We start from the raw sequence: 72,089 nt of genomic DNA on the forward strand, positions 1-72,089 counted from the left end.
GGCCGCATGATGGGCTTGATTTGGCCTAGGTCCAAGAATGCCATTATTATTTGAAACTTGTGAGGGGTTATCAGGCTGTGTAGGATACGGACAAGGTGGTGTGGACCATGGGGATGGCTGGTTTGTGTAGTAAGGTGATCAAGGTTGAGCGAGTATTAGGGTGGGGCAGGCCATGTTGGGTACTAGGTTTGTTGCCATGGAGTTTGTTGTGGATAGTAGCCACGTCCTCTGCCAAAATTTTGTCTACCGCGTCCACGTCCACGAGACCTTTTGCGACCACGAGATCGATCTTGAGAGAGATCATATCGGTAATCGGGAGCAGGAGGGGCGTTGGTCGGTGTGTTTGCGGATGTGGATTTAGAGGCGGATGCATGTAGGGCGGTGCCGGCGGCCGTAGCGGCAAACATAGCATTTACAGATTTGCGAGTTTCTTCGCATAAAAGTCGAGATCCAGCATTATAGAAGCTGGGTAGGGGCTCGGTTTGTTTCAGAACTGTGGAAAATGGACCATAGGCTTCATTAAGACCCGTTATTAATTGTGTGACAAGTTGATTGTCATCGATTTCCTTGCCCACATTAGATAATTGATCATCAACATCTTCAATTCTTGGCAATAAGCAGTGCAGTTTGGAAAGGCGTCGAGACAGGTGTTTGAGAATTTGTTGGCAAGGTAAATGGCTCTACTGGTTTTATTATCTTGGAAGATGGCTTCAAGGGCTTCCCATGCATCACATGCAGTGGTGTTTTTTTTAAGAATGGTATGCATAAGGTATTGTCTTATGGTACCGTAAATCCATTGAAGTACAATAGAATCGATATGTTCCCGTTGCTGGAGATCTTTTGCAACATCTTCTGGTTTGGATGGTGTGGGCGGCTTTTTGTTGGATAAATGGTCGAAAACCATGAAATCTTTGCAATGGATTTTAAACAACTCAGACCAAGAAGTGTATTGGGTCGACTCCATCTCTAGGATTATAGGAATACAGTTCATTATGTTGGAGACTGTAACCGCGGGGTGAAGTTTGGAATCCATGAGGAAGAATTAGAGGGGCATTGACCCCAGCCACCCCCAAGGGCCGGCACTGACCCCACCCTACTCTGACCACCTGTCGCCGCCACAACCACCACCATGACATGGTGTTCGGGAGGTGGTTGCGTTGATTGTGTTGGTAATGTTTGAGTTTGGGAGATGGGGTTGGAGTGGCGACGGGGGTGGAGTGGGCTAGGTGAGGGTAGCAAATGACAACAAAATAGTTAAGAGATTCCATTTCATTTGTTTGAATTCCTTCATGTTTTAGAATGATCGTTGAATTCATTTACATGACAAAAATTATAGAATATTAAATTTGAGTTTTAATTCAAACTCGTTTAAAACTAAATACATTTTTAGTGGAAATTGTAATTTTAATCCATAAAATAATAGAGTCAAACACAATAAGAAATAAAATTCAGATTTTAATTTAATTATATTCTATTGAATTCAGCAAACCAAACACACTATAAATTTCCATAGGTGTTCTATTTAGTATTTTATATACTAATTAATATTTATTTCTTACGATCATTTTAGTTTATTATAGATAAAATAGTTATTACATAATATTGTTTATAAATATTTTCTCAAAGTTTATCAGTTTGTCTGATACTCTATTGTAATCGTTTTGAGTTAATGAAAATGTATAATTATAATTTTCATATATTTAATAACTTGTAGTTGTTATTCTTAAAAAAGATGGAGTTTTTAAACTAGACTTGAATATATAAATTTTAAAGTAAAACTAAAATTTAATTATAACTAAAACTTTCAATTATTCCTTGACCCAATGTCCTTGTTAATGCACATCACGTTGCCTCCCCTTTTAGGTCATATGTTCAAGAGGTTTTTACCAAAATGGGGGGGGGGGGGGGGGTATTTACCAAAATAAATGAATTGAAAATTATTTACGAAATGAGTTTTTTCTTGTTTTCTCACACCGAATTTATTGCTTAAAATTATTTATATATAAAACGATAGATAAAGAAATGAATTAATGATAATAAAACCTATATTAGTATGATTTGATAGTATCACTATGTTATGATAGAAATACAAATTTTCTTCAGGTTGGTTTTATGATCAAAATTGATGTATGAAAAACAACTTTTTCATAGTGTTGTTTTCTTTTAAAAATTCTTACTAATCATTATGCTATAAATAGTATATGCGAAAAATAACTTACAATCGCTAACTTTAAAAATAAAAATATAATACATGGTTGTGATAATTTTTTCTTAACATTCAGTTATAAATTTTGTTGAATACAAAGTTGTATTCAAAGTAAAGTACTTTTTATTATCATTATAAGCTATACGATTATCGGTACATTATCAGTTACATGACGAACTAAACCGATTTTGGATGAACAACATCGATACCAGTATCGCCATTACTCGAACCGATTCCGACTAAACAATATCGGTACCAATATCAATATCAAGTCCAATTCAATATTTGAAAATTCTTTATTTTCTGAAAGATCCTGGCTTTCGTGCTTTGGTGGGTCTCCGAGATCCTTTCGATGACCTATGTTGAAAATTCCTATATAAGGAAAAAGTCATACAACAATTAAAAACAAAAGCAATTTTCTTTTGCTTTAAATCGTCTTGTTAAATAAAAAATATGAATATAAATAAGAGTTACCGAGAATATTTTTTTAATAAGCTTGATATAAACGAGAAAATAAACATTAAAAGTTTTATTGTTTTTAATTCATTTTTTTATCTACCATACTTATATAGAAACTTTTAATAGAAAATATAAGATTAGGAGTGAGAAAATATAAGTAAAAAAACTCATTTTGGTAAATATTTTTCAATTCACCTATTTAGGTAAATACTTTTTCCCCCTCCCCCGTTTCGGTAAAAAACTCCAAAATAAATAGTTATCAAACAAGAGGTTGTTATATACTTAAAAAGGTATTTATTAAAACACATAAACAAACTATTAAAATTGGAAAACAAATTTAAACAACAATTTGAGATTCAAAATACTCTTAGAAGAATAAATTAAGATCAAAGAAGAGTAGACCCATATCTCTCTCGATTCTATCATTATTCAAGCATCCAATTGAAGAAGAGATAAAATCAAAGAAGAAAAAGAAGAAGCTTTACAAACAGTGGCGGATCAAGGAATTTTTTTTAGGTGGTTCCCCTTTTAGGTCATATGTTCAAGAGGTTTTTACCAAAATGGGGGGGGGGGGGTATTTACCAAAATAAATGAATTGAAAATTATTTACGAAATGAGTTTTTTCTTGTTTTCTCACACCGAATTTATTGCTTAAAATTATTTATATATAAAACGATAGATAAAGAAATGAATTAATGATAATAAAACCTATATTAGTATGATTTGATAGTATCACTATGTTATGATAGAAATACAAATTTTCTTCAGGTTGGTTTTATGATCAAAATTGATGTATGAAAAACAACTTTTTCATAGTGTTGTTTTCTTTTAAAAATTCTTACTAATCATTATGCTATAAATAGTATATGCGAAAAATAACTTACAATCGCTAACTTTAAAAATAAAAATATAATACATGGTTGTGATAATTTTTTCTTAACATTCAGTTATAAATTTTGTTGAATACAAAGTTGTATTCAAAGTAAAGTACTTTTTATTATCATTATAAGCTATACGATTATCGGTACATTATCAGTTACATGACGAACTAAACCGATTTTGGATGAACAACATCGATACCAGTATCGCCATTACTCGAACCGATTCCGACTAAACAATATCGGTACCAATATCAATATCAAGTCCAATTCAATATTTGAAAATTCTTTATTTTCTGAAAGATCCTGGCTTTCGTGCTTTGGTGGGTCTCCGAGATCCTTTCGATGACCTATGTTGAAAATTCCTATATAAGGAAAAAGTCATACAACAATTAAAAACAAAAGCAATTTTCTTTTGCTTTAAATCGTCTTGTTAAATAAAAAATATGAATATAAATAAGAGTTACCGAGAATATTTTTTTAATAAGCTTGATATAAACGAGAAAATAAACATTAAAAGTTTTATTGTTTTTAATTCATTTTTTTATCTACCATACTTATATAGAAACTTTTAATAGAAAATATAAGATTAGGAGTGAGAAAATATAAGTAAAAAAACTCATTTTGGTAAATATTTTTCAATTCACCTATTTAGGTAAATACTTTTTCCCCCTCCCCCGTTTCGGTAAAAAACTCCAAAATAAATAGTTATCAAACAAGAGGTTGTTATATACTTAAAAAGGTATTTATTAAAACACATAAACAAACTATTAAAATTGGAAAACAAATTTAAACAACAATTTGAGATTCAAAATACTCTTAGAAGAATAAATTAAGATCAAAGAAGAGTAGACCCATATCTCTCTCGATTCTATCATTATTCAAGCATCCAATTGAAGAAGAGATAAAATCAAAGAAGAAAAAGAAGAAGCTTTACAAACAGTGGCGGATCAAGGAATTTTTTTTAGGTGGTTCCCTCTTAATTTATAAGGTGGTTCCTACGCGTCTTCTATATATCCGTACACTATTATTTCGAAACTCGGGTGGTTCCGGGGAACCACCCGTTTGTATGCTGGATCCGCCCCTGTTTACAACATCTTTTATACATTCTTGTAAATTTGAGGGATATCACTAGAGTTTGTTCTAGTGATTTGTTAGATAAGTGGTTCGTCATTGTGTTGATGATTGAGGAGAACACTATTTTGACATAATGTTGTATTGTTGATCTGGGTTGGGAACACTATCTTGACATAGTGAATGTTAGATGACTCGTAAAAATACACTATCTTGACATAGTGTGTTGAATAAAGTGATCTCGACCTTTTATTAGCAAGACGTTGTATTGGTGATCCCTATAGTTTATATCAATGATTACTAGAGAGAGCTCTCTATCGGAGGATCGGGGTAGAGGACTAAAATGGATTGGTTAAGATTCACTTGAATCTATATAAATATTTGTCATCTATATCCTTAACTATTTAATTATTGCATACATCATCATTGACTTTTGAAAAGAGTTTAACAAAGCCATTAACATTTTTAATTAAGCTAAAATTTAAGAAAACCTGTTTACCCCCTCTAGTTTCTTTTTACATAAAACGACATTCACCAACTACTCGTGGAATTGACATGTAACATTCTAGAACTTAAAATGGCTTTATAGTATAACTTATTGCGGGAAACACGATAACGACAATTTTCTTTCAATAACTATGACAAAATTTAACTTTAGACACTTACATAAATGGCACACTCATGTAAAATATTATTATATAGTTATTCATAAGAACACTTCATAAAATAACTTTACACACCTTTACAAGTAATAGTAAAATTTAAACTTGATGATGTGTGTCTTGATTTGTTCCAAACACTTGATCATCATCATCTAACACCTTGTCCTCGCTCTTTACCTACTACAAACAACACCAATTGTTAGTACATGTATATATAATGATGTATTTAACTTATATACAACTCCCAAACTAGCCAACTTATTAAAAAATGAAAATCCCAACATTAACGTTTTAACATAGGTTACATCAAGGTCAGCATAAGCTCCGTTGGGTCAACATAACCACCCAGCTTAAATGTGTGATGAACTTATGATTATAAATATAAACGAAAATAAGTATTCATAAAGTAAAAGCTTGTAAAGTCTACTAATATATTATTTATTTAATTAAAAGTAATATAAGATTAATTCAAAATACTTTGAAAATTCACTTGTTTGCTTGGTTATTTAACCTTTCATAACATGATTCTTTAGATATGTATATTTATTCTTTAGATATTTATTGTACATTTATATCGAGAACTTGTTCGTTTAGGTCCGGATTGCATCTAGGTTTCATAGATCTGTTTTAGTGTGTTAAAAACGAGTCCAACGAAGCTAAACATACTGAAATTGATTACAGTTTGATAGGTTAATTGTTAATATGAAAGACCCGTAATATATATACCTAAATCGCACCATGTAAACCCGATGTTTTGAACGATTGAATGGTTAGGGTTTGTAGGCGCTGGCTAGACGAATCCAATGATACCAAATTCATGATGTTTCGTTAAGGAATGAAGGTTTAATCGCAAATCTAATAAACGTTGACTGTTCTGTGTTCATATCGATTTTGACTTTGACCTCAGGGTCAAAGTCTGGATAAGACTGATATGATTCGTTAAGGTAAAGTAACGAATTAATTAGCCAATTCGTTCTGGCAAGATAACGAATTAGTCCACCCATTCGTTATGTCCAGATAACGAATCAACTCACCCAATTCGTTACGTTTAGATAACTAATCAAGTCAGGATCAGGTAACGAATTGGAATGACGAACCAGAATAACGAATTAAGCTAACGAAACGGGACAACGAAGCGGATAACGAATTAGAGTGTCATCTGATAACGAATTAGAGTGTGATCTTATAACGAATTAGACTTAATTCGTTATAGAAATTGAGATGGCGAATTAAATAATAATTTAAAATTCTAATGAAAAATGTGTTAAGACAGTTAATGCAAATAAAATTTTCCAAGCTGACCTGGCAGCTCGACCCTAGCCAGGGGCTCTGCCCCTTGGATCCTGCTAGGGGTTGCCGCCCCTTGTAACATCCTACTTTCGGTTACATTAATGAAATAAATTCGTCTATTTTATAGTGGGTCGTTATCGGTTTAGATAAATAGAATATGAGTTGGGCTAGTGTTGGGTAAATGGATATGGGTTATGGACTTGGGGTATGAAAGAAGAAGGAAAGACCATGGGCTTAAGCCCATGACCCCTAAATATAAATACCATTAATCATCACTTAATCCACATTCACACATATTCCATACACCACCCAAAAACACACTTAAGATTTCTCTCTAGTTATTCCTTATCCCTAGCCGAAATCAAGAAGGAAACCGAGCACCGACCCGAGGTAACGATAGTTTAATATTGTATGAGCTTAACCCGTTAGATATAGTTGTGAAACGACGAGCCGACACCGTTAAACCATTTAAATCACGAGATCCGGGTGGAATCGGGTATAAACCGAACCTATGATAAGCTTAGGGATCACCCTAGCTCCGATCTGGATCGAACGGGGCGAAAAACGGTGAAAAACGAGTTAAAACTCGTTTTTCCAGTGAATTCGCGTTTTTCCGGCGGCTTTCCGGCAATGGCGGCGCCGGAAAGTGGTACGAGGTTAAGAGGAGTGTCAGGGAATGTTCTGACATTCCCTGACCTAACCCTAGTTCGCTAAGGAGAAACTAACGAATCAGAAGTAATTCGCTAGCTGATTCGTCTAAGGGAATATAACGAATTAGCTTCAATTCGTTAAGGAGAAAAGATAGCGAGTTACCCTTGATTCGCTATAGTTAAAAGATAACGAATAGGAAGGTCCAATTCGTTGCATAGACTGGTTCGCTATGGACTAATTCTTTATGAGTCCAGTTCACTAAAAGATCTAATTAGTTAAGAGGACTGGTTCGTTATAAGAGTTCAATTCGTCATAAGGTTCAACTCGTTAACCAGACCAAACGAATAAGGTCTGATTCGTTATAAAGTAATGACTGGGTTCATTCGCTATGAATCCCATTCGTTAAAGGACTGGGACGAACGAGAAGTTTAACATAATGACATAATGGTCCCTGAACTTAGAAAAAGAATGAATTAATTACAATTAAGCCCTTGAACTTTTGAGTTAGCGAATAAAATAATGATTTAAAATATTAATGGAAAATGTGTTACGACAGTTAATAGAAATAATTTTTTTCCAAGCTGACCTGACAGCTCGACCCCAGCCAGGGGCTCTGCCCCTTGGACCCTGCTAGGGGCTGCCGCCCCTAGACCCCGCTGGCAGGGGCGCTGCCCCCGGACCTCGTTCGTTGAGGGTTATAAGTAGACTAGAAACGCGTTATGGGTAGTGATAGTAATTGATGCATGTAATTATTATACAGTTAGCCGTGCCCAACTGAAGAAAGGAATAACTATTAACGGTGAACGTAACCGACTTTAGGTGAGTTTCTAGCCCCATTTCTTGTTATGTTTTCGGGGCTGTGTGCATACTCTATGTGATTAGTTAATACACTTATCCTAAGTGATAAGTGTATGCCATACATGTATTATGTGAAATGTATGAATGGTTTCTTGCCGGTACATGTTTGATCCCAGACTAGTTCGTATCAATAACAATTATCACATTCTGATTCTCAGATCTACGTTTATACTATTAATACTATTATACGGATCTAACTCTTAATTACCTTAATTCAGTGTATATATATATGTGATTATCTATTATTATTATTTTTATAATTATTATCAGTATGTATGATTGATTGTATAATATTAGGTGTGAAGCTTTGAGAGAGATCTGGAACACACAAAATATGTTAATTAACTCAAAAACTCTCTCGTTAAAAGTGAACAGTAGTTCACTATATATAGAGGGTAATCTGGTTCGCTAACATCCCCTAGCGAACCAGCTTCCCCTTCGTTACATAAATAACCATAACGAAGCACCCCCTGATTCGTTAACATTTCTAACGAACCAGGAAGGTATACATTACTTGGCTAGTTCGCTAACATCCCCTAGCGAACTAGCCTTTAACTTAGCGAACTGGTTAATAAATAAAACTATTTATTACAATAAACATTAACAAAACGTTAACTTTAAATACAAAGACTCTAGACGCAAAACTGTGCACTAACAGACACCCCCTCGTCTTGAGCTCTTTGTCTTTAACTTACTTGAAGCGCTTTGACTGCCAGTCTCTGCAACTATGAATTCCATGTTCATGACACACACGAATGACTCGTTGGAATTGCATAGCCAGGTCGTAATCTTCTTGGCGCTCGAACAAGATCTGCTTCCTGAAGAGCTCATCATTGTCGGTCTCTGATAAGTTAACCAACCACATCGGGTCGATTATCTTGATAAGCTTAGTCTTCAGACCTCTTCCCAGAACAATGACGGCCTCACTGGTACGGTTGTCATAGTACCAGCGGTCAAAAGAGAGATACATGTCTTGTGGCATTGTCTTCACAGGGACCTTCTTCATTGTCTTGGGCGGCTTCACCTTCAAAACAAGTTTCCTCCAGCCAGTCCTTGGATCAATCTCATCAATACGCTTTCGTCTAGGGACTTGAGGCTTAAAGAACTTGAAGCCGTGATTGACCTCAAAGAGAAGATGCCGATGAAACATATCAGCATGCTGGTGACCCCCACGATTTATAAACGGACGTCTCGCGAGGGTTCGTACATCCCAACGCGGTAGAGTTAAAACGTCTCTTATAAACTCATAATACTGGACACCCTTCTCCCATTTGATTATACATACCTTAAGGTCCGAATCATAAGCCCATGAAACAATGTCACCGTGTACCTTTTAAACGGTCTTGAAGGTAGTCACCTGATTAGCCTTAACCCAAGCTGCAGCAGTATCTTTTCTTTCTTGATCTACATAACGATAAGCACTGATAATTTTACCCACTTTATGACGTTTGAACCATCTTTCTACGTCTTCATCAGTCACTTCTTTGAGTGAGGGTACTGTTCGCTGCACAACTGGTGTGCGAAAATATATATAAATATATATATAAATAAAACACAAGTCGCAACTAAGCTTTAAAAACAAACAATCTATCCTAGTTCACACAAACAGCAAGTGTACCGGTCGCGTATAGCACAGATGAGGAAAGTCCGGATATCGAACTCGACGACACGTGAAAACTTTTATAATCACTAAACTCTAACCAAGACTCACCAAAATATTTAACTGATTTTTTTTTTTGATTTAACTACTTAACTCAACTAAATGAAAACTTTTGACAAAACTTCGGAAACTTTGACTGCAGTAATAAAAACGTCTACCTAGGTAAGAATCATATTGAAGGAGATGACAAGACAATGGATTGAAAACTCCCACGACACCGGTCCTAAAGGATGACACAACTAAGGTTCGCTCAAGAAGATCAGATCACCTCTCGGTCTCACTAACAAACTCAAAACTTATTTTAGTTGATTTTAAGAACAAACCGGGAAAACAAATTATTAACGTGTTCTAATGCCGACTCACCTCTCGGTCTCACCGACACACTAGCCTAATGGAAACGAATACTACGCAACCAAGGATAGAGGAACAATTCAACTTAACTTAAACTAGACCAACTAATCGCTCAAACATCTAAACACGACAAGAACAAAACCCGCTCTCGCGCGACCTTAATTCTAACAAGTAAAAGTAATGAGACGAGTTTACTTCTTATCACCTCTCGGTCTCTAAGAAAGTGTTTCACAACTGATTTTATCTAATTAATTTACCCACTTATCCCTACGGTTGTACTTCCCGCAAATAAACCCTAAATACAAAGTAAAGAGCCTTAAACATGCAACAACTAATCAAAACCGATTCAATTAATTAAAGCACGAGGTTATTAGGTATAATCAAACAAAACACAGCCACTAAACACAATCTAATTTACTTTTAAATCAAACTTTACATTAACAATTTAAGCCATGATCATTAACAATCCATATTACTAGTCAAAACCTAACGATATTCATCAAACCTAGGTAGAACAAACAAGATTAGCTACTCATTAAGTTTGGACAGCAGCAATATATCAAATTAAACATCATATAACTCAACATAAACATAATAAAACTCATTCAATGATCAAGAACAATCAAACATAAATCAATCTCTAAGTAACTTTCAAAACAATCCAATAAAAAGATCAAACTAAACAAGTTAGGGTTCTTGAACAAGAAACAAAGTTTAAAGATGATTACTTAAGGTTTATGAGCTGAGTTTATGAGTTTAGATGATGCCCAGCAGCTGCACAAGACTCTCCTTGGTGTTCTTCTTCCTCTCTAGCCGTCACAACCACCAAACCCTAGCCGCCAAACTCTTTTTCTTTCTCTCTTTGCTGCTGCCGATTGCAAGTTGTGGGCAGAATTGGGGCTGCTGAATTTCGGGATTTGTGGCTGGATTATGGCAGAAAATTAAGTTAATTAACTTAATATAATATCATGTAAGGCTTCTAACTTGTGGGCTTGGGTCGGGCCTTGAGTTGTAGTTTTGAAACTTGACCAAAAAGGCACCTAGAATCTTCCAACTTAACTCTTTTTTCACCATCTTTCATAAACCTACAATTAACATTTAAACTTTGTAAATTATTGCACTTAACCCCCAATACTTTCATAAAATAAACAATTAAGCATAAAAACCATGATAAAATCATAAGGAAAGTAAGTGTGTTTTACAACACATCAACAACCTTTTCCAATTCATCCTCAGTCTCTTTAAACACCTTTTCTTGAAATACCGGAGCACCTTGATCAACGTTCGTGTGTTGATACAAGTCCGGGTACTCATCAGCAGTCACATCCTCCATCTCAATGTCCTCATTCTCATAAATAAAATCCGTATTCATAAACAACGGATCCTCATCCAACCCTTCTTCATTCACAATCTCAACATCGGGCTCAGCCTCTAACACATTCAATTGATCGTCATTCAGCCCAAGTAGTATTGAAATCTGCTCCCGTGTCAAGGATCTTTCTACAAACTCACCAACATGTATCTCGTCCCTATTCACCACACTCTTCACCACCCCAGATCCATCTACAAATATCACCGTATTAGCTGCAATCATTTCAATCGGCTTGGCAGCTGTAGGATCTTGATAAACGACAATCTGTTGACTTGAGTCTTCACCCCCACTTGTACCAGCACCAGCAGATGAACTGTGAGATTTTTTAGGCTCACCTCCTGCACCGGATTCATCAGGATCTTCATCGTCGTTCTTGAGTTTCTTTAGGGCACCTTTTTTACAAGTTAATTGTAAAATTAACTCTTCTTGTTCTTTTAACTTCACCCCCTGAGACTCAACAATCGCACGCAACGATTTCGTCTCCTTCTGACAAAATGAAACATAACTCATCAATCGCTTCTGATGTTCCATGAGTCGTTCTTGGTTCTGTCGATCTGCTGCCATTTGATTTTCATAAAGATGCAGCAGATTTAACAGCATCTCAGTCTGACGACCAGGTGGCAAGTTGTATAAGGATGGGTGTACCGGTTAACAGGTCCTTGAGGCCGAGTGATTCTCATGAATGAGACATCACTAGGCGGAGGTGGATGAGGAGGAGAAGTAGTTGTTGGCGGAGGAGGAGGTCTCATTGATGTAGTAGGAGATACTGTAGACAATGCAGCAGGAGGTCTCGGTATCTCAGTTAACGCCATTTGAAGAATAAGACCGAGCCTCTCGTGTGACACCAACGTCGTCGTCAAAGTAAGCATCATAGTGCTAGTAATTAGCGGCACCGCCGAGCTTTGAGGCGTTGTATGACGTGGTGGTGGGGTTCCAATGATTACCCCAGCCCCAGCAGACACACGGGGTTCTTTGATGGTTCACCAGTAGCTACAGCTTTACCCTTTCTTTTTCTTTCCAGCTGAGCTTTCATGGTGGCAGCTAGAGCAGCATCGACTACATCTTGTTGTTTTTTAAGAGCTCGTTCACCAGCTCCACCATCAACATCATTCCCATCACTATCACCATCATCATCTCCACCATCACCGTTCCCACCTTCTCCCCCTTCACGCTCGGAATCCGAATCGTCGTGGATCCAGCGCTCATTAGGAGGACATACATAATCCGGATTGATTATATGACCAATCATCCATTTATTATGTGGTTTCTCCTTTCTATAAGTTAACATACAATGAACGGTATCTGCTGTCATATGTTCCTGATGAATTACATCATTCACTATTGTCTGATCAATCACCAAGTTCGGGATTAGGGCATGGATAATTAGCTGAAGGAAACGAGGATACATCAAGAATTTCTTCGTCTGAAGGGATTGCTGAACCTGTTCCTTCAAATGATCGAACACCATTTCAGAATAATTATACGGCTTGTTCATAATCAAAGCCACAAACACCGAATGCAAACTAAGTCTACATTCATCAAAACCACCCCGTCGGCCACTCATACAGTGAAGTAAAACATTTAACAGATACTTTATGGTGCACACACTCCGTTCTTGTTCAACATCGACTTCTGAATGTCTCCATTATAGTGTAAACGTGTGAATAAGCCTCCGACCAAATCCCTGTCAAACTCACTTGGATAATCGTCAGTATCATCGAATTGAAGTACTCGACGAATAACAGCAACATCAATCGTAATTGGAGTTCGATTGATTGTAGCTGTGATGATCTTATCATCTTCAACATAGGCATCCGTGTTCCAAAATTGTCTGATAATACTCAGATACACCTTAGGTCTAGCAGTAATAGCATAGTGTATCTTTGAACGGCGTAAGAATGTCAACATTGCTCCAAAAATATCCAAATCAGGTACGTCTTGATCAACATAAGCACAAATGTTGTGCTTTTTATCAAACGGAAATAAAATTACTTCAGCTTGTTGCTCTTGTTGATCCTGTGGAGGGTGATCTTGTGGAGGTTGATTTTGTTGCTCTTGGTCAGCCATGTTTACTATATAAGTAAAAACAAGTATAAGAAGATGAGAAATATATCAAGATATTCATAAATGGTGTCTATCTATCGTCAAAGCAAATGTGTAGTTAAGTTATTTACGCGTTTAGATGATTTAAATACTTTTAATTAAATTAAATGAATATTGAACTTTAATTTATTATCATAAATGTCATTCGTTAATTTAGATGATTCGTTGCTTGATTCGTTAAATATGCATAACGAATGGGATGATTCGTTACATAGAGCGGAAGCGAATTAGGTTAGCGAACTAGAATCCAGTTCGCTAGTAAATCACCTAGTTCGTTATCCATAATTAACGAATTAGATGTTAATTAAAAAAATCTTTTATTTAATTTTAAATTAATTAATTAAATGAATTAAATAATTAAATAAAATAAATAAATTAGGTTATCGAGAATCTTTTTATCCCGACAACCAAATACCTTAAAAAGCTTTACATTTTTTACGAAACATAACTTAAATTAATATGTACAAAGAAAAACGAAAATATTTTTGGTATTTTGAAAAAATAAAGAATGTATTTACAAAAGAATATCCGAACAATTAAAAATAGACAAGTTTTTTGTGTTTTCATTAATTTTTCAAAAACAGAACATATTTTTGCATTTTTTGTTGAGTTTGAGGAGAGAATCATATTAACCAAAATGCCCTTTCATCACTGTTTTATGTTTCAGCGATATTATGACTGGCGTTAAGTCGGTGATATTGTTGTCCACTTAAATCTTATAACAAACCTTCGAGCATTTTTGTGATATGATTTATGGTTCAATTAGCGCACAGAATATCGGAAACTATCAGCCCCTAATCTCGGTTCAAGCTTAATTTGATTTTTGCCAAATCACCCCAACTTGACTTAAACCATTATAATGTTGATCAAAATTTTTGATACCAATTAAGAACTTTTGAGCAATGCATCAAGTTTCTTTTACTGTGAGTGAGTGAGTATGCACGAGTCCATCTGTCGGCTTACATACATTGTATCCCCTGGGGTCCGTTTCTTATTGGTATTAAGACGCACGTAAGGGAGGAACAGTTGTATGACTAACAGCGGATTTTGATCAAGTCAGTAATTTAGATTGTAGAAAGTACAGCGGTGATCAAGTTTAATGACTTTGGGTTTGCTTCTTGAAAGCGAGTGAAATATTCATGCTTATGAATACCCATATGATTAAGCCGCATAAAGACTCAGAGTGACCAGAATCCTAACGCTTGTTATTTGCTTTATTTTATTTTTGGGTGATCAACAAATATAAGGCTTGAGTATGACTGGTTATTACATTTCTGCCATCCTCACCGAGACTTTTGCTAGTGACTAACACCTCTTTCAATTTGGCTTTTCTTTAAGTTTATATCACTTACTTTACTCTAACAGCTTGTTTAAGACCTACCAATGCACCAATGATTAAGCACACAGTCTTTTAAGCTTATTTCTTTATGGATTTGGGGTCAAATAATCAATGTATTATCATTTTCTCTTTTTGCTTCAAAAACTCAAAAATTTTGAGGAGCATAGAACAAAATTTTATTTAAGTTGCCCCAGTTAAGTTAAGTTCATTAATTAATGGCTATCCTATTCATCTACAAGTAGAGAACGAGACCAAAAACATGCTAGCATGCTTCACAAACTTAAATAACTGACTAGGTTCTCAGCAAAAAAATAAAGTAGAAAGCTTAACGAACGCCCCAAATACTTTCCATTTGTCAGATAAATGGCTAACCCGAAGATTTCAAGAAATTATCAGGACCAAACATATACAAGTATATGTCCTTCAAAATAGAAGCAAATGACATAATTTTCAGCGATCATAAGCAAAAATCTTTTTGGTTTTCTCTTTACAAACTAAAACCACAATCTTTTTGTCTTTTCGGATTTTTTTCTTTTTTTTTAAAAAAAATCACATTTTTTTGTCTTTTTCAGAAATTTTCCTGTACAAACTGAAATCACAATCTTTTTGAATTTTCTAAATTTAAAGTGTTTTTGTTTTTTTTTAGATATAAAAACAAGAAATAACACATATTTTTGATTTTCTTATGTTTTCTAATGTTTTTGGGTTTTCTCTATACAAACTCAAAGCACAATATTTTTGTATTTTCTAAAATCTTCCCCCTAAAACCTAAAAGCAAAAAAAAAGTTAAACTAAAAACAAATAGGGATAATTATCCTAATTTCAAGATATCAGCAAGGGTCTTCAATCCATTTAAACCAACCAAAAAGTTAAAACGTGTTTTATCAAAAGTTTTGGTAAATAGATCGGCTTTTTGAAAATCAATGTGCACTTTCTCAAGATCGATTAATTTCTTTTCATAGCAATCTCGTATAAAATGATATCGAATTTCGATATGTTTCGTTTTAAAATGTTGTACGGGATTCTTGGTGATACTAATAGCAGCAGAATTATCAATTAAAATGGGAGTAGTAAGAAACTTCAAACCGTAGTCGCGAAGATGTTGTTGTATCCACAAAACCTGGGAACAGCAACTCGAGGCTGCAACATACTCAGCTTCGGCGGTTGAAGTGGAGACCGTTGTCTGCTTCTTACACTGCCAGGAAACAAGCCGGCTTCCTAAGAATTGACATCCCGCTGTAGTAGACTTGAAATTGATCTTGCATCCTCAATAATCTGAGTCTGAGTAGGTGGTAAGATCCTTTACTTGAAATTATCACCAAACAAAAGTGATTAGTTCAAAAAGGCAGCCCTTGGTTTTCTTGGGAAAAATTAACTTTACTTGCATTCATTTGTTGTTCAGCAATTTGTGAATAAGTTGCAGGTTTCTTTGACTTTCGTCTTAGATACGCTGCCTAAACCACATTTGAATTTTCATTCTTACACAAAGGAGCAGTTGGAACAAACTTGGAATTAACTTGACCATGAGTCTCATTAACATGAACCACCTTACGAGGATTCACATTAGAGAACATAATATGAGTATCATCAGCATACAACACAGGTCGTTTCAAAATCTCCTTTACCACAGGAATCGGTTTGGAATGGTCCTTGATAAAAGGATGAAGATTCTTCTGATACTTCTGACTACAAGTTGACCGCACAAGAAACAAGTTCGCATGTCTACACGATGATGATGCAAGGTATTTGGAATGAATGACTCAGAAGTTTGTTGATGACTCACATTTTTAGTCATGCTCTTAACAAACTCATCAGATAATTCAGATTTCTTCTTTAAGTAAAAATCTAAATTAGAACAGTTTGAAAAACTTTTCAATGTGTCAGTTCCTGTTGACTTAACAAATTTAACTTGCTTAGCTTGTTTTAAAACTTGTTTTGCTCTTGTCATTGGATCTGATGAAACTGATGTTTTCGCTTGAACATATTGACGTTCAAGTTCACGAACTTTGGAAGTTTCATTGTAAAACACACTTTCAATTAGTTCAGGTTTAATGATACTAATTGGAATGTCTTTTTTAGTGAAAATTGTGTCCACTCCCTTTAACTTAAAAACTCTAGCAGCAGATGGCTTAGAACTAGAAGGATTAATGAAACGCATTAAATCCTCATCAGAAATTTTCGGTTTTTCCGACTTCTTTGCCTTCATAGAGTTCACTTTCATTGAATTTTCCTTTTTCTCTTGAGGTTTGTGTGAACCATACACTACTTCCTCAAATTCGTGAGGCTCGCACAGAATATGATTAGAACTAGGAATGTTCTTATTCTTGTGTATAATCTCAGGTTCAAACACATCCTCGATAATGACCTTGTCATCGTGTTCAACAAACACCTTTTTGCTTTGAACATAAGATTTTTGTGGAGCAACTTGGGTTTTAACATTTTTAGATTTAACAGATTTAACATTTTCTGAAATCACAGGTTCTTTCAAAATTACCTCTTCTTCCTTTTTAGCAAAAGGATTCATTTTATAGTCGTTGTAAAATGGTGGAGGAATTTCTACAAAACCTATATCCTTTTTAGAGTCCTTTTGTTTTCCAGAAACTTCAATAATTTCATTCAACAAAAATGAAGAATTTCGAAATTCACCCAACTTGTTCTTCAACTCAAGAACCTTGTTATCAAGCTCAGTTATCTTAGAACGATGTTTCAAGATTTCCTGAAACTTTTGGTCATTAATTGTAATTTTTACAGATAACTCGGCTTACAAATCATGATTACTTATAGTCAAAGCCTCAATCTTTTCTCTTGAGTTGATTTGAGAATTCAAGGATTGTCTATAAGTATCTTTCAATGATACAATCTCTTTCAGTAAATTGTCATTTTGAAGTTTTAATTAATCAATTTTAGACTTGTTATAATCACAAGCAACACATGATACCTTAAAAAAAGTAGATTTACTAACCTCATTCTGGTTGGCTGTGCAAGCAGACGTGGAAGATTCGCTGATCTTCGCCATACAAGCAAAATTAATTGGAAGTTTTTCGCTTGAATCATCCGACTCGGATCCAGAATCATTATCAGATGACAAATCACTTCCACTAGCATCTTGAGAATTTTCACCAATTCCAAACATTGCTAGGTTTGCTTGATTGTTGTCACAAAGCAATTTTTGAGACCAATCATTACCATCCAGATTAGACAGCATTGCCTGATTTCCAGAAGATGATGGTTTTGAACTTGAAGACTTTCCAGCATCATTTTGATCTTGATTTCTCGAACCAGTGTATTCTTTCTTAGGTTTATCACATTCCTTTGCGAAATGCCCAAATTCTTGACAATTGTAGCATTTAACCTTTAGTTTATCAAACCTAAGCTTCTTGCTCAATGAAGGAAGATCTTTGCATGTTCTTTGTACAAACTTCTTCACTTTTCTAACAATCATCGCCATGTTCCACTTTAGATCCATGAGTTCTAAATCATCGGGATCAATTTGATCATAATCTTTATCGGTTAAATCACTTGTGGCAATCTTACTACTCACCAAATTCTCATAAGAAGACAAAAAAGCAGACAAGAATGCAAAATTCTGTTCAGCCTCCTTTATGTTCGTTTGGTTGAAATGAGAATTGTTTACTAGAAGATGAATTTCCTGATGCCCCAGATGAACCAGAATTACTAGTTTTATTTCCAGCAGTATAGACACAAGCTTGTGGATCATTAAATGAAGCATTTGCATTTTCACATGCAACAGCTTGAGTAAGAAAAGCGGTTAGGGGAGATATGGTTGGACTAAGAGGCATACTTCCACCATAGAACGAAGGATCATGACTTTCCTTTGAAGATTTCTGACATTTCAGATCATATTCTCTGGCTTCAATCTTTTGCATAAATTCAATAGCAGTCAGATCTTCATTTGCGAAATAATTGTTTTCCTTCAGAACCATTAAGAATGTGGAATAAGAACTTGGAAGTATACTATTGATAGTATCAATTTTATCACTTTCAGGAACTTCAATTTGCATCTTGTCCATCTCAGCAATCAAGTGATTGAATCTTGTTGTTATTTCTTCAACCGTCTCACCTTTCAATAGATTAAAGTTTCGAAACTGAAACTTAAGCATTACTTTTTTACTCTCTGCTGTGTTACCCATACTTCTCATGCGAAGATGTTGAAATAAAGCAGCACATCTTTTTATGCTACCCACTTGGTGAAATATAGTCTCAGGCAAGGCCATGGTTAGAGTAGAATAAGCTTTTATTTCTATCTCTAATACTTTCTTTTCTTCAATAGAGTATTGTGAGATAGCCTTTGGTGTAATACCCGTAGTCTCATCTTCAATCATAGGTACAGTGTAGACCTCATCTAAACAATAAGAACAATCAGGATGAACTGATCCTAAGTGAGCACGAAACCGAGGTTCCCACTTTGCAAAATCACTGAATTTCATCAATCTCGGACATTTGGAATGTGAACCTATCTCAGTATCAAGTTGTAACATTTGTTGCATCAACATGTTTTGAGACGCCAATGCATACATACCGGCCATATTTGAAAATTAAACAAGCTTAAAGAACTAGGTTTAACGAACTGTGTAGCGAATTGTGAACTATTATAGCAAACTGAGAACAGTTATAGCGAATTGTTAACAGTGTTTAACGAATCAAATCTTAACGAAGTTAAGACTGATCAGCAACGAAGTACCTTAACGAATGAGTTGAGTGTTTTAGCGAATCAAAAGTCAACTTAACGAGTCAACTTAACGAATCACAAAGGATTTGTTTAGCGAATTAGACAGTAATCAGTAACGAATCGCCAAAATAAACTTAGCGAATCACTAAGGAATGCTTAGCGAATCAGCTACAGTGGATTAGCGAATCACACTATAGCGAATCAGGTTGTTACAACCGTTTGTAACAAACTCTGACACCTTATGCCACGTGGCAAAGGTTGTTAGGACACAAATTCCAAGAAGAACACGTGTCACACGAATCGGTTAATCTAGATAGCGAACTAGATTACACGAATCAATAAATCACTCGAATTGGTTAACGAACTGGGTAACGAAGTAACACAGTTGATAACGAATCACCATGAAACATATAGCGAATCACCATGAAGAAGATAACGAATCAAGTTCATCTTCAAATCTTCAAACAAGTTTTTCAGAAAGTTTGAAGATTAAAACCCAGAAACCCAGATTTACTAAATTTGTAATACTACTTTGTTTCTCAACCAAATCGCACAAGTAACCTATCAATCTTCTGGTAATCAAATTCCGAATCCAATACATCATCTCGTAACCGATTAACGCTAAATACCTAACCAATTTTGATCAAAAAAACCCCTGTTTCGGACTTAAACCGAAATCACACTTAATCACCACAAATCCAATCCAAACAACAATTCCTCTAATCCGAACATTTCCAATACCTTAACCAATACAAATTCCATCCAATCCGTCCATATTTCAACTAATTCAATCCTAATTTGATTCAAAACCAGTTAAAACAGAACACAAACAATTATCAATAACAATAACCACCAAATCAAGTGTTATTTGATCCCAGACTAGTTCGTATCAATAACAATTATCACAATCTGATTCTCAGATCTACGTTTATACTATTAATACTATTATACGGATCTAACTCTTAATTACCTTAATTCAGTGTATATATGTGTGTGATTATCTATTATTATTATAATTATTATCAGTATGTATGATTGATTGTATAATATTAGGTGTGAAGCTTTGAGAGAGATCTGGAATACACAAAATATGTTAATTAACTCAAAAACTCTCACGTTAAAAGTGAACAGTAGTTCACTATATATAGAGGGTAATCTGGTTCGTTAACATCCCCCAGCGAACCAGCTTCCCATTCGTTACATAAATAACCATAACAAAGCACCCCCTAATTCGTTAACATTTCTAACGAACCAGGAAGGTATACATTACTTGGCTAGTTCGCTAACATCCCCTAGCGAACTAGCCTTTAACTTAGCGAACTGGTTAATAAATAAAACTATTTATTACAATAAACATTAACAAAACGTTAACTTTAAATTCAAAGACTCTAGACGCAAAACCGTACACTAACAGTACATGAACGATCTTCGGAATTGCATGTACTGCCAGGAAATGGTTGATGTTATATGTATGTTGTAATATGAAGAATGAATGATGTATGTGCCAAAGTTACGATTATGTATATAGAAAGTATGTTAAGGAGGGATGGAAAAAAGGGTACCGGACCATAATAATATCCGAGGATGAAGGGTACCGGACCCTAATAATATCCGAGTATGAAGGGTACCGTACCCTAATAATATCCAAGGATGGAGGGCACCGGACCCTAATAACATCCGAGGATGGAGGGTACCAGACCCTAATAATATCCGAGGTATGTAGGGCGAATGCTCTTTATAACGTAAGGCTAGATATGTGTGTGTATGAAAGATTGATGGAGAGGTTAAGTATGTAATGCGTACCTACGGGCACGTGTATGTGGATGTAAAGTAAGTTATGTGATTAATTAGAACTCACTCAGCGTAGCTGACTTTTAGTATGCACGCAGGCAAATAGGTTGAGGCAGCTAGCATGATTGAAGACACATGGCATGGAATCGAAAAGACTGATATCTCAAAGAAATGTTGTGATGTTTTAAAGACCTTGTTTTGTTTTAAATGACCATGAATGTTTTTATAAGACAAGATTTGAAGATTATGTAATATATTATGGTTGAAGTTTTAATGTTCTGCGAATGTTTTAACTAACTCTGATATTAAGAACCGTGTTTATGAGTAAATCCAACACCAAAGTAGGGCTACTGGTAACGGGGCCTTAAACCCCTAGAACCCCGTTGCCAGGGGCGCTGCCCCCGGGCCCCCGTTCGTTGAGGGTTATAACTAAACCAGAAGCGCGATATGAGTAGTTATAGTTGATGGATACATGTAATTATTATACAGTTAGCCGTGCACGACTAAAGAAATGGATTACTATTAACAGTGAACGTAACCGCATTCAGGTGAGTTTCTAGCCCCACTTCCTTGTTATGTTTTCGGGGCTGTGTGCATACTCGATGTGAAGTGTGAACACACTTACCTTAAGTGGTAAGTGTATGCTATAATGATTGATGTGATAGTAAGTATTATGTTATGAATGAATGTTTGTCGGTGCGTGAACGATCTTCGGATATTGCACGTACCGCCAATGGGAACGATTTCTAAGTGGTTATTAGTGTGTGTAAATGTTATTATGTAACTTGGTTATTATGTAAATGATATAATGATAGAAAGTGTGCTGTAGACAGGCAAAGGTAGAGTGTGATAGAAATGGCAAGAGTCTAGTAAGGTGTTAGTGGCATGACGATAGTTCGTGGTAGGGTAAGCCTATACGTGCCTTCGTTATTAAAGTGGCATGACGTGAGTGCGTGATAGGGTAAGCCTATGCGTGCCCTCATTATTAAGTGGCATAATGTCACAGCCCCCGACCCCTATACCCCGGGATGGGAAGCCGTGAACATTGATTGGTGGTATCGGTGTTTATTAAACTATTTTGCAGCGGAAAATTTCATCAGATTCGTAGTTAGGAAAAATGATCAGAGTTATAAAAACACCATGATTATTATTATGATAAAACCGGGAATTTAATCCCTTTTGATACAAACATAAGTTTTATAGGTTAATCCCTAATTTACAAAACACGTTTCTTTATTCTGGTGACAAGCCACTTATTTAAGCTGGAAGCCCGCAGGCATCATTCCTTTGTCTCTAACAAGTCACCTGAAACATGTTTAAAATATTTGATCAGAAAGAAATACTGGTGAGTACATTCATTTGTAAATGACACATTTTACAGTTACAACATTAAGATGTTTTTACACCTGCCTGCTTGCAAATTACCGAAAGGTACTTGTCACTCGACCGTATCTGTGACTGTGGTTATATTACTTATTGGCTAACACTTGTCCAATAAGTAACGTGTAATAGCCCAGTAGGCAAGCCTTGTATACAAAACCCCACAATACCAGTAGTAACCATCCCGTAAGTCTACAGAGACTAAATCACTATAATGTATTTAAAATACTTTAAAAATATATTTGAAAACATTTAGACCATTTTCCATGAGTTTTATAAGTTTTGAAATCATCATGACAATGTCGGAAAAATAGTATGTGAGTGGTACAAAAACTCGAATGTCTCACCTTGCAAGTTTATAATTAAAGAACACCTCCTGGTATTAAGCACCTAGAATAAACACAATGTAGTATAACTAGATTAGTATAAAACCAATAATCATAACGATAATCACGAGAGTAGAAACTTTACACGATAGAACAATGTCATACCTTAACAGGCAGAGCTTTTGGATTCGTGTATATTTCTTTCGATCGGATCGGATATCGTTGCGATAACTCGGTATTATACTATTAATATATATCTTAATATATGTGTGTGTATTCAGAGAGAAAGAAAGATTTTTGAGCAATTTTGGAAAGTCGCGTTCACTTCCTATTTATAGTAAGTTTCGGACCCCATCGCAGTACGCGATGGCCATAAATAGAAAGCCATCGCGTATCGCGAAGAAGTATATAGCTATGTCGAGTCAGCCCTAGGCATGCTACGTGGCAGGCTACGTGTCCTCTGCGTAACCTCCACGTCGCGGTACGCGATGTGTAACCTAAACCCATCGCGTATCGCGATGGAAGGATTTTTTTTTATTATTTTCTTAATTCCCAACAAAAATACTTAGGCGGCCCTTAAGCGGCGATGCGAAGTGCAAAGTGCGCCATCAAAGCGCCACATTGCGCCCATCGCACTTCGCCCGAGCCCGTGCGCGTGCGAGTTCGGGTGCTTCGCACCCTCCGCTAGGACCACTGGGTGTGATATGTATTATAAGAACATTAACATAGAAATTTCCTTTCTTATAAAGAGCTCACTAGTTTTTTTATCTAGCGATGTGGGACTAGAGTTTACAAACCTATTTATACTAAGGTGGTTCCTTCTCCATTTATTTCCTCCACCAATGTGGGATGGAATTTCCTTCACTTATCTCTTTATCATTTATTTGTAGTTTGTTATAGTCTCCCCTCCTTATTTTGAATCTCGTCCTCGAGATTTGATTGGAATAAATGTGGGCACTTCCGTTTCATTTCGGATTCCAATTCCCAAGTATATTCTGGTCCACGTTTTGAATCCCACTTCACTTTGACCAGAACTATTCTTTTATGCTTGAGATTCTTGATCTTTCTATCTTCAATTTGCAAAGGTTTCTCAACGAATTTTAACTTTTCATTTACCTTTATATCTTGAAGGGGTACTTCTAGTGTTTTATCAGCTAAACATTTTCATAAGTTACTTACATGAAATTCATCATGTATACATGACATTTCCTCTGGTAATTCTAGCTGATAGGCTACTGGTCCAATTCGTTTGATAATTTGAAATGGTCCAACAAATCTTGGACTTAACTTTCCTCTCTTACCGAATCGGATTACTCCTTTCCATGGAGATACTTTTAGTAGCACTTTGTCTCCAACTTGGAATTCCCATGGTTTGCGTCGATAATCCGCATAACTTTTCTGACGATCTCGTGCGGTCTTTAATCTTTCCTTAACTTGATTTATCTTATCAGTGCTCTCTCGTATAATTTCAGGACCATATAATTGTTTTCCTCCTATTTCTGCCCAACACATTGGAAATCTGCACCTTCGTCCATAAAGGGCTTCAAATGGGGCAGCATTAATACTTGTATGATAACTATTATTATAGAAGAATTCTATTAGTGATAAATGGTCATCCCAATTTCCACCAAAATCTATTACACATGCTCTTAGCATGTCTTCCAATGTTTATATGGTCCTTTCACTTTGACCATCAGTCTGTGGATGGTATGTTGTGCTCAAGTTTAATTTTGTTCCCATAGCTACTTGAAAACTTTTCCAAAAATGAGAAGTAAAACGGCTATCCACATCCAATACAATGGATAATGGAACTCCATGTAATGAGACAACTTTGTCTACATACAGCTTAGCTAATTGTTCCATTTTGAAAGTTTCCTTCATTGGTATAAAATGAGCTGATTTTGTTAATCTGACCACAATCACCCAGATTGTGTCATTACCTCTTCTTGTGGTAGGTAATTTGGTAACAACATCCATTGTTATTAATTCCCATTTCCATTCTGGCATTTCTAATTGTTGAAGTAATCCTGATGGCTTTTGATGTTCTGCTTTAACTTGTGAACAAGTTATGCATTTTGAAACATAACTAGTTATGTCCTTTTTCATTCCTATCCACCAATAGATTTTCTTCAAATCTTGATACATTTTATCTCTTCCAGGATGCATTGTGTATTTGGAGTTATGGGATTCTTCGAGAATCTTTTCTCTTAATCCTCCTATGATTGGTATCCAAGTCCTGTTCCCCATTCGGAGAATTTCATCATTTCCTTTGACAAGTAGATCAATGGTACCATTTCTTTTCTCATTAGCAATATTATTTTCTTCTATTGCTTGCTTCTGAGCATTCTTTACTTCATCAATTAAATTGATTTGAAGTTCTAACCTTAGAGCTCGCACTCTTTTAGGTTTCTCATGCTCTTTTCTGATTAACGCATCGACTACTATATTTGTCTTACCTTCACGGTATAGGATTTCACAATCATAGTCGCTAAGAATTTCCATCCAGCGTCTTTGTCTCATGTTAAGCTCCTTTTGCCCAAAGATATATTTTAAACTTTTATGATCTGTGAATACAATAAACTTACTACCATATAGATAGTGTCTCCAGATCATTAGGGCAAAAATTATTGCTCCCAATTCTAAGTCATGTGTTGTGTAATTCTCTTCATGCTTCTTTAATTGTCTAGATGCGTAAGCAATAACTTTCTCACGTTGCATTAGTACGCATCCCAATCCTGATTTAGAAGCATCACAACAATCTGTGAAATCTTCAGTTCCTTCTGGTAGCGTAAGTATTGGGGCATTTGTTAACTTTTGCTTCAAAGTTATAAAAGCTTCTTCTTGCTTAGGTCCCCATTCAAACTTGACATTCTTACACGTTAACTTGGTTAACAAGACTGCTATTCAGGAAAAATTTTGAATGAAGCGTCTATAATATCCTGCTAATCCCAAGAAACTTCGAATTTCTGTAGGAGTTTTAGGAATTTCCCAATTAGTAATAGCTTCTATTTTGGAAGGGTCCACGTGAATACCTTCATGGTTAATCAAGTGTCCTAAAAACTGTACTTCTTGTAACCAAAATTCACACTTTGAGAATTTAGCATAAAGCTTCTCTTTTCTCAATAGAGTCAAGAGGTATGAATATGTTTAACATGATCTTCACTGGTTTTGGAATAAATAAGTATATCGTCTATAAAAACGATTACAAATTTATCCAAATATGGTTTACATATTCGGTTCATCATATCCATAAATGCAGCTGGTGCATTGGTTAAACCAAATGGCATGACTGTAGACTCATAATGGCCATATCTTGTCCTAAAAGCTGTTTTAGGAACATCTTCTTCTTGCACTTTTAATTGATGGTATCCTGAGCGTAAATCGATTTTAGAAAAATATCGAGCTCCTTGGAGTTGATCAAATAAATCATCAATTCTCGGTAAAGGATACCGATTCTTAATTGTGACTTTATTCAATTCTCTATAATCGATACACATACACATCGACCCATCTTTCTTTTTGACAAACAGTACTGGTGCTCCCCAGGGTGATGAGCTAGGTCGTATGAAACCTTTTTCTAGCAATTCATCTAATTGCTTCTTTAATTCTAACATCTCTGTTGGCGTTAATCGGTATGGTGCTTTAGCAATTGGTGCTACTCCTGGTATTATATGGATTCTAAATCAACTTCTCGATCAGGCGGTTGCCCAGGTAAATCTTCTGGAAAGACGTCAGGATATTCCGATACTACCGGAATTTCTTTTAGCTCTTTTCCTTTAGCGCTAATGATTACAGAAATCATATATACTACGCCTTGTTTCCTTAGATAGCTTGCTGCTTTCATTACTGATATAAACTTTCTAGGCTTGAGCATCTTATCTCCTTGAATTGTAATAATTTCTCCTGTTGGCGAGCGAATTTCAACAGAATTTGTATTACATAGGATTCGAGCATGATTGGTTGCTAGCCAGTCTATTCCTAATATAACATCGAATCCAGCCAGATTCATTGGAAGTAAATTTGCTTTAAACTGGTGGCCTAGTAAGTCTATGTTTTCTTCTTGGAGTACTTCATGAATATGAATGGAATTTCCATCTGTCGTCTCTACCGTGCAGACTTGATGGAGTTTGGTTAATGGTTGATTTAAGGCTTGGCAAAACTTCGTGTTTATAAAACTTTGGTTTGCTCCGGAATCAAACAATACTTTAGCGTAAACGTTATTGATAAGGAACGTACCCGCAATGACGTCCGGAATCATTGCTGCTTCTTGTGCAGTAAGCTGAAAGGCTCGTGCATTCTTCTTAGATCCATCTGTGTTCTTTGCTTTGTTGTCAGGCGCCTTTATCAGCTTTGGACATTCTGGACAGATGTGGCCAGGTTCTCCACAGTTGTAGCAAACACGACTTTTCTTTCTTCTACATTCTTCATCCGTATGTCCAGCCATTTTGCAATAATTGCAATATTTAGTTTTCTTAAAAGTGCATCTCCCTGAATGCCTTTTCTGCAAGTTTTACATAAAGGATGAGCATAAGATTGCCCTGTTTCTTTCTTCCGAAATTCTTGGGAAATCTTTTGGGCTAAATCTTTCTTTTTATTTTCTTCCTGAGTTCGGACTAATCCATCTGTCATGGTATTCGCTAGCTCGACTGTTTCTTCAATAGTCTGAGGTCTAGCTGACTTTACCATATCACGGATTTCACTTACTAATCCCCAAATATAACGAGAAATTAGTACTGATTCTGGCGAAGCCAAAGCCGGTACCATTCTTGCATATTCGAAGAATTTTGTCGTATACTCACGACACTTCACACCCTCCATCTTGTGGTTTAAGAACATAGTAGCAATCTTTTCTGTTTCATGAGGTGGACAAAATTTCATTTCTACTATTTCTTTAAATTCTTCCCAAGTCATAGTATAGACTATGTGACTTTCTTTTGATTGGAGAATCGTGTTCCACCATTCCATTGCTTCATTAATGAAAGCATATATTATTTTATCTTCTTCAGCACATTTACTGTGACATCTGACCCGATCCGACCCGACCCAGGTACCCGTTTCCCTTATCCGATCTCTTTCTTTTATGATTTAATATTTATTTATACTTATATTTTACTTTTAATAATAATATACTTTTCCTTCCCGCCTCTTTCTCTCTCTTTCTTTCCGCCGTCCCGTCCCTCTCCTTCTCTCTTTCCGCCTTGTTTTCCTCATTTTCTTCTAACTCTTTTGTTCCTTCCCGCCTAAGGTTGTCTGCGCAGACCCCTTGCAAGGAAGCCTGCGTGAAGACCACCTGTTTCAGCGATACGCGAGACGAACTCTTCTCGCAGCGCGCTAAGAATTATAATTCTTCTCGCAGCGCGCGAAGAACGGTAGTTCTTCCCGCGACGCGCTAAGGATTGTAGTTCTTCTCGCAGCACGCTAAGAATCGTAGTTCATCCCTCGACGCGCGAAGAATTATAGTTCTTCCCGCGGCGCGCTAGGAATTTTAGTTCCTCCCGCGGCGCGCTAAGAAATGTGATTCTTCCCGCGGCGCGCTTAGTAATGTAGTTCTTTCCGCGACGCGTTAAGGTTAGTTCTGTCTGCCTTCGCGCTCGCGCTCTCTTGACCTTCTGTGTCTGCCTTAGCGCCTTAGCCTTCTCGCGCTAACCCTTTGAGTTTTCTTCTGTTTAATCTAGCCGTTTGCTTTTGTGTTGTCTTATCTTTTGAGCTGTTGACCTAATCTGCTTTATGTCTGAAAAGTTACTTTCGGCGCAGCATGCGCGCCAACCCCATTGGTTGACAGAAAAAGTGACTGACATAATCTTTTGAGAATCTGCTTTTGCCATGCTTGACCAGTACTTTTTCTGTCCTCTCCCATGCCTTTTTCTTAATCCTGTCAGCCTTTTTCTCTTTTTCCCTGCTACCATATCTTTTGATATCTTTACTTTTCAGAACTTTTTACTGTTGATATCTTTTCTTTTACTTTTGGAGATCTTTTCTAGGGTTTGTGTCCCCTAGGGTTTGCCTATATATAGTATTATTTTCTTAACACTTCACACACTACACTTATTCTCTTCCTCCCTTTTTGCTCTCTGCCGTTGTTCTTCAGCCGCCTCCCTCCTCTCTTGCCTCCGTCTTCCTCCCTGTTCTGCCCTGTTTTTCCGGTAATATATATTATATATAATAATTTACTCATTAATTATGCTAACTTATAATCAAGACTTAAAACCAATCATTAAAACAACAATCTTATTTATATGTTAACTTGTGCTTGTTTAAAGTTGGTTCTTGCTTTATCTTACACCGCATCGTTTATCAAGTGAGTAATCTCGTACCTAATCCCTTTTTGCTTTTAATGTTTTGGGATGTTCATGTGTTCATACAAACTTAGAGTCTTAAACTTGTTTATGAACTTTAGTCGCGCAGTATCCCATGTGTTGAGGACGTAGACTTGGCTGTTTATTTGTATGTGTGGATCATTAACCGTCTTGTCGGTCTATTCCGCAGTTTTCATGGTACCATTAGATGAACACGGGAGAACTATCGTTTATGATTTTCTCTTTTGTTACACTTGCACAGTTAGTCTTGTTTGTGAGCTCAATTGTGAGCACTGGCAGTCTTGTCTCTTAGAGTTGGTCCCGATCTGATTACACCCTTGTTGAAACCCAGACATACACATGTTGTGCGCAGATTTATTGTTATCTATGTATTGTATTAAACTTGATTTCTCACCAACACGCAAGTGTTTGACGTTTTATTTTAACACATGTTCAGGTTTGCTGTAGCTGTTTTGGAGCTTGTGGACACGTAGGAAGTTTTCTTTATTTTTGACCTAGATTAAAATGTATCAAGACAAGTTATTGCTGTTCGAATATTTTGATTTATAATATATTGATTTATGTTGATTTATGTTATCTTATGTTTACCCTGCGCGTGCGCGAATGAATGTATTTATTAAATATTGACACCCAATAGTGTCACGAGTAATGAAACAATATGTGGCGCCCCGATGTATAATCCGCCTTTGGTCGGGGTGTTACAGATTGGTATCAGAGCTCGTTGACTTTAGGATAGGTGGTTAGACGTAACGGCCTAGAATACCTAAGAGTCCCCTCTCGCGCATGAGAGAAATCTCATGTTTGCGCGCTTATTGTTAATTACTCGTTATTTATGAATATGCTCGCGCTTGCGCAGTGTATGATTTTATGTTTTATTTCGCGATATTTCGATTTTTGTTAAATTTCGATTTTTACTGATTTTACCTACATATTCGTTTGTTGGATTTGAAAATCCGAAAAGTCATGGTGATACATGAATAGTTGATTTTCAATTTTCATTTACGATTATGTTCTGAGGTTGGAGACTTGAAAAGTCATGGTGATACATGAATTGTCAACCTCCAATACTCATTTTCTTGTATATTTTATATTGAGGATTGAAAAGTCATGGTGATACATGAATCGTCAATCTCCAATACTCGTTTGCTCGTATATTTTAAATTGGGAATTCGGAAAGTCATGGTGATACATGAATTGTCGATTCTTGATTCGAATTTGTTACCTTTATTAAGTCTGCATTAAAGTCATTTATTTTAACTTTTGATAGTATCTGACTCCGTGAAACCAAGCTTTATAAGATCAAAACTTTGCGCTAAAATCAAGATATTAACTAAAATTAAAACTTTTATAGAATGCCTCCGCTATCTCGCCGATTTCAGAGGAGAGAAGCCTCGCGCATGCGTAGACAGCAACGTTCCCAGGAAATGGCCGCCGCGATAGCCCAAGCCTTGAGCCAAAACAATACCTCCAGTTATAACATTAAGTCCTTTAACGCGGGTAACCCTCCAAAGTTCACAGGTCTTGAAGGAGCCACCGTGATGCTCCAATGGCTCGAAAAGATTGAAAACACTTTCCTCCATACCCAATGCCCCTCAGACAGACGAACCCTGTATGCTTCCAGTGTCCTGGAATCTAGAGCGCTTACATGGTGGAATGGAGTAGCTCATGCGCGTGGCGCAGAGGCTGCTTCTAGCATGACATGGGAGGAATTCAAGGAAATTCTGACGCGAGAATTCTGCCCTCCCAACGAAATTAAGCGCCTAGAGGAGGAATTTTGGAATCTTAAGCAATACAGCGGTGAAGCGCGCGAGTACGCGACGCGCTTCCATGAACTAAGCCTGCTTGTCCCTCACCTTGTTACCCCTTCCCGCCGAGCCATAGAGAAATTCCTTGGGGGTCTCCCCATGGAAATTCAAGATTCTGTATGGGCCAGAAACCCAGTAACCCTCTCTGACGCCATCGAGTTGGCCGCTGTGCTCAGCGACAACCATGTCAGAGCAGGAACCCTGTTCCTGCGGGGAACAGAAAAGACCAAACTCACCAAGACTGTCACTGAACCAACAGAAACCAAACCAGAACCATCAAACCATAACCAGAAACGTAGGCGCAGACAAGCCTATGCGCTTACCAACCCGCCCATTGTCCAGCAACCCATTTACCAACCTCCAGTTTATGCGCCTAACCCTCTGTCAACCTACCCAACACCTCCTGTAGTCCACAACTATGCCCTAACCAATCCAGCACTCCCTGCCCCGCCAACTAAGAAACCTTACACAGGAAACCATCCCTTTTGCCCAACCTGTAGATTTCACCACCCAACCCAAACCCCGTGTCGACTTTGTAACCGATGTGGCCGTACTGGTCACACTGCTGAGAACTGTAGAGTCCCTCCCGCCAATCCAATTGCGCCAACACCACCAGTCTACCCGCAGAACCCACAACCAACCTACCAAAACCCACGACCCAGATCGTGCTTTAACTGCGGTGATCCCAGTCATTTCCGGAACGCGTGCCCGAGACTACAAGTGCAAATCACACAAGCGAATCCGGTGAACCAGATTTCGAACCAAGTGACGCGTGGACGAGCTTTTAACATAACCGCGCACCAAGCGCAAGCGAATAATGACGTAGTTAATGGTACATTTTTACTTAACGGATTTTATGCCTCTGTACTTTTTGATACTGGCGCCGATCGAAGTTTTATCTCTCGCGCCTTCGAGCAGAAGCTTGCGCGACCGCGCAGCGATTTAAAAGAAAATTTTTCAGTTGAATTGGCTAATGGTGAAACTGTTTTAATTAACTCGGTGATTAAAGATTGTACGCTTAACCTTAACGAAAACGATTTTCTGATTGACCTCATCCCTATGCCTCTTGGGAGCTTTGATGTTATCATTGGTATGGACTGGCTCTCGCATAATCGCGCCGAAGTTATTTGCGCCATGAAGATGATTCGCATACCTCGAGGAAATGGTGATCTTCGCATTTACGGCGAAAAACCCTCCCGCGGTCTTAAGCTTATGTCTTGCGCCGAAGCCCGAAGGCTCATGCGAAAGAAGTGTATTGCATTCCTAGCCCATGTGGTTAAACCTGCTGAAGAGAAGAAGCTTCGCGATATCCCTGTTGTGCGTGATTTCCCTGAAGTTTTTCCTGATGATCTTCCTGGTATCCCTCCCGCTCGTGAAGTCGAGTTCCGTATTGATCTTATCCCTGGTGCTTCCCCCGTAGCTAAATCTCCTTATCGTCTTGCGCCCGCTGAGATGCAAGAATTGGCAAGCCAACTTCAAGAGTTGACTGCTAAAGGATTCATTCGCCCTAGCTCTTCGCCCTGGGGTGCTCCGGTGTTGTTCGTTAAAAAGAAAGATGGATCGTTTCGCATGTGTATAGATTACCGCGAGTTGAACAAACTCACCATTAAGAACCGGTATCCCTTACCGCGTATTGACGACCTCTTTGATCAACTCCAAGGTGCCTCTTGTTTCTCGAAGATTGATCTCCGCTCTGGCTATCACCAGTTGCGCATCCGCGATGAAGATGTTCCGAAGACTGCTTTTCGAACTCGTTATGGCCATTTTGAATTCTTGGTCATGTCCTTCGGTTTAACCAACGCACCCGCCGTTTTCATGGATCTAATGAATCGGGTGTGTAGGCCTTTCTTGGATAAATTCGTGATTGTGTTTATCGATGATGTTCTGGTGTATTCTAAGACCAAGGCCGAGCATGAGCAACATCTTCGGTTGGTGTTGCAAAAGCTTCGAACCGAGCAACTATATGCTAAGCTTTCCAAGTGTGAATTCTGGTCTGATGAAGTACAGTTTCTTGGTCATGTTGTAAACAAGATGGGTATTCATGTCGACCCATCCAAGATTGAAGCAATCAAGAACTGGATTACGCCATCCTCTCCTTCTGAGATCCGTTCCTTTCTGGGCTTAGCTGGTTACTACCGGCGATTTATTTCGAACTTCTCAAAGATCGCTTTGCCTTTAACAGCTCTAACGCACAAAGGTAAACCGTATATTTGGGGCTCGAAGCAAGAAGAAGCCTTTCTGACGCTCAAGCGTTTGTTGTGTGAAGCTCATGTTCTTGCGCTACCTGAGGGTAATGATGATTTTGTCGTGTATTGCGATGCATCCAACCAAGGTCTCGGTTGTGTTCTTATGCAACGAAGCAAGGTTATCGCTTACGCATCAAGGCAACTCAAGGTTCATGAAAAGAATTATACAACTCACGATCTCGAACTTGGTGCAGTGGTATTTGCCTTGAAGATCTGGAGACACTACCTTTATGGTACTAAGTGTATCCTTTACACTGACCATAAAAGCCTTCAGCATATCTTTGATCAAAAGGAACTTAACATGAGACAACGCCGATGGAACGAACTCATCAGCGATTACGATTGTGAGATCCGGTATCATCCTGGTAAGGCTAATGTGGTAGCCGACGCGCTCAGCCGAAAACCCTGCCAGCTTAACTGTATCTTGCCGCGCACCCAGCTTCACTTCGCGCCGATTCAAAACAACCTTGAATCGCGTATTCGTGACGCGCAGCGCGCATCCATCAGTAATGGTAACCTTCGCGCCGAGTTAGCGTGTGGCGCGGAAGCGCACTTTGTCCCTAATCTGAGTGGAATACTCTGCTATCTCAATCGCATCTGGATTCCCTTTGATGAGAATCTTCGCGCTGATATCCTGAGTGAAGCACACAAATCTCGGTATTCTATTCATCCTGGCGCTGATAAGATGTACAAGGATTTGCGCATTACTTATTGGTGGCCCGGTATGAAGAAGGATATTGCTGTGTTCGTAGCTAGATGTCTGACTTGTTCTAAAGTAAAAGCTGAACACCAACGCCCATCTGGTTTGCTCGAACAACCAGAAATTCCTACGTGGAAATGGGAATGTGTAGCAATGGACTTTATTACCAAGTTACCTTTGACAGCAAGCAAACATGATAGCATTTGGGTAATAGTGGATCGTTTGACTAAGTCTGCTCACTTTCTGCCCATTCGTGAAAACTACCGTGTTGAGCAGCTCGCGCAGCTTTATGTCAAGGAAATTGTCTGCCGCCATGGTACTCCTTTGAGCATCATATCCGATCGCGATGGCCGTTTCATATCTCGCTTTTGGAAATCTCTCCAATCTGCGCTAGGAACTCGCTTGGACATGAGTACGGCATATCATCCCCAGACTGACGGTCAGTCTGAGCGAACTATTCAGACTCTTGAGGATATGCTCCGATCTTGTGTTCTTGATTTTGGAGGTAATTGGGATTCACACCTGCCTTTGATTGAGTTCTCTTATAATAACAGCTATCATTCCAGTATCGGTATGGCCCCATTTGAAGCACTTTACGGTCGTAAGTGCCGCTCCCCGATTTGTTGGAGCGAAGTGGGTGAAACTCAAATCACAGGACCCGAACTTGTTCAAGAGACAACCGATAAAATCGCCAAGATCCGTGATCATCTGCTGACTGCCAGAAGCCGACAGAAGAGTTACGCAGATCGTAGGCGAAAGCCTCTCGAATTTCAAGTTGGTGATCTTGTTCTCCTCAAAGTGTCGCCCTGGAAGGGTGTTGTCCGCTTTGGGAAGAAAGGTAAGCTTGCTCCTCGTTATGTTGGTCCATTCAAGATTCTCGCGCGTGTGGGAAAAGTTGCCTACAGACTTGACCTGCCGCCCGCGCTCAGTAATGTGCATCCAACGTTCCATGTATCCAATCTCAAGAAGTGTTTAGCTGACGAGAACCTTCACATTCCACTTGATGAAGTTCAAGTTGATGAAACTATGCATTTCGTTGAGAAGCCTGTTGAGATTATGGATCGCGAGGTTAAGCAAACCAAGCGCAGTCGTATCCCTATCGTGAAAGTTCGTTGGGAGTCCAAGCGCGGAGCCGAGTTTACATGGGAAAGGGAAGATCAAATGAAGATCAAGTACCCGCACCTGTTCTCTGCGCAACCTACTTCGAGATAAATTTCGGGACGAAATTTCTTAAAGTAGGGGAGACTGTGACATCTGACCCGATCCGACCCGACCCAGGTACCCGTTTCCCTTATCCGATCTCTTTCTTTTATGATTTAATATTTATTTATACTTATATTTTACTTTTAATAATAATATACTTTTCCTTCCCGCCTCTTTCTCTCTCTTTCTTTCCGCCGTCCCGTCCCTCTCCTTCTCTCTTTCCGCCTTGTTTTCCTCATTTTCTTCTAACTCTTTTGTTCCTTCCCGCCTAAGGTTGTCTGCGCAGACCCCTTGCAAGGAAGCCTGCGTGAAGACCACCTGTTTCAGCGATACGCGAGACGAACTCTTCTCGCAGCGCGCTAAGAATTATAATTCTTCTCGCAGCGCGCGAAGAACGGTAGTTCTTCCCGCGACGCGCTAAGGATTGTAGTTCTTCTCGCAGCACGCTAAGAATCGTAGTTCATCCCTCGACGCGCGAAGAATTATAGTTCTTCCCGCGGCGCGCTAGGAATTTTAGTTCCTCCCGCGGCGCGCTAAGAAATGTGATTCTTCCCGCGGCGCGCTTAGTAATGTAGTTCTTTCCGCGACGCGTTAAGGTTAGTTCTGTCTGCCTTCGCGCTCGCGCTCTCTTGACCTTCTGTGTCTGCCTTAGCGCCTTAGCCTTCTCGCGCTAACCCTTTGAGTTTTCTTCTGTTTAATCTAGCCGTTTGCTTTTGTGTTGTCTTATCTTTTGAGCTGTTGACCTAATCTGCTTTATGTCTGAAAAGTTACTTTCGGCGCAGCATGCGCGCCAACCCCATTGGTTGACAGAAAAAGTGACTGACATAATCTTTTGAGAATCTGCTTTTGCCATGCTTGACCAGTACTTTTTCTGTCCTCTCCCATGCCTTTTTCTTAATCCTGTCAGCCTTTTTCTCTTTTTCCCTGCTACCATATCTTTTGATATCTTTACTTTTCAGAACTTTTTACTGTTGATATCTTTTCTTTTACTTTTGGAGATCTTTTCTAGGGTTTGTGTCCCCTAGGGTTTGCCTATATATAGTATTATTTTCTTAACACTTCACACACTACACTTATTCTCTTCCTCCCTTTTTGCTCTCTGCCGTTGTTCTTCAGCCGCCTCCCTCCTCTCTTGCCTCCGTCTTCCTCCCTGTTCTGCCCTGTTTTTCCGGTAATATATATTATATATAATAATTTACTCATTAATTATGCTAACTTATAATCAAGACTTAAAACCAATCATTAAAACAACAATCTTATTTATAGGTTAACTTGTGCTTGTTTAAAGTTGGTTCTTGCTTTATCTTACACCGCATCGTTTATCAAGTGAGTAATCTCGTACCTAATCCCTTTTTGCTTTTAATGTTTTGGGATGTTCATGTGTTCATACAAACTTAGAGTCTTAAACTTGTTTATGAACTTTAGTCGCGCAGTATCCCATGTGTTGAGGACGTAGACTTGGCTGTTTATTTGTATGTGTGGATCATTAACCGTCTTGTCGGTCTATTCCGCAGTTTTCATGGTACCATTAGATGAACACTGGAGAACTATCGTTTATGATTTTCTCTTTTGTTACACTTGCACAGTTAGTCTTGTTTGTGAGCTCAATTGTGAGCACTGGCAGTCTTGTCTCTTAGAGTTGGTCCCGATCTGATTACACCCTTGTTGAAACCCAGACATATACATGTTGCGCGCAGATTTATTGTTATCTATGTATTGTATTAAACTTGATTTCTCACCAACACGCAAGTGTTTGACGTTTTATTTTAACACATGTTCAGGTTTGCTGTAGCTGTTTTGGAGCTTGTGGACACGTAGGAAGTTTTCTTTATTTTTGACCTAGATTAAAATGTATCAAGACAAGTTATTGCTGTTCGAATATTTTGATTTATAATATATTGATTTATGTTGATTTATGTTATCTTATGTTTACCCTGCGCGTGCGCGAATGAATGTATTTATTAAATATTGACACCCAATAGTGTCACGAGTAATGAAACAATATGTGGCGCCCCGATGTATAATCCGCCTTTGGTCGGGGTGTTACATTTACTAATTCTTATTATAGCTTCTGTCTTTTCTAACCAGCGTAGTGCTGAAATGGGTCCTTCATTTCCAGAGAATTCGGTTGGTTTACAGGCTAAGAAATCATTGTAAGTACAACCGTGGGCTTTTGACTTTTTGGGTTGTGGGTTGCTATTTCCTCCATTAATGCTATGACTAGCCTTATTGTTAGACTTGCATTTATTACTCTCGGTTTTATGCCGAAATGGGTTGCCTAATAGCATCAGCAATTAAAGGAATTGCTTCAGTGATTTTCTGAGCTATCATGTTTTCAATGACATTCATATTCAGATGAATTTCTGGATTATGAATTTCATGATTATGCTCGTTTTCATGATTGTGCTCATGTTCGCGATTGTGCTCATCTTCGCGATTGTGCTCATTTTCGTGATTGTGCTTATTTTCGTGATTGTGCTCATTCGACATCTGAATTACATATAAGAAAGGAATTATTAATATCGTGATCAAATAATAGAGTAAGCAAGATATTAATAACACATAAACACATAGGCACATAATATGTCAAAATCGTTGATCTTTGCGACATTTACTCTTTTTTATATATATATACATCACTATATTTTACATATACACACTATATATATGCGTCACTACACACCTTTCTTACATACATACACTCTTTTTTTTATCAAAGAAATTACGATAATGAACATATAAATATTACATATATATATATAGCTTTTATATATAAGGCTCTCGGTCGTAGAACTTCCAGAGTAGGGTCTCCCCAACATCCCTCAGTCTATTGGCGTGATCCACCAACTCTTCCCCATAGTAACGGAGTTCTGTCGTCATCTCCGGTGTCATGGTGGGGTAGTTTGCGGTTTCAGCTTGAATGGTGCATAAGGATTTGACATCGATATTGCCAATCATTTGCCCACCATTCTTCCATTTGAGCTTGACTGATAATGTCGTCAGGGAGCAGTGCATTATTTGGGTCATTGGGTGGCATATTAGGGTTGCTAGAACTTGCTGCACCCATATCATTGAATATTGGTTGAAAAATTTCACATTCATCTAGGCATCAGCCTAGTCGCTCCTCCATTGGTATTGTTGACATGGGTGGTGGTAAGGTTGGTGGTGGTTCAATTGGTTATGGTTGAGTTGGTTGTTCAGGTTGTGGTTGAGTTGGTTGTTCGGGTTGTGGTTGAGTTGGTTGTTTGACTGTGGTTTTTCTTTTCTTATTTCTTTTCAATCTTTGTTGCCAGTCTCTGAGTCTTCTTCTTCTTTTAGGTTTCGGTTTGTCTACAGGCTGGGCTTGAAAGATCATAGGTTCAGGTTGTTATTGACTAGCTTCTCCTTCTTCTATCTGTGGAGTTAACGGATATGTGTTCAAAAGCTTCAACTAGTTCACTCATGCTGTTAATCAAAAACAATAAAACAACAAACTCCAAACGAAAGTTGTTTTTATTTTCACGTGTGATTAGAATCTTATACGTATGGTTAACACATAGGTTAATGCATGTATTTCCTAACTTTTAATTTAAGGATTAGGTATTATTAAAATACCCATATTGCTTAAACCAGTGGCTCTGATACCACTTCAACTGTCACAGCCCCCGACCCCTATACCCCGGGATGGGAAGCCGTGAACATTGATTGGTGGTATCGGTGTTTATTAAACTATTTTGCAGCGGAAAATTTCATCAGAACCGTAGTTAGGAAAAATGATCAGAGTTATAAAAACACCATGATTATTATTATGATAAAACCGGGAATTTAATCCCTTTTGATACAAACATAAGTTTTATAGGTTAATCCCTAATTTACAAAACACGTTTCTTTATTCTGGTGACAAGCCACTTATTTAAGCTGGAAGCCCGCATGCATCATTCCTTTGTCTCTAACAAGTCACCTGAAACATGTTTAAAATATTTGATCAGAAAGAAATACTGGTGAGTACATTCATTTGTAAATGACACATTTTACAGTTACAACATTAAGATGTTTTTACACCTGCCTGCTTGCAAATTACCGAAAGGTACTTGTCACTCGACCGTATCTGTGACTGTGGTCATATTACTTATTGGCTAACACATGTCCAATAAGTAACGTGTAATAGCCCAGTAGGCAAGCCTTGTATACAAAACCCCACAATACCAGTAGTAACCATCCCGTAAGTCTACAGAGACTTAATCACTGTAATGTATTTAAAATACTTTAAAAATATATTTGAAAACATTTAGACCATTTTCCATGAGTTTTATAAGTTTTGAAATCATCATGACAATGTCGGAAAAATAGTTGTTTCACGTAAATGTGAGTGGTACAAAAACTCGAATGTCTCACCTTGCAAGTTTATAATTAAAGAACACCTCCTGGTATTAAGAACCTAGGATAAACACAATGTAGTATAACTAGATTAGTATAAAATCAATAATCATAACGATAATCACGAGAGTAGAAACTTTACACGATAGAACAATGTCATACCTTAACAGGCAGAGCTTTTGGATTCGTGTATATTTCTTTCGATCGGATAGGATATCGTTGCGATAACTCGGTATTATACTATTAATATATATCTTAATATATGTGTGTGTATTCAGAGAGAAAGAAAGACTTTTGAGCAATTTTGGAAAGTCCCGTTCACTTCCTATTTATAGTAAGTTTCGGACCCCATCGCGGTACGCGATGGCCATAAATAGAAAGCCATCGCGTATCGCGAAGAAGCATATAGCTATGTCGAGTCAGCCCTAGGCCTACTACTGGCACGCCACGTGGCAGGCTACATGTCCTCTGTGTAACCTCCACGTCGCGGTACGCGATGGGTAACCTAAACCCGTCGCGTATCGCGATGGAAGGATTTTTTTTTATTTTTTTCTTAATTTCCAACAAAAATACTTAGGCGGCCCTTAAGCGGCGATGCGAAGTGCAAAGTGCGCCATCAAAGCGCCACATTGCGCCCATCGCACTTCGCCCGAGCCCGTGCCCGTGCGCGTGCGCGTTCAGGTGCTTCGTACCCTCCGCTAGGACCAACTGGGTGTGATATGTCTTATAAGAACATTAACATAGAAATTTCCTTTCTTATAAAGTGCTCACTAGTTGTTAATCTAGCGATGTGGGACAAGAGTTTACAAACCTATTTATACTAAGGTGGTTCCTTCTCCATTTCTTTCCTCCACCAATGTGGGATGGAATTTCCTTCACTTATCTCTTTATCATTTATTTGTAGTTTGTTATACATAACGTGAGTGCATGGGAGGGCAAGCCTCTATGTGCTTCCGTAAAACAAGTGGCTAAGACGTAGGGGATAGTTAAGTGGTTAAACGGTAAGGTGAACAGGTTAGACAGTCGACTATGTGTCTTCGGATACGTATTTAATGCATGTAATGGTTGTATGGTAAGTTGCTTGATTAACTAGAACTCACTCAGCGTAGCTGACTTTTAGTATGCACGCAGGTGAGCAGGTTAAAGAGCTAGCATGAAGTTGGCATATGGAATGGATTGAACGGCTGGCATCTGAAGATGGAAGAAAAGATGTTTTAAATATGATATTTTATGTTATGGTTTTAAAGAAAAGATTAAATGTTTTGTAATAAGCGGTTAAAGTTTTATATTCCGCGAAAGTTTTAATTAACTCTGATTGTGAGAACTGTGTTTATGAGTAAATCCGATGTTAAAGTGAGGCACCGGAAATGGGGCCTTACAACTGATCACCAGCCAATCAAAAATCTCTAAAATAGAAAAACAATTATAGAAAAGCCATATAAAATACATAGATTCACTAATTTCATTTTTTTAATATATATATATATATGGTTCGGATCAAATACAAATGAAATTATGTGCTAAACGTAAAAAACAAGTAGAGAAATTATGTAATTAAGTCATAAAGTAATTACATAATTACTCTACTTGTATATCTAATTACTCTACTTGATTCTCATGTGTAGAACGTTAATTCAATTTGTACGGTAACTTTCTCATATATATATATATATATATATAGAGCAACGTTTTAATAAAAAGTTAATATTTCCTAAAAAGTGTAGGAAGAGATATGGACTATTAGATTTAATAAAACATATAGAGATATGATTGTCAACAATAACATGTTTTAGTTATGGAATAAACATCTATATTAACTAACATCCCATAATTTTCGAATAAATACAATGTATTTTTTTTTAACAAATGAGACTAATATTGTAGTGTGTTTCTATTTCAAAATAAACCTCACAACCCAATACATCCTTAGCATAACATAAAAACTGAATTTAAAAACACATTGAATATTTAAAATTTAGTGTGTTTATGTAATAAACAACACACCAAAACCCACCTAATGAAAATAATATATCCGAAGAATACTTCGATTAAAACACTACACGGTGATTTTGAAAAAAAAAACTAAATTAAGAACATCAAAAACTATACATATAGGACAAAAACCACCGCTCGCCGCAACATAATTAAGAGCATCAAACACACTTAAAACCACCACTCACGAGTCACCAGTCACCACTATCACTTGATGTCTTTATGATAGATTCAATCTCGATTCTTATAAATTTTTAAAGGAAACAACGAAAAAATAAAACTTTAGCAAATCTTCTTCTGTACATTCACAAAAAAAACAATTTGTAATTCACGATATAGAAAGATAGATGGAAGTTATAATGATTACGTAAATATAGGAGTTTCCATATATATTTCAGTTGACTAGTTTGAATGTTTAAATAATTAGATGGACTATTTTATCCCTGTTCACATGTTATTAGGCCATTAAAATTAAACACACTCATAATTACCTTAACTTTTCATCTCAACCTTTGGATTATCACATCTAATGGTTCATATTTCTTCTTACATTTTTTAGACACACTCATTTTTTTATAATAACCCCACCCTATATATATATTCTCTAATTTTATGACTAAAAGTAAGGATGTGATTTTTCTTGAATACAAACCTCACAAGTGCAACTAAAGCTCTTCCTTGGCTGCAGCAACGACGCCGCTAGCCACCTAACATGCTAGTTCGTCTCGGCCATTTCCGCCAACTTAGCCGACTTGTATTCGGTGAAGTTTTCGGCCACCGCTTCCTTTCTAAGTCTTGAAGATTCCCAACTTTTCTTGCGATTCGGCCGTGTGGGTGTGTCTTCGTCGAGATCGTCTCCGGGTTCCTCGTTCAAGTTCATGCTCGGCATGTTGCATGACAAGCCGCTGGTAGACGTTGTGTAGTCCCCGGACTCGGAAGTTTTTGATATTTTTGAAGAAGATCCTTTCTTCCTTGGAGTCGTCGGTCATTTCAAACCTGCCAAGGGAATTGGTTCCCACTTCGCGTGACTTCTCGCAATCTCCCACGCTTTCAAGTGGGGAAAAGCCCTACATTTGAAAACTTCGACATAATCGGCCAAAGCGTCATTTATGATAGTCGTCTCGCTCGCTCCGCTTTGTGGATCTCGGGACTACAAAACATTTAGAATGTATATATATATATATATGTATGTATCAAATTGTAAAAATAAAGTAATAAATTATAAAATAAATAAACTAAAATAGTTACCAATTGGACGTAACAAGCATTAAATTTTGACATTTTTCGATTCAAATCTCTCCACTTGGTAATCATTTGATCCTTGTTTCGTACGGTTGCACCGGGAAGTTTCGAGAAATGTTCATTAATACGTCTTGATAACGTATCTTTTTTTTTGTTGGTTTGAGTTTTTTTTTTTATTCGGAGCAATGTAAATAAGCGTTGGTCAAGGCGACCTCCTCATCGGGCAACCAACGCCTAACACTATTTTTGATGCGTCTCCTCCTCCGCAGGTTCATCTTCATCCAAAGTTTCTACTTCGTGACGAAAAGCACTTACAAATTGATGTATAACATCGTTATCGTTTAGGGGATCGACGGACATTTGAGACGGTTGAGATTGAAACATTTGAAAAGCATTATTTGGATAATTTTGGGTAGAAAAAACTGAAATATAAGGTTGGTTTTGGTACGGTTGAGAGGATTGGTTTTGGGACGGTTGATAATAACGTTGTTGTTGGGAAGGTTGTTGTTGGTTTTGGGACGGTTGAAAATGTTGTGGATAAGGTTGTTGTTGGGAAGGTTGTTGTTGGAATGGTTGGGTTGTGGCGGGTTCGTCTTGTAACCGAAATCTCGTCGGTTCGCCTAGATTTTGTCAAACCTTTGGACGGGTTTGGGTTTTATATGTATTTCAGAGCTGAGGGTCTCTCTGGAAGCCACCTCTTTATCTCGTTGGATAGAGGTATGGTGTGTCTACATCCCACCATTCCCAGACCATACTTATAACTTTGATGTTGGTAGGACTCCACTGGGTATGATTGATTGATTGGTTGATTGAATTTTTGAAAACAATTTCAACCCCCACTTTAATTATCTTTGTTTTAGAATTAAAAAATAATTTATTTTTGTTTGTTTTTTTACTTTCAAAGACAAATGTTTTAATAAAAAAATATTATTGTTTTTTGTAATTTTAAAAATTTTAATAATTTTTTTTGTGTTTGCGTGTGGCTGGTTTATTTATTGTTTATGTAATTTTAAATTTTTATTTATATGACTTTTATTATTTTTTATTTTAAATCTATTTATTAGAACTTATTTTATTTTTATATAATATGAAATAAAAAATATTATACATATAAAGTATTTGAGTTTATAGAAATAATGTATAGATGTAGGTGATTATGCGGAATATATGGGTGTTTAAAAGTGGATGTAGCGTTGGAGGAAAAATGATATTTTTTGGTGTTTGAAAGTGAATGAGTGAAAATCTGATATGACAGTTGATTTGACGTGTTTAGTTGTTTTTTACTCATCCACAATTGTGGAGCTCTTATGGGTACTTGGTACCAGTTAGGAATATGTAAAGGTTTATATTGGGATTTCCAAAACTCATGATCCTAAACGTGTTTTATTGGGATATTCTCAAGGCTTCAACCGGTTTTTCAAAACCATTGATAATCATAATATAAAGTACTAACAGTTTTAATCAAGCCCCTAGTTCTCTTCTTCTTCTTCTTCTAATCAATAACATGAATGAATTTTATATTATGGTTGATTTGTTTCATTTTTAGTTTTGGTATCATGTTTTGGTTGTGGTCTTATAGTTTTGGTTTGAGTATTATATACAATTGATTGTTGGTACAATATCAATATCGATACCAAATTTAGTGTATATTTTTTTAAAAGAATAAAAGAATGGTACACAAGCGAGTACCGTACCTAAAGTACTTGTATCCGTACCATAAAATTCGGGTATGTGTATGAGTAGAAATACGGGTACGGTACCGAACTCATTTTGTAACCAAAAGAAACAAAAAATAAACAAATAATCACTAATTAATTAAATTAAATTGAATAGAGATGTAAATAAAAAAGAAACCCAACCCATAGGCATAACCAAAAAGCCCTTTCCGTACACACACACACACACACACACTCAAACATCGATCGCTGCGGTGGAACACCACCACTCACCACCACCGTCGTATTCCAACTGATTTCACAATATCAATTATCAACAACAGTAAGTAAGTATTAATCATCTTTCTCTTATTTCTATATCTATTCACTTCATGTATATGATATAAGGCGTCACTTGTACTCTCTATTGAACTGCAATGGGCCGTAAAAAGCGAAACACCGATAATCGCTCCAAACATCCTCCTGCTCCTGTTAATGTTGATCATACTCAGCCTCAGCCGCTCGACGGCGATGATGCTGATGTTACTTCACTTGTTTCGGAACTCGATTCGACTGCGAATTATCCCTCCCTGCAACAATTAGCCCTAGAAAATGAGGTTTCCTTAGCCATTGACTCCGAGGGTTACTCCGTCTTAAAAACCGACTGCGAGAAGGCTCTAGTTGCACTTAGACGCGGGAATCATACTAAAGCCCTAAGGTTAATGAAGGAATTGTGTTCCAAACACGAGAACACGGCTTATTTAGCGTTGATTCATCGGGTGCAAGGGACCGTGTGTGTGAAGGTTGCGAATATTATGGATGATGTGAATGCGAAACAGCGGTATGTGAAGAGCGCTGTCGAGTCGGCGAAGAAGGCGGTCATGTTGTCGCCGAATTCGATTGAGTTTGCACATTTTTACGCGAATTTGCTTTGTGAGACGGTTGCTGATGGGAAGGATTATGATGATTCGGTTAGGGAGTGTGAGCGTGCGTTGTCGATTAAGTATCCGGTGGATCCGGGGAAGGAGGGGTTGCAGGATGAGAGCCAGCAGAAGTTATCTACACCGGATGCGCGGATTGAGCATGTGCAGAATGAGCTTCGTGCGTTGTCTCAGAGGGCGAATATTGGTTCTATTTCGAGCTGGATGAGGAGTTTGAATAATGGAGAGGATAAGTTTAGGATTATTCCTATTAATAGGGCTCCTGATGATCCGATGGATGTGACAGTGGCTCAAGCCAGAAGGCCGAATGATATCAACAAAGCAAGTAAAACGGTTGAGGAGAGAAAGAAGGAGATTGAGGTTAAAGTGGCTGCAGCACGGTTGTTGCAGCAGAAGATGGAGTCTTCTAAATCCCAAACCGAAGGGGACAAGGGTCTAGAATCATCTTCTGGGCCTAGTCAGCCAACAGGTCAACAAAGGAAAAGTGGGAAGGCGAAGAAGAATGCATATAGTTCTCAAAGAAAAGACTTTGTTCTTCCTTATTGGAAGTCAATGGGTGCAGATATGAAGAAAGACTTGTTTAAAATAAGGGTGACGGATATCAAAAACCATTTTAAGGCACTAAAAGATGGGTTAGCGTATGAAGTCATTACCGAAGCTTTGTTGTTTGGTGCGAGCCATAATAGTTGGAGGTACTGGATGTGTTGTAAATGCAATGAGAAATTTGCCGACCCTAAATTGCACCAGCAGCATGTTCATGAACACATGGAAAGCTTATCTCCAAAGTTGCAGACGGTGTTACCTCTTAATGTTGACCATGAGTGGACTGAAATGCTTCTGACTCATCCTTGGAGACCATTGGATGTCGATGCTGCAGTTAGAAGGATTGAGCTGCAATCTGGTCCCTCAGTTTCTAACTCAGAGTTAGTTAACAACCATTTCAGTGACAGTTATGGTTATCAGTATATGTGGGATCTATCATATGGACAAAAAAAGTATGAGGATGGTTTCAATCATGACAGCTGGCCATTATCTAATGACATTGAGCGAATAAAGCTACTAGAAAAGATAAAAACTTTATTCCATTTGCTTATTAAACATAAATGCCTTGCATCTAGTCATCTTACAAAGGTTTTTCAGTTTGCAGTTGAGGAGTTGTATCCTCAACTTGCCAACTGCAATTTGGACCAATCACCCTTTTGTATATGCTTACTTGGAGCAACAGAGCTTAGAAAAGTTCTCATGTTCTTACAAGAATTGACTCATTCTTGTGGATTAGGTAGATACTTAGAAAAGAGTAATACTTTAGAAGAATTAAACAGTGTCGTTCACGTGAACGAATTGGCTGAAAAATTAGTTTTTGATCAAGATGGCTCAAGTCTCTTGTTGAATGCAAATATTTGCCAAGATGATGATGATGATGATTCTTTCTTGTCATGGATATTTTCGGGTCCCACAAGTCGAGAGGAGTTGACTTTCTGGACAGGGACTAGAACTGAGAAGATGTATAAAGGGATGGAGATTCTAGAAACAATTAGTAAAGAATTTTCACATTTGCAGAGCTTATGTGATAGAAAGTTGGAGCTTATAACCTATGAGGAAGCATTGCAGCTAATTGAAGATCTTTGTCTAGAAGAAGATAAGAGAAGAGGGCACGCTTTAGAATTTGTTCGCCAAAGCTACGAGTCTATCTTGATTAAACGAAGAGAAGTTAGTCGACTCGACAATGATGTTACACATGTTAACAGGTTTGAATTGGAGGTCTTAACAAATGTCCTTAAAGAAACAGATTTTATGAATGTGAATTCTCTCGAGTGTGACTTAGAATCTGGTGAATATGACTATATCGGGCAATTGGATTCTTGCATAAAAACTGGAATCCAGAAACAGAAAGAACAGTTGTCTGTTGAGGTTTGTTTCATTAATCTATACATATTATGCAGAATTCTTATGTGCAGTCTTCCCAGTTTCCACTTTATCTCACTTTCTCAGTAATGCAGTTTAACAAAGTTGATGCACGGATCATGCGGAATCTCTCTGAAATGGCTAACTTGGAAGCCAAGTTGGGTCTTTTATGTGGTCATGATTTTGGACTCATAGTTGTGCCTCTTGTAAAGTCATATTTGCGGGTGCGTGTACATATTGCTATAAACTCCTCTCAAAATGTGAGTATATTTGTTGACGTTTTTCATTTTTTAGGCACTCATAGAGAATTTAGCAGAGAAAGATGCCACAAAGAAGTCAGATGCTGCCAGAGAAGCTTTTTTGGCAGAACTTGCTCTAGATTCTAAAAAAAAGGGAAAGGATAAAAGAAAGAACAAAGAATCCAGAAAGACAAAGGATTCCAAGGTTTGAAATAGATTCTTACAACTTTATATGCTCTGTTAGATTATATATTGAGAATACAATGTAAGGTGATGATAATTGTTACATGTGCAGCATACAAGCGGTGGTGAATTACATCTTTTACCCAATGACGATGCAGAAAATATGTATGTGCTTTCTTACCATCATGCTTGTAAACGAACAAACTATTGAACACGAACAGTTAAAGTGTTAAACGAATGGAGTTTTCTTGTTCGTGTTCCTTAAGAACATTTTCGTTTATGTTTGTTGTTAATGAACATGACTGAACACAAGCGAATTAACATAGATGGACACACATAACTGACCGAACACCAGTTAAAAGTAATCGTGAACAATAATTAGTTGTGCTTAAAAAATAATAAAGTTTAAACTAAATTGTAAGAAGTGATATTTTGGTTTTATAGAATTAGACTAAATTGTCATCAACATAAATATTATAAATGAATGTATAAACGAACAAACTAAAACAAATGTAGATTACAAACATAAATGAACGTAAACAAACATTCTCAAACATAAATGAACAAGCCACTTGTGTTCATGTTTGTTCATTTATCAAAATAAACAACATAAACAAACTTATTGTCGAATGATTGGTTCCTTCACAGGCTTACTTACCATGAATGAATGTTGAATATAAGACTGTTCTTTATTATCCATCATGCTCTAATGTTGTGATGATGACTATTTTCCTCAGTTCCTCGAGCCCACACGTGACGGATGAACAATCGAATGGAAGTGTTGCTTTTCATGAACAAGAAGATGAAGTAAGGCGTTTAAAGATTGAGCTTGAAGCTGAGGAAAGGAAGCTTGAAGCAACATTAGAATATCAGAGAAGAATTGAGGATGAAACTAAAAAAAGATATCTTGCAGAACAACATAAAAATAGCTCAAGAATGACACCAATGGGCATGGTGAGCATATTCATGATGTTATATTTGATAACCATGCTATTTTTTCCTCTTGTTTGATAGATATAAAGCAGATTATAAGATAAAACATCAAAATGCTTACTTTTTGCAGTTGCTGATTTTTATCTTGTAGGAACCTATCAACCAAAGCAACGGCCTTTCGATCAATAGGGAAGATGGACTCACAGAGTGGACTGGTATTGATAATGATTGTGCATTTGTGCTTATAACTCATAATGGAAATGAGAAATAAAAAACAGATGTACACAAATAATCTTTTTAACGGAATCTTTTAATTATTTGCAGATACTTCTTCCGTAGATAATGAAACAAGAATCTTGATGTTGCAATCACAAGAAGATGACGAAAAAAGGTTCCAAGCTGACCTGTCAAAAGCTGTCCGCCAAAGCCTTGGTATATATTTATTTGCTTATCTCAAACAAGATATGGTAGTGTGGTGTAAAGTTCACGACTTCACTCCATAGTAATGGAATAGAAAACCGAAAATATATGAACTTGGTAAGTAGTTGCAAAGACAGATTAAACCTAAAAGTTCTTAGCAAAGAATACGAAATCAAACTACCAAATCAATCAATCAATCAATCAATCATACCCAGTAAAATCCCACCGAAATCAAACTACCAAATAAAAAGGTTTAATCTTTTCACCTCTTAGTCTTGCATGTTAACATACTAACATAGTTAGATCAGTTTGTGTGCCTTTAGGTATGCTAAATTTTGGGGCATTAAACATTGAATATACCCAATTCATCAAAAACAAATTAATAAGTGACCATAATACCATACTACCCTTAATTTTCTAAAACTATAAAATTTCATATATGCCCCCATCTTTAACTTCGAACTTATTTATTTGCCCAGTTTTAGCTTAATTTTTTTACGCATATTTAACTTTAAATTTTTTGTTTTTATTCATAAACAATAGTTCAAAATATTAGATTGCTTATCATTCGATGATACCTGGTTTCGTTGTCTGATTCGAACAAACAGATTCAATTGTCATATTATAACAAAACAGGGGAGACCATGGTTCAGGTTGCTTGCTTATCAAAGATGTCATCAAAATCCAAATAAAGATTATTGTTTAAGCAAGTATAATGGAAAGGGGGGTAACATGGTATATAAGTTAAAATTCATTAAAGTCGGGTATATATGATATTATTGTTATTAGTTGGGTACATGAAATTCTTCAAGTCTGTATGGGTATATATTAAATTAATCCAAACCTTAAAGGATGTACTCTGCTGTGCAAACATGTGCTACAATCTCTAGTTACGTTCATGCAAAAATTTCTGAATATTTAATTTTGCTATTTTCTATAATATTTCAGATGCATTTCATTCACACAAACAATATTCTTCAGTATCTGAATTAATGATGCCTGAAGAAAATATTTTTCTAGAAGGTTATGACTCTATTGTTACATCTATTGAAGTCCCTTCAGACAAAGTAAATGGAAGTGAAGTGTATGGTACAGGCCTGAAGAATGAAGTTGGTGAATACAACTGTTTTTTAAATGTTATCATACAGGTTACAACAAAAAAAGTTTCTACACTTCTAGCAACTTTTTTATCATCTCAAGCATAAATTCTAAAACTTTGTTATTAAAATTGCAGTCTTTATGGCATTTGAGACGGTTCCGGGAGGAATTTTTGAGCACATCCACTTCTTTTCATCTTCATGTTGGTGATCCATGTGTTACATGTGCTTTATATGATATATTTAGTGCTTTAAATTCTGCTTCCGTTGATTCAAAAGTTCAAGCTGTGGCCCCCACTCCTCTTCGGGTTGCTCTTAGCAAATTGTATCCAGAAAGTAGTTTCTTTCAGGAGGTATGCCTATTCACACTGATTATAAATCTTATCTGGATATTACAAGGTTTTCTTATTATGGTTACAAATGAATAGGGTTGTAAATGAACCGATCGAACATAAACGAGGGCTTGTTCGTGATTGTTGTTGAGTTTAATCGAACACTTAAAGAACTGTTTTCTGTGTTCTTGTTCATTGGTATAAGAAAATATGTTTGTTTCATGTCTGTTCATTTAATAAGCGAACAAACATACTTGAAAAAAGTTTACATACTATTCATTTTCTTATATAATTGTTCATGCTCATTCGTTTAGGTATGAATATATTATTAGGTCATATAATACAAAATTTTTATTTCTTTGTGTTCACAAACAAATTTGTGTTCACAAACAAATAGGGCTGTTAACGAACATGAATTAGGACGTGTTCCGGATCGTTTGTTAGTTTGATCGAACACTTAAAATATTTGATTTATTTGTTTGTGTTTGTTCGTTAAGAAATTATGTTTGTTTCATGTTCGTTCATTTAATAAAGGAACACACATACTTGAAAGAAGTTTACTTACTATATGTTTTGTTATATAATTGTTCATGTTCATTCGCATAGGTGTAAATATATCATTAAGTTTTTTACACACGAACACATATATATGTAGATACACATATACGTTCATGAATGAGATTGGAAGCTTGTTTGTGTTTGTTCATTTATCTAAACATGCATAATCTTTAGTCCATTTTCGTTTGTCTTGTAAATAAACGAACTTTCTGCCGATCGGTTCGTTTAATGCTTGGTGCATTTATAGCCCCACAAACAAATCAAACTATATGTGCATCTGCTCAGTCATGTCATGAAGTATTATCTGTGTTAGGTTTATGTACATTACATGTTAGATTGTTGGGTAGCAAGAAAAGTTGTTAGACAGCTGGGCAATTGATTAAAACAGGTCAATTCGGGTTGTATTGACGCAAAACACTTTTTGTCCAAATATTTATATATGTGCTATGATTTTACAGGCACAAATGAATGATGCCTCTGAAGTATTAGGAGTAATTTTTGACTGCTTACATAAATCATTTACTTCTGTTACCGACAATTCTGATACTGGACGAGTGAAAAACAATATCACGGGCTATTGGGAGTGTATAGACAAAGCTTGTACAGCTCATTCTCTTTTCAGTTTGAATATATACGAACGTATGGACTGTTATAATTGCGGGTTGGAAACGAGGTGTTTAAAGTACACTTCTTTTTTTCATCAAATTAATGCCAACGCCCTCCGTACCATGAAGGCATGTTTATGCTTCACCTAGTGCTCAATTTCCATTGGTAAACCTTAAACAATATGCCCTGATGAATTTTGTGATTTTAATGGGTTTACCCCTGCAGGTCATGTGCCCGGAAGGTTCTTTTGATGAGCTGTTAAATCAAGTTGAGATGAATCACCAATTAGCATGTGATCTTGATGATGGTGGTTGTGGGAAGCTCAATTACATCCATCACATTCTTTCTACTCCGCCTCATGTATTCACAACAGGTGTTTCTAGAAACCATGATAACTCGAATCGTAACGGGTCAAACGGTTAATATTTTAGTGGTGGTTCTGGACTGACCCTGACCCACAGACACTTTTTAAAATTTTCTTTTTGATTCAAAAGTATTTAGGAGAGTTTCATATATATATATATATATATATGTACCCTTACAAACTTGCACAATATCATATATATGGTATACCTAATCTATACTTAAACTATCATATATTCTCAATTTGAAATGAATTTTAGTTTATGACCATTTTAGCCTTATCATTTATATGATTTTTAACCCATCAAATATATACATGTAATATTATTTTATGATTTGATTGTACTTTTGTCATTTATTATATATATATATGTATATGTAAATTGTTCATTTAACATATATGTGACTTGGTTATTACACATGTAAACTTGTGATTACATATATGTAATCACAAAGTTACATATAATAAGTGATAAAACTACCTAAAACTATTCTCAAATAATATTAAGTATAACAATAATTAAATAAAATGATTGGCTGTTCTTAAAGTTCATGAAATTTTTGAGTTCTGTTGGGAACCTAACTTTATTTATGTATGTATTGTATATATGTATGCACATGAAATTGAGAAGGTTAAAATCGACTTATCTTTTATGAAATTGGTAAATCTCATTTTTTTAAGTTAAATATTGTTAAAAATGTAATTATAAAGTCACTTCTTGAATTATTGTTAATGGAATGGGTAAATTTGACATTTCAACTAGTTTCTAAGGACATGTATGATATTTTAAATTAGGTTTGGGTAATATGGAATTTATCTAAAATAGTGAATATATATTAGGAGGTTTTATGCATTTGAATACACTTTGGATGACTTTCAAAATGTTTGACCCAGGTAAACCGTTTGGCACTTTTTTTATCAACTAACTTACACTTGTTCGGTTTTCTAGTCATTGGTTGGCAAAACACATGTGAAAGTGTTGAAGACATAAAGGCGACTTTGGCAGCATTATCTACTGAAATTGATTTAAGTGTTCTTTATCACGGTCTGGACCCAAATAACGCACGTCGTCTGGTTTCAGTGGTACGATCTTTAACGTATTAACATGTTGGTGTTTATAACGTATTAACATTTGTCCTTGCTGGTTGCTTAAGGTATGCTATTATGGACAACATTATCATTGCTTTGCATACAGCCATGTTCATCATCGATGGGTGATGTATGATGATAAAACAGTGAAGGTAACACATTTACTCAATTCGCTTATGATTTTATGACGTGTGATGATATATTTGATTAATAATATTAATTTTATAGGTAATTGGTAGATGGGACGACGTCGTTTTAGCGTGTGAAAAAGGGCATTTACAACCTCAGGTTCTTTTTTATGAAGCTGTAAATTAGCCAGTGTACCAGCTTTATTGCCCCGGGATTTTATATAATATGGTGGTCTGTGATTGGCTCGCAAGTTATATAGTCGTGGAAGCTTGTATTATAAGGAAATTTTGTAGGAGTTGACCATCTGAGAAGTTTAATCCAGAAAAGTCAGGTGGTCAAAGGTGTAAGTCAACAAAAGTCAAGTAAATCAGAAACGGAAAACGGGTTTTTGTTATTGTCATGGTTTGTATAGATCCGTGACGTGCCTGTCGCTATACGGTGTGACCTTCAGTTGTGTACTTTGGGACTGGGGTTGGACCATTGTGAGATTTAACCAATGGAAGTGGTGGAGAACCAAGACGAAAAGAGAGCGTGTGCTCGTTTTTATGTTGCTAAAGTAGGACTACAAATTCAAACGTGTTATATGGGTCCCACCTTAACGGATATCAGATAGTTCGAACTTACAGTTGCTTGGTGTTATATAGTCATTGACTTTTACATTTACATTTGTGTAAGAAGACAGCCTACTCCGTGGCTTGTCCCTACATTGGGCATGTTTACTCGGTCTAGATTGGTTACCGGCTTGAAGTTAGTCTAGATTGACAAAAGCATAAGCAGCCTGTGATTTGCAACCCTTTAAATTTAGCTTGAGCTAATAGCTGTTGAGACTTGTTTTGGAGTTGTGTTAGAATGATATATGCTCATTTGGATAAACATCCCTTATTAAAAAGCCTCTGTATTGTTTATTAGAAGATCCTACATAAGTTAAGGAAGCACGTAAAAATATGAGACCGGGAATGGTACTCATTTATACTAAAATAAAATGGCGAACTCGACTTACGATTTGCCAGAGGGCTTTAGCTTTCCATATACTTTTATTTGACTCAGCCTAAGTCTTGCCATAGGGCGAACTCAACCTAAGCCATTCTTAGGGGAGTGTTTAGGTATTGACATGAGGGTTAGTGCTTTCTTTTTCTTGGATATATGTTTCTTTTTTCTGTAGCTGTGTCTATGATACTTTACTACTCACTCATTGTTTTTTCTTAGTATTTTATAACTTTATTATTATTATTATTATTATTATTATTATTATTATTGATATTATATTAGTTTAGTATGGTTGTTTCACTAATTGTCTTAGTAAGTTAAATGTTACACGAATTTATATATTTCTCACTTGAGAAAAATATATTTTTTTTTGGAGCCCAGGGTCATGGCTAGAGAAACCTCTCTATCACTTGTGGTAAAAGTAAGGTTTGCCCTGCACGAATAGCTTATGCTTCGAGTGGTGAGATTATACTTGGTAAGTTTGTCTTGTTCGTATAAAGTTTATAACTAAAATGTATACTATATGATATGATATGGTATAATATAATTAATAACTAATAAACGAGCCGAGTATGAGCTTAAAAAATACGCCACAAGCCTAGGGCTGCCTAGCTTGAGTTTTAAAAAAACTGGCTCGAAAGTCGAAACAACCAAGGTTGGTTCTTATGCTCTACCAAGTGACTAGGTAAATTCACTACTTTGTATGTGTTGAATACAGCCAATGAAAAGCGTTGCTTTAATTTTGGGGAAAATGTGGCTGTGTCTGGAAATTTGGATGCACAAAATCATATTTTGCCCAAATCCAGACATAAGGGTTTGTCTGTGTGTAGGGTCAATTGTATGCACTGGAATTTATGTGAAAATATGCTTGAGATTGCTGCCTTTGCACATCTTAAACCTTGTGTTTGTGAAATGGTTGACTTGAGATTTGAGATTTGAGATTTATGAACACATCGAGAAAAGGGTGTTTGGAAGTGCATTTAATCTGATGATGAATGTTTGTGATAACAAAATTTATTTAATCTTTAATTAGTGTGGATAACAATGGAAATTGAATACCTTCAAAATACACACCCGAACACTCCCTTTGATCAAGTTGTCTAAACAAAAAGGTTTCTAAACCGAATGCCCGAAACCTAACCGCTCAAAAAACTGGTTGGAGACAACTGAACCATCAGTTTGAGAACTTTGTTGAAACCGGTTTGTGCACCTTTACTCACTAGGATCCTTTGTGAATGTGAATATGTGACATTTTTAGCTCAATTTCTTGAAAATGTTTTGATATGGTTTGAAATTTGAACATTACATAATTATACTAACTCATATGATAATCACGCAACCTGTATCTATAATTAAATACATATATAATTACACAATTTATATAAATAATTACGCAATTTATATGATAATCATGTTAGAAAGGAAGGTCAAACGGAATAGAGCCAATCATAGGATCAGTTTTTATCATCATATCCCAGCTCGTACTTGACATATTTACATTGTTTACAGCTCGTTACAGCCCGGAGATTAGCAACATATTATCTGTTTCCTTTTTTGTTTGTAATTGTAAAACACCTATAAATTATGGTGTCTTGTTCTGATGTAATACACACAAAAAATACAAAGCAATCTTTTCTTTTCATATTCTGATTATCAGTTTTAAGATGGTATCAGAGCAGTGTTAATGATCCTAGGATCGATACTGCTCATCATCTACCCAGCAACCATCCCAACAACCATTCAGCCTTAATCAACCAGCAAGTTGCCATGTCTGATATAGACGGTAGCTCGGCTTTAACCTTAGACAACCTCACAATCCAAATAGCCAGTCTTCTCAAAAATAGTCTTAATTCCCAAACACAAACCCCTAAACAGAATCTTTCCGATAGCCTTAAAATTAGCCTGAACCTCAATAGCCAGAACTACCCCCTCTGGGCTCGAATGATTCGAGTCGCCATAGGGGGGAAATCAAAAGCTTTACTGAATCACTTAACCATAAACCCACCAGAACGAATTGATAAAGAATACGAGCAGTGGGAACAAGATGATCTTGTTGTTTTTTCTTGGCTCATTCAAAACATTGAACCTGCCATTGCTAGTAATCTTACCGAGTTCCCTACAACAAAATCATTATGGGATGCTCTTGTGATTACGTATAGCAGCGGTAAGGATAAGCTCCAAACATTCGATCTCCATGTCAAAGCGAATGAGTTCAAGCAAAATGGCGTATCGTTGGAAGATTTCTGGATTGTAATACAAGGGATTTGGGGAGAAATTGAAAGAAGAGATCCGAACAAAAATTGTTCCAGTTCTTGAATGCTCTTGACCACAAGTATGACCCAATAAAAAGAGAAATCTTGCGGTGGGATCCTCTTTCGGCGACTTATCTTCCAATAATGGTGTGGCGGCTGGTTTGGCTGTTACAAAACCAAACGATATTGATGGAGCAGGTCTTATTTCAAGAGGGTATCGTCGGTCAGACCGAGGGCAACAAACAGGGTCATCATCCCGGGTGGATAAATCAAAACTAAAATGCACACAATGACCAAGCACACCAAAGAACAATGTTTTAAGATCGTTGGTTTTCCAGATTGGTGGACCGATGGCCACAAACAAGGAGGTAAAGACTGGGTAAAGGTAGCGACCGCCGCATGCAACTCTACTGCCACCAACAACAACGGAGACCAGCAAAAGAGTGCAGTCGGTGGAGGCGGCTTCGGAGGTGTGGCGGTTGAAATTAACGAAGAAGATGGAGGCATACCAGGTATAGGGTTTGGGTTATCAAACTCGAACCCTTGTGTATTAAATGATTACTATTCAGCCCCTGGTCAAAATACTTTTATATTCAAACCCCTCCTCAATTTTAAATCCTAAGTTTTTTTCTATTGAAGTTCTGAACTTGCTAAATTCCAACCCCCTAATTTGTAATAATTTAAAGGGGGACCCTAAAAAATATGACGTCACTAAATATAAAATAAAAGGGACGGGTGGAGAATCAATCGGAAAGGAAAACATGGTAAGGAGGTATGATACGAGGGATAATTCATGGATACTTGATTGTGGTGCCACCGACACCATGACACTCGAACTCTCGGATATTATTTCAAAATCTAAACCTAAAAAAAGCTATGTTCAAACTGCTAACGGGGGGGCTTATCACCGTAAAAGGGGGAGGGACAATTGAAATTTCACCAACGATGAAATTATCAAATTGTCTTTATATACCGTCTTTGTCACATAAACTTCTATCAATTAGCCATGTTACCAAAGAATCAAATTGTACGGTTCTAATGCACCCCACCTTTTGTATCCTACAGGATATCAGGACGGGGATGATCATTGGGCGTGACATTGAACGCCAAGGATTATATTATGTGGACGAAGTGACTCAACGAGGAACTGTGATGTTGGCTCATGGGAGTACTGATAGAGAAGCATGGTTGTGGAATCGAAGATTAGGACACCCATCTACTGGTTATTTACATATTTTATTTCCTAAGTTATTTCCTTACAATAATGCGTTAAACTGTGAAACTTGTGTTTTGGCTAAAAGCCATAGACACACCTACAAACCTAATGACACTAAAGTTGAGTTCCCTTGATTTGTCCACCCGGGATGATAACCCTGTTTGTTGGGTACGGGGTCAATCAAAAGGGTTACCGATATTACAATCCTAAATCACGTCACATGTTCACCACAATGAATTGTGACTTTCTTGAAACTGAATTCTTTTACAACACTCAACATGATAAGCAAGAGGAGAAAGAATATATTGACGCACTAAATTGGTTAAAATGGATACCACCATCACAAGAAGTTAATCATAGTTCCCCAAATGAGTCACCCACCTCTACACAATCCTGTGGTGAAACGATCGGTGCCATCGAACATGATCTTCCTAACCTGATGTCTGAGGTAAGTCAATCTCAACCTACTGAACCACTTCAAACTAATCAAAATGGTGATCCTTCGAGAGAACCAGAAACTTCTGAATATAATGGTCATGAAGTGCAACAGGATAGACATGAGGTACAAGAAAATGAACAGTGTGAGCAGGGGGCACCTGAAAGATATACAATACCAGCAAGGACAACTAGAGGAGTTCCTCCAAACCACTACTCCCCAGAAAAACAAACTAAAGGCTCAAGGTATCCTATGGCAAACATAGCCAACGGAAACTTATCCAAAGAAGCTAAAGATTTTACTACCTCCTTATACGATGAGGGAACTCCAAATACCGTGGAACAAGCCTTAGGGTCAAAGAAATGGAAAGAAGCCATGGAGAATGAAATGGAAGCTCTGATTAAAAGTGACACGTGGGAAAAATGTTCTCTTCCAAAAGAAAAGAAACCAGTGGGATGTCGCTGGGTATTTACTATCAAACATAAACCAGATGGGACTATTGAAAGATATAAAGCTCGCTTGGTTGCTAAGGGGTATACTCAAATGTATGGGGTTGATTACTCAGAAAATTTTTCCTCGGTTGCCAAAATTAACACAATAAGGGTCCTCTTCTCAATTGCTGCTAACAAAGGATGGCCCATTCACCAATATGATGTAAAAAATTCCTTCATACATGGCGAATTAAAAGAGGAAGTCTATATGGAAGCTCCACCAGGATTCAAAGGAAACTTTAAAACCGAAGAAGTTTGTTGATTAAAAAAGTCTCTTTATGGACTCAAACAATCTCCTCGAGCGTGGTTTGGCAGATTTACCCTGGCTATGACACAATACGGTTTTAAACAGAGTAACTCATATCAAACTTTGTTCATTAAACGAAGAGGTGAACGTGTTACTTGTTTGATTATTTATGTTGATGATATGATTATTACAGGAAATGATGAGGAAGAAATGCTTAAACTGAAGCAGAACTTGTTCACAAAAATTTGAAATGAAAGACTTGGGGAGACTTAAGTACTTCCTTGGAATAGACGTTCTTAGATCCAAGCAAGGCATCTTCATATATCAAAAATATATTCTCGATCTATTGGCAGAAACTGGAATGGTGGATTGCAAACCGGTCGATACTCCAATGATTGTTAATCATGGCCTTCATATGGTGGAGGGAACAGAGCTAGCAATAAAGAAAGCTATCAAAGAATGGTAGGGAAGCTAATATATTTATCTCATACTCGTCCTGACATAGCCTATGCAGTAGGGGTAGTTAGCCAGTTCATGCATAAGCCTCAGGTTACTCATATAGAAGCTGCTATAAGGATTATCAGATATCTTAAAGGTACCATTGGTCATGGTGTCCTCTTCAAACCAAATGGTCATCTTGAAGTCCAGGAATATACAGATGCTGTTTGGGCAGGAGATAGAGGTGATAGGAGGTCAACATCAGGCTACTTTACTATGGTTGGCGGAAATTTTGTTACATGGAAAAGCAAAAAACAAAAGGTAGTCGCTTTATCAAGTGTAGAAGCAGAATTTTGAGGGATAGCATGAGGCTTGACAGAAGTATTATGGATACGATAACTTTTTACAGAAATTGGTTTCCCTCCAACCAAAGCTAGCAGAATTATGTGCGATAACAAAGCAGCAATTCAAATATCTGAAAATCCAGTACAACACAATAGAACAAAACACGTAGAAATTGATAGAAACGTCATCAAAGAAAAACTAGAAGCAGGTATAATAGAACTTCCGCACGTACAAACAAAAGACCAACTAGCAGACATCCTAACAAAAGCAGTCAATGGGAGAGTATTCAACGAGTGTCTAGCCAAGTTGAGTATTGGAGATCCCACCACTCAACTTGAGGGGGAGTGTTAGAAAGGAAGGTCAAACGAAATTGAGCCAATCACAGGATCAGTTTTTATCATCATATCCCAGCTCGTACTTGACATATTTACAATGTTTACAGCTCGTTACAGCCCGGAAATTAGCAACATATTATCTGTTTCCTTTTTTGTTTGTAATTGTAAAACACCTATAAATTATGGTGTCTTGTTCTGATGTAATACACACAAAAAATACAAAGCAATCTTTTCTTTTCATATTCTGATTATCAGTTTTAAGAAATCATACAATCTATTTTCATAATTTTATATATATATATCTATAATATATATAAACGAAAACCAAAAAATCTTACGTGTCACGATGTGGTCGCTCCCCTCTTTTTTGGAGTCACCAGATTTGCTTGATTTCTAAATGATGGCTTCTCATGCATTTGACCCGAATTCATGGGTATGGATCTTACCAAACCCAGATATTCCTTAAACGGGTTATAACATCTCCATCAATAAAAATTTATTCTCACCAAATTATTGATGTAAAAATCCTATAAAATAGGATATACTAAAAATTAATATCTTATTTATTTTAAAAAAGATATATATATATTATTTAAATTAAAAACCAATTTGATAGTAAAAAACATAAACGGGTCTTGGGTCTTATCAAACCATAAGTATATTATTAACTTTCAAAAATATTATTTATAATTAAAAAACCAATTTTATAGTAAAAGAAATAAACGGGTCATGGGTCTCATCAAAACCATATAGTTTTTAAACCGAGTTATAACATCTCATTTATTTGTCAAACAATTTATCATCAAACCATAAGTATATTATTAACTTTCATACAATAAAAAAATTATAAATACATAAAATAAATAAATATTAAAACAAATAATATAAAGCAACCCCCGTAATATGAGGGATAAAAACTAGTATAATATATATTAAAAACCATTATTTGATTCCTCTCACATTTCAACTATTCATCAATGTACATAATGTATTGCGTAATCATGTACATCATATGCACAACACATCGACTTTTTTTTTAAACATTTTTTTTAATAAGTAAAGCAATACTATTATCAAATATCATGCTTGATTTTATAATGTAATTAAAAAAAACGTCATATAAAACGTTATAGTTGTTTAAAAAAATTGAATGAAGCTGAAAAAAATCAACCATGGTAAAGCTATACACTTCATATTTCCTTTCTTGTGTGGAAATTGATGAGGCGACGTCTTTCCATCATTCCATGTAAGGGTTCAAAAATCTTTCTTACAATTTGTATGATAAGAAACCTATGCATTTAAACCTTTACCTTAAAAATTTAAAAAACTTTGTTGAAACACTATTGACGAGTTAATCTAGCCTAAATAAAAAGTTCATGTTTTGACCCGTCACCCAACCTGACCCCAGTGGCGGATCCAAAAAATTTAGTCAGTGTGTGCAAAAAAAAGTTCAACCTAGAACTTGTCAATTCAAACTAAAACAAGTCAAACCAAAATGGGTCGGTCAAACCGAAACGAGTCGAGTAAAAAATTACATTAAACAAACTACGTATAGAAATGTAAACAAAATTTCATTAAAGATAAACAAAATACATATTACAATTGACCTCTACGTGATTTCATTTTATGAAAACGGTCAATTACAGCTTCATTCGTAATGCTTAAAAGTGTTTATTTTTCAACACTACAAATTACACTATACTCTAACCAATTACCGTATTTATCATACCAATCCGTGTTAAAATGTCGTTCTATAGACCCTATCTTTCTATATGGAAAGACATGACCATGTCAACCTAGTTGGCAAGGTCCATTAAGCCAATACTTTCTTCGTATCTCGTCTCTTTGATTAGGGTGGTAATCTTAAATTCTTTTTCTATCGATAGGATCCCAAGAAAGATTATCTAGATCAACTAAACTTAGTCCGACAGATGGTGTTTGTCGTTTCAATAACAAAAACCTTTCATAGTTGTCATAGCTAAAACTTACTATACAAATAAAATGGATTACAAAGTTAAATAGTGTAGAACACTAAAAAAAATAACAATAATAATAAACGGTACACTCATACAATGAATAAATTAGAAAACTAGAAACCAAATAATCATTCACCACAAGACAACAAAGATCACCCTAATCTGTTCGCCTTTTGAAATTCAAGAAAAGGGCATTATTTTTTTTAACAAAAGATCGAAACCGGTTACCGCCTTGTAGTTGTAGAATTCAATTACGAAAGAAATAAATTAACAAGTGATGAACCATGAATCATGAATGTTTGTTGTATATTAGAATAAAATCAAGAATTTGGAATCACAATTTACAAAATAAATTTAACCTGAGATGCCACATGTGAAGCCGTCATCAACATAATTTGTTCGTCTCCCACTAATTCCAAATTTTCAATTAAAGTGGTTGAGTAATTAAACTAATATGGGCTTAATTCTTATTATTCATAACAAAATTACATTTGGGCTTAAAATTTGGCTTAAAATTTAAAAAGTTAAGTTTGGGACACTAAAAAAATCATGAAGAGTCACTAAATTTTTTTTGGATGTGTCAAAGTTTTTTGGATGGGTCACTTTGGTCTTTTAGACCTAATATATTAAAAATTTATAAAGGAAACTAGAGACTTCAGTGGGTGCAAACGCTCCCCTGGCCAAACACTGGATCCGCCCCTGCCTGACCCAGCCCATTTTACCACATGTATCCCTTCGGTTTCCATGAAAACTTTTTTAACACACGTTTTTCTTGCATTTTGCCACTATATCTGTGACTCAATCCCATAACTTTCTAAACATAAAGTAGCAACTTTGCAGTACTCAAAATCCAAATTTGGATTAAAACTTTTAACTTAGACTGTGCTGTGACCTGATATGAAACTCAAGAACAGCTCTAACATATCATTGTTCAAGTGTCATGATTGGAATCATTGACATCCTTTGCATCTTCATACTCTTACTTCATTCATCATCCTCATCACCTTCATCAGCTAACGTGACAAATGACAGAAATACCCTTCAACCGCCAACGAGCCTTTGTCTAGAAAAGCTTGGAAACAGCTCCTACCTCTGCATGGTCCCACACCCAGACGGGTCAAACCGAGTCTTTGTATGCAACCAACAAGGTAAGATATGGTTAGCCATGGTCCCTGAGGTGGGCTCTTCACAACCTTTGACGGTAGATGAATCCGACCTGTTTCTTGATTTGAGTGATCAAGTTCAGTTTGCAACCGAAATGGGACTTACTAGCATAGCTCTTCATCCAAACTTCACTCAAAATGGGAGATTGTTTGCTGTCTTTAATTGTGATAAGTTTAAACAGTCCGGATGTGAAGGCAGATGTTCGTGTAATACTGACGTCGGCTGTGATCCTTCGAATGTTGAATCTCTTCAAGAATCTTATCCGTGTCAGTTTCATGTTGTGATCGCTGAGTTTACCGCCAACGGGACCACCCGTTCTTCAAAACTTTCATGGGTAGTTGGTTAATATAGTTTCCTTTTTGAGTTCTTAATATGGTTAAAGTTATTCCCAAATTACCCTCCAATTTGATGGTTTTTAAGAGTAAAGAAAGTTGGTTACTTAAAATGAACATTTGACCCTTGTTGAACACCTGTCATGCTTCTGAAAATAGGTTTGACTTTTAAAGTTAAACCTAGTACATTGTTAGATTTAAATTAGACACATTTTATGTTGTTTGATTCTAGAATCATTGAACATATTTTTTTGATCATATTTTGCAGACGGGCCATGCTAATTCGGTTGAGGTGAGGAGGATATTCACAATGGGCCTCCCGTTTGAACCATATCACGCGGGGCAGATTCTTTTCGGCCCGACTGATGGTTACTTATATGTCATGATTGGAGACGCTTCACACGTTGATGACCCGTACAATTTTGCACAAAACAAGAAGTCATTGCTCGGAAAGATATTAAGGCTTGATGTTGACATCATACCGAGTAAGCATGAAGTCTATTCTAGATTCATACAATGTTCTAAACAGCTTTGTCAAAGATTTAGAATATTATTGTAATGCATTAGTGTTTTTTTTAATACAAATATAGGTGAAGAGGAAATAAGTAGGCTTGGGTTATGGGGAAACTATTCAATACCAAAAGATAATCCATATGCGAATGATAAGGAGTTTGGGCCCGAGATTTGGGCCTTGGGCTTTAGTAATCCGTGGCGTTGCAGTTTTGACTCGGGTAGACCTTCTCGCTTCATATGTGGAGATGTCGGTAAGGTATGTCTTTCTAATCAATTTTCAAGCCGGGAAATGGGCGAGTTGGATAATGGGTAAAAACGGGCCCGAGCCTAGAGACGGCAATTCTTGACATGGCCCAACACAACACGAAAATAATCAGGTTTTTGGTTGCCAAGTATAACCTGTTTTTTAGAAAAGGGCCATGTTTGGGTCGACCCGTTTTAAAACCGTGTCGGGGTTGGCACGCTTAAAAACCGGTCGTGTTCGGGTTGATTCGTTTAGAAACAGACCGTGATAGGGTTGACACGTTTAATAATAGGTAATAATTACTAATCAACTTGTTTATTTTACAAAAAATATATATTGTGTTGATATTAGAGTTATATTTATGTTACCTAATTTAAATGTGATTTTCTAGACTGTATGCATTAACATTTCATTTTGGATCAGAAAATAGTTAACAAAGAATTTGTCTACATGCTAATAACTTATGATGTTAGATTTATTATTTATAGGATCAATACGAAGAGATTAATATAATTAAGAAGGGTGGAAACTACGGGTGGCGCGTATATGAGGGGCCATATCTCACTCACCCGTCATATGCTCCCGGTGGATACACTCAACCAACCGCCATAACTACCATATTTCCTGTGGCGGGATACAAACATGACAATACTGATGCAAGCAAAGGGCCTGCCTCGATATTGGGTGGTTATTTCTACCTGGCCAATGCTGACCCGTGCTTGAATGGCTGGTTAGTATACCTACATAATGGTTTTTGTGGTTTGACAAAAATTAACAGGTTTAGTATATGTGGTTTTCAATTTGTAACATGTTTGTGGTCCCACGCTAACTTTCGTTAAAACTTCTGTTAAATGTTAAAAAAAATGATAATTTTGTCATTTTAGTTGATTTATAAATAGTCATTAAGTTTTACTTTTGTAACATATTTGGGTGTGACGTAAGGACTATTTGTAATTATACAAATAGTGCTGGACCCTAAATACGTTACAATATTAAAGCGTAAATACTATTTTTAGATACAAGATTAAAATTGTCATTTTTTAAGTTTTTAACGAAAGTTAGTGTTGGACACTAGGCATGTTACAAACTGAAAACCACATATCAAACATGTTTCTTTTTTAAATTAGACCCTAAAGTTGTCAAATCACATGAATTGTTTTGTAATAACTCTATTATGTGCAGGTACATATACACAGACTTGTACAGTTATGACATATGGGTAGCTATTGAGACCACTGGAACCAGTGAAAACTTAACCGCTTTCAGTGTCCCTATCGGTTGTGCTCATGACTCACCAATGGAATGTGGGTTCAAATCGGGGGCTAACAACGTGCCTGACCTTGGCTACGTGTTGTCATTAAGACTGAGGGGTGTGGGGGCTTCAACGGGGGCGCTAGAGCCCCTCCGCTCGCGCCCCTAGGCGCTAACACCACACCACTAGGGGCGCTAGCGGGGCGCTAGCGGTCAAATAAAGGCAGGCGTGAGCCTAGTAGCGGGAGAAGAGAGAGAGAAAGTTGTATTGGTTTTAGCAAAAAGAGCCGTTGGGCTCTTAAAAATTAAAAAAAAAAAATATTTTCTTAAACTTTTAATATATACCTTTATAAAATATACTCCATTTCACAATTATACACATTTCCTCCTAGAATCCTCTCAAAATTAATACAAAAAAAAATGTCGTGGTACTCGTCTGATTCCGACTCCTCCGAAGAGGATGATTTGCTTCTTCATGTAGGGGGAGTTTTGACCGCAACCGTGGTGGATCTTTTGCAAAATCAAGCCCAACAACCTCGAGTCCCGAGAGTTAGAGCACCACCTCGTGACCGTGATCGATCGGGTGCTAACGATACTTTGATTAGGCATTATTTTAGCCCTCAACCGGTATACGAGGAGTCGGATTTTCGAACTCGTTTCCGAATGAGCAGACAATTGTTCATGCGTATAGCAAGTGATTTAGAGGCACGGTATCCCTTTTTTCAACAAAGGGAGGATGCTAGGGGTCTCCCCGGTTTTACCTCTCTTCAAAAATGCACGGCTGCTATCCGTCAATTAGCGTACGGCATTTCGTCGGACGCTTTGGATGAGTATTTACAGATGTCGAAAAGGGTTGCACGTGAATCCCTTCATTTTTTCTACCAAGGTAAAAAACATTAATTTTAGTTTTTATTAAATATTTATTACATTTTTTAATATATATTATATGTTTATAGATTATTTTAATGCCTATAACTATAGATATATATATATACTTATATCGTATTTATATACGTAGGAGTCATATCGATTTACTCTCGGAGATATCTGTGTAAACCTACAATGTATGACATCCAACGCATATATGAGGTGCACGCAGAAAAACATGGTTTTCCTGGGATGCTAGGTAGCCTCGATTGTACGCATGTTGGATGGGCTATGTGTCCAACGGCCTGGCGAGGTCAGTTCCACCGTGGTGATCATGAAGGGCCGACCCTTATACTTGAGGCGGCGGTGTCACAGGATCTTTGGTTTTGGCATGCTTTTTTTGGTGTTGTAGGGTCAAATAACGACCTTAATGTTATCGATCAGTCACATTTGATCAACGACCTTATCGACGGGGTTGAACCACCTCAATCTTTTGTTGCAAATGGAGAACTCTTCAAGTACGGGTACTATCTGGTCGATGGTATTTACAACGAATGGGCTTTGTTAGTTTAAGCTTTTACAGATCCAATCGCCGATAAACGGAAGTATTTTACGAAGAAGCAAGAGTCTGCTAGAAAAGATATTGAAAGAGCTTTTGGAGTTCTGAAAAAACAATATTATGTGCTGGCGAACCCGATACGTTATTGGACTCGGGAGAGGATAATGGACGTCGTCTACACGTGTCTGATCATACACAACATGACGTTAGAAGACGAGGGCAAAGCTATCTGCCAAAACTACCAAGGTGACATTCCGCCACAACCGTCCACAATCAGTGATCAACAAAGATTTCATAACATAGCAAATATCAAGAGCTGTGAGATACACGGGAATCTTCGACATGAGTTGGTTGAACATTTGTGGGCGAGGCGACCCGATGATCTTGTATTAGATTAGTGTTATTATTAAGTATTATTGTTTGTTTAATTTTTAGTATGTTTTTTTTTGTAATTTGAATTTTAGATATTAATGTGTTTTTTTATTAATGTGTGTTTTTTTAATATTTTATGTGTTTTTTTAATAATATGTTATTTGAATATATTTATAAAAAAAATAAAAAAAAAAAATTCGCTGGAGCCCCTCCACACCAGGGGCCAGGGGCTCCACCAGAGGCTCCAACACCCCCCTTATCCAGTTTCTCTCTCTGCCACACGTCATAATATTATTGGTTCTTGGCTCTGCTGAAGCCCCCACTAAAGCCCCCCACACCCCTTAGTCTAAGTGAAGATAATAATAAAGACGTGTACTTGTTGACAAGCAGTGGTGCGTATAGAGTTGCAGCCCCGAGTCGGTGCAGGTACCATTGTGCCACGGAAAGGTATTCAAACGTGACTAGAGTTGCATCATCTGGAAATTTGTTTGAGATTGTATCTTTAGGAGCATGTTTCATCTCTTTTATGGTGGTTATTTTTTTTTGATTTTTGAGGTAATGATGATTTTGTTTAGTCTCTTTAAATGTTACTAATTTTATTTATAAGGTTCCCGAATAAACGTATAAGAATATATCTTGAATGAGCTATACTAGTAAAATGATTTACATATCCACAAGACCAAAATATGGTGGCATTTAAACTTTGACATGAGTCTGTAAGAAAGGATACTGAGAGAGCGTTTTGTGTCCACAAGCTAAAGGGGAACAACATGAGGCCGAGCAAGAGCTTAGAAGTTGAAAGTAGTAAGCAATTTAATGTATGCATACATCATCCTACATAATAAGATTATAGGGGATGAATGCCACTTCATATCCAATTGGTTTGGTGATGATGAAGTTTAAGAGGAACAACCATGTTACAAACATTGAGTCACAACAAAATGCCAACGTTAGCCGTAATGGTTTAAAATTTTTCATGGTTGTGAAGCTAAGCAACCAATTCGAAATGATTTAGTGAACATGCGCACTCGTGTAGTTTGTTAACCATTAGGGGCCCATAGTGAAATCTTGATAAACCGCATGAACCATGCGAGTACCTTGTGATTCCCACGCTTTCTTCACCTTCATTGCTTGCATGTAACAACTTAAAGATTATAAGAGGCTACAATGAAATTTTCACATAATCTTTTTATCCATTTAGTCTTTATGGAATATCCAAAATAATAAAATAAGATCAATGGTTCAAGTATTGAACATTATTGTATTTGACATGCAATATTTTACTTATTACGGTGTATCCTACGAGATCTAGAAAACTCCTAACTCAAAAGTCAAAACCGGGTTTTGTCCTAAGAAGCTTTTCTATTTGGGGTATGGGGGGAGGGGGTCTGGCGTCTAGCAGACCTTAGAGGCTTCTTATATCTATAGGGTACGGCTGCTATTATTGATTAGTTTATGGTGTTTGATCTAGTGAAAAACGATGTTTTAGCAAACGAAAAATTTAATCATTGGCTAACGAATCAGATAAGTTTATAGTATTATTTTGCGTTACCAATCTTCATATAACGCTAAAAAGTAGCACAAAATCAAGATTGTTGGTTGTGAAGTTGGTTTAACTATTCATATATAAACTTCTTTTTATTAGAACAACTTGAAAATATTAGGATTAAACCATAGCTAACTACAATATCATAGGGTTTTCCATTACTAAATATTAAGGTTGTATAAAATAACAATAGTAACTAATGATGTATAAACGAACCAAACAAAAAAAGTTACCGATGTTTTTGTTAACTACTTTTTTGAAAACGAACTTTTATTGCATGTCTTCTGTTATCGTTCTTGTCATAACGAATCATACTATCCACACAAATGTTAAATGTATACACCTAAAAGATCCATATTCCCTTTTAACAGTTTCTTGAGACCTATATCACACAGAAATGGTGGGGATAATGAAAATAGCATAACACATAACGGGCTTTTGATTTCCCCATTAATTAGTTGCATCAAACTTGTGATCTAATTTGTAACTACTAAAATCACACTCAAAACTCACTCCAACCTTTAAAATCCCAACTAACATCAATAATTTAGGTATGCAATTAGTTTAATCTAATGCTTAACCAAATAATCCACCAAATATAAACCTATTCCTAGACTCTTTAATCCAAATAGTTTTAAATCCATTATAGTTTTTGAAGTAGATGTCATTTTATCATGAAATTAAGTTATTTAGAGCATGCTTTTCATGCTTTATCTTCTACCCTTCCAATAAACTTTCTTTTAAGTTCATCATCTTTGAGCATTTCTATTATTAGACCGCATAACCATAATGCAACCTTTTTTTTCTTTTCCGGTGACTTTTAATCTAACATACGATCGCGATCATGGTGAGGCCTCCGCGTTGTGACAAGATCAATATGAGAAATGGACCATGGAACGAAGAGGGGGATGAACATATGCTAGCCTTTGTAAACAAACAAACAAGTAACTGGCACGTTGGGGCTCCAAGAGAACTAAGTTATTACTTTTGACTATATATGAACTAGTATCCTACATTGTGTGCAATAATCTGTCCTTTGGTTCTAATATTTGTTGTTTTTTAATACTAAAATGGTGTACGAAGATGTGGGAAGAGTTGTAGGTTAAAGAAACAAATGCTACGAGGAATGATAACAACAAGCTCGAAAACTTTACGCCTCAAGAAGAGTAGTTGATCATCAAGCTCCATTCCGCTATGGGTAGCATGTTTTTCTCTTTTTCTTCAAAATTTTGTTCTTGTTACTTTTAAAAAGATGGTTATTTTGGTATTTGATCTAGATGTTAAAACATATGGCATAAACAAGCCAATAATCATTGAAAATGACCACATTTATAGGAATGTTGATAAAACCCTTAAAAAACTTCTAATGCAAAAAGTAAAAAGAAGACAATATTAAAATACAAAACGTTGTTAGTATTAATCCTTGGTGACTACAAAGGTCTAAACCAGAGAAAATATGTGAAATATGTTGGTGAACAGTTGGTAAACTCTTTACATACATCATATTTTTCCGACAGAGTATCACAGACAGATACCACTTTCATCAAGAGATTTCCAACATATATTTCCCTCGTGGAAACCCCTACTTGTTGGTAGCTAGTGTAGGAGATGAAATAATTACTCACAGTATCTCCATATACATTTGATCCCATTGAAGGTCACACGCATGCTCAGTACAAGTTGCATTTCACTTGATTCAGTAGGGATTGGTCTTGTTAGTTTTTTGGTATTGAGTTCTTACAATTATTGACGTTGTATGTTTCTTTTCTAGGTGGCAAATTATAGCCCAACAACTTCCAGGAAGGACGGAAAATGATGTGAAGAACTATTGGAATACTAAACTAAAGAAGAAGTTATCATCATTGGGAATTGATCCAGTCACTCAGGCCATTCTCTCATATGCTCGATTATGGCTACACAAGTGGAGTTACAAGAACCCAAACTAGAACGTGTTCAGTTGGTAAAGACAACAAGAACACATTATTCACGCAGGATCAAGAAATCCAACAAGTCACTTTGGATACATTAATGTTTCCTAGTTTCAATAACAATATTGTCAAACTCGAACCACCAGAAATCATCAAAACCGATTCACTAGATCTTTTAACTCAACTCCAAGCTATCACATATGTCAAAGACTAATCAACCAACCAAGAAATCTCATACCCATTCCATGTTTCTGTAGCATCATCTTCTTCCAGCACTTGTTCAACCTTGAATTAAACTATTCCACAACAAACATTTAATTGACGTGATTATTTAACTGATAATGATAATGCATAAGATGGAAATGTGTTAAGTATTGAGATGGAAATTGATGACTAGTTAACTATAGTTGGATAAATCAGATGTTAGAAGTTTGGACTAGAAGTGACAAGTTGATTAAAGTTTGGAATGCTACTACTTGGTAACCCAGAGGACTAATACTGAAACTTTGAGAGAGAAAGTTATTATGAGCCGTTATGCGAAATTAGGGCTTGGATCAAATTGGGGGGGGGGGGGGGGGTTATAAACTCTGGTCCCAATTCTGTTTAGTTAGTTTTTGTTTTTCTGGTTCATCTCTTGTAATCAGTTTTCATGTTTCTTTCACTGTAAAACAATTGGGGTTTCAGTTGAGAGTTAAATCATTTGAGGATTGATTGAATCTTTTGATCATTTCATTCTTTCATTTGATTATCCGCAAATTCATTTACAAAATGGAAATGATGAGAACCTCAGCCTAGAAGTAGTTGGCGGGATTGAGATAGTTAAAGGTAACAACCACGCTATATTGTTGAATGGTGTTAAAAGAAACTATGGAAGAAGCTTGTGATGGGTCATTTGTCGATGTCATGCTAGACGCAGATCACGACATGCTCTTCGACTTTCCCGGGCTTATGAGTGAACCATCTTATTATTAAAATTCGGTTTGATTTCGAATACTAAAGAGTTAAAATAATAATTTGTTTTATTAAGGTACATGATCCTTTTACAAAACCGTTTTGGAAAGCAATAGCGAGTAAGTAAAATCATTTTTTGAAGCGATTGTTTAATCCAAAGTAAAGAAGGCAGAGAAAAATGTACTTACTTGATATACATAACTATATCTGTATCTGTATCCTACTATATATTAAAAC

The 72,089-nt window shown here is 36.6% G+C and overlaps 1 protein-coding gene and 2 pseudogenes across 2 annotated transcripts; all 3 read left to right on the forward strand.

Annotated features, from left to right (window-relative positions):
• Positions 1 to 44,937: 44,937 nt before the first annotated feature.
• Positions 44,938 to 54,482, forward strand: LOC143556511 (uncharacterized). Its single transcript, XM_077045808.1, has 14 exons — positions 44,938 to 47,458; positions 47,548 to 47,676; positions 47,747 to 47,896; positions 47,987 to 48,039; positions 48,612 to 48,828; positions 48,959 to 49,022; positions 49,132 to 49,239; positions 50,176 to 50,375; positions 50,462 to 50,677; positions 51,673 to 51,948; positions 52,046 to 52,193; positions 53,134 to 53,267; positions 53,339 to 53,425; positions 53,502 to 54,482. Exons 1-14 carry the CDS (start codon positions 45,044 to 45,046, stop codon positions 53,586 to 53,588), a joined length of 4,284 nt encoding a protein of 1,427 aa, XP_076901923.1. The 5' UTR covers positions 44,938 to 45,043; the 3' UTR covers positions 53,589 to 54,482.
• Positions 54,483 to 63,003: 8,521 nt separating this feature from the next.
• LOC143556518 (HIPL1 protein-like) lies at positions 63,004 to 68,268 on the forward strand (annotated as a pseudogene).
• A 1,177-nt stretch (positions 68,269 to 69,445) lies between these two features.
• LOC143556507 (transcription factor MYB92-like) lies at positions 69,446 to 71,873 on the forward strand (annotated as a pseudogene). The gene is made up of 4 exons (XR_013139382.1): positions 69,446 to 69,944; positions 70,041 to 70,178; positions 70,745 to 71,248; positions 71,667 to 71,873. The product of XR_013139382.1 is annotated as a transcription factor MYB92-like (transcript).
• The last annotated feature ends 216 nt before the right edge of the window (positions 71,874 to 72,089 follow it).

The sequence above is a fragment of the Bidens hawaiensis genome, unplaced genomic scaffold, assembly GCF_021521415.1.
Source record: "Bidens hawaiensis isolate Kalapana, Puna unplaced genomic scaffold, B.hawaiensis_p1.1 tig00018600_1, whole genome shotgun sequence".
NCBI lineage: Eukaryota > Viridiplantae > Streptophyta > Magnoliopsida > Asterales > Asteraceae > Bidens > Bidens hawaiensis.

Excerpts from the sequence above, each read along its gene's own strand:
- LOC143556511 (XM_077045808.1), top strand. The coding sequence starts at position 45,044 with ATGGGCCGTAAAAAGCGAAACACCGATAATCGCTCCAAACATCCTCCT. Across the intron at positions 47,897-47,986 it reads GAAAGACAAAGGATTCCAAG|CATACAAGCGGTGGTGAATT; the intron begins GTTTGAAATAGA and ends TTACATGTGCAG. Across the intron at positions 48,829-48,958 it reads GAATGACACCAATGGGCATG|GAACCTATCAACCAAAGCAA; the intron begins GTGAGCATATTC and ends TTTATCTTGTAG.